The following is a 72,089-nucleotide window of genomic DNA, read 5'->3' on the forward strand; positions in this document are numbered from 1 at the left end:
GATTCTCATGTTCATGTTTTCAAAAACGCTAATGTACAATCATTCAATTCAGTAATATGTTGATATATTGGCTATGAATTCTTTATGAAGAATGTTAATTGAAACTATTGAGACACATAGGAATCGAAGTTGTCTTCTAATCTGATCGATGGTTAATTTTAGAAAACTTCAAGATGAACAGTTGACACCATTATTCATCAGGTTGACAAGTTAAGTTGGTTTACATTAGCACATTTTTTCAAAGTACATAGCCTATAATAGTATTTTCTTGTGTATATAGTCTACATTGGCACAAAATAAACTATATAGCTATTGAGTAGCATAAACCCTAAGAAATTACCATAACTAAGAAGTAGAGAATCAAAGCTTGTTTATTTTTTGAATTGGCCACATGAGTCCATATGATACGGAGTATTATAGTATTATATGGAAGCCTCACCCTAATCTACCTCCATTTCTTATTTACAACTCTATCTTTCTATGTGAAAAGGAGGAAAAGCAACATATACGTAAGCAGGAGATACATATCATATATTATTTGATGTATCGAGTAATGTTTTAAGCCCATTTCTCGAATTATGGGCTTAAAAAATCTGGCACAATGGGGGCAATATTAAAAACTCAAAAAATGTGGGTGTTGAGTCCCCAAAATAATTAAGGATTTAATTATGACAAAACAATATTTATTTGCACTAAAGTGTTATGTGCAGCCAGCACACGTTTGTTTATGTATAGTCAGCTAATATAGCTGTGTCGAGTGTTTAGTATGCTGCCTAGTCTATCAGCACAAGGTAGAAATGTATTCTTCGAATCAGCACAGGATGTGCACCCAGCAAATCAAGAATATCAAGTGACTCAGCATATGAAGGACCAGTAAGTCTGGATATTAGCATACAACACAAGACAGCCATGCTCTATTACAAGCATGGTAGTTTCCCAGAGTGGTCTACATCAACGCACTATTCAACAGAAGTCGAAGACAAAGTTGAACAGAAAAGGACAGGAGTCGGCGGCTGACAAGTGACCTTACAAGACCACGTGGGAATGCAGAAGTGGAACGCATGTGCAGACATGTGTTATACTTTATTCATACCTAGGGAACACAACATTCCATTTGTTTAAATCAAATGGTAGTGCCAAACTGAATTGGTGTGTTCCTGCAAATAGCTACCTAAGAGGAAAGAAGGAGAGCACGCCTTCTGACACAATTGTCCCCACAAGTACAAGGCATCCAATGTACTAGTGGACAATAGATTAATTACACGGTTAATAGAACAACTATATATATTGTTGTATCCACTATTGTAAAAACTAGTGGTGTGGGTTTATCTGTTAGAGTCCAAACCGTGTAATAGCTTTAGTTTATCTCTTAGCTATAATCTAGGTAATCTGTATCAACCAACTATCATTTCCGCCAAGGATAGTTGTAATTCTTTCTGATTTAATCAATAAAGAATAACAGTTGAAAATTACCTGTGACTCTATCTTATTTACTACAGAATACTAAACGTGTTTAACTGACTAGTTAATTAAGAAAAGAATTGTATTCACCCCCCCTCTACAATACTCCTGTTGTTATTAAGGGACCAACAACTGGTATCAGAGCACAGTCTTAATAATTAATATCTTGGATCTGAATTCTCTTATGGCTTCGTATTCAAACTCAGCTTACCTTGAGAATGGCTCGTCTAACAGACCACCTAAGTTTGATGAAGATGAGTATGAAACCTGGAAGGCAAGGTTCATGCTCCATCTTGAGTCTGTGGATTCACTCAAGCCTGGAATTGCCAAAGATGGCCCTTTTGTTCCCACTGAGATAGTTGGTAGTGCACCAGCAACAGCTGACACTCCTGCCATCCCTGGCAGAGAGGTTATTCTCACTCCCTCTAGATGGGATGATGAGGATAAACGTCGAGTTGGTCTTGACCCTAAAATCAGAACCCTGTTAGCCGTAACTTTGCCTAACCCACTGTTCAAACTGATCAAGGGAAAAGAAAATGCTAAGCTTATGCTTGACTACCTAGATGTCACCTATGAGGGTATGGGAGAAGTTAGGCAGAACAGGATGATTGCTCTTAAAAGAGAATATGAAATGTTCTTTGCCTATAAGAATGAAACCCTTAAGCAAACCTTCATTAGGTTTAACTCTTTGATAGCAGACCTGACCACTTTAAATGTAACCTACACTGAATTTGAACAAGTGAACAAATTCATTGATGCACTGCCATGTAAATGGAAACTTGTTACTGACCCATTAAGAACCACACAGACCCTAAAGAACTTTAACCTGTCTTCTCTCTACAGTTCCCTTTGGAATCATGAGAAGGCAGAAGCCAAGTTTGAACTTAACATGAAAGAAAACTTTAGGTCTGCCCCCACCACTTCAAAATCATCTAAAAATGATGATGCTGCTCTTATTGCTGCTGCTAAATGGAAGAAAGCTCAAAAAGCTTTACTGGTTCAAAAGTTACTGGCAGAACAAGAGTCAGCTGATAGTGTTGAGGAAAGTGGTACTGGGTCTGAAGAAAGCAGTACAAATGAAAGTGATGTAGAAGGGTTTGCTGAAGGTATGGCTCTGCTAGCTAGGCAGTTCAAAAGGTTCAATCGTAGTAGAACCAGCAAGTCATACAAAGGGAGCAAAAAGCCAAATGCTAGGTACAACAGCAAGTCAGTCAAGGGTCCTAAATCTGAGTGCTTTAATTGTGGGAAGGTTGGACATTTTGCTGCTGAATGCATGTCCAAGAAACCTTCCACGTCACATGCTAACTCTTTCTCAAAAGCTGATAAGTACAAAAACAAGTACAAAGCTATGAAAGCTCAGATGAAGGAAAGTGCAAAGACTGACAAGAAGGGTAAACAGCCAGAAAAGGTTCTAGTTGCTGAACATCATGACTGGGATGAAGCCAGCACGTCCTCATCTTCTGATAGTGATACTGATGATGATGGTGCTGGTTATGCTACTGGTAAAAAGCTGTGTTTGATGGCCAAAGAGGTCGAGGAGTCTGATGAGGATGATGGTGGTAGTACGTTTTTGGCTGATATGAGGGAAGCTGATCAAAACAGAGATTCTCCTCAATGGAAAACTGAAATGATGTATAAGGTTGATAATTTTCGAACTTATACTGATGATGAAAAAGCTGAAATGTTTGACTACCTAAGAATTGATTTATGCAGAAGCTGCAAACGTGAAGAGAGTTTGAAATCTAATAACAAATCTTTAAATGAAAAACTCAAAGGCAAAAATGATGAAATTAAGATCTTAAAAGATACAATTTCCAAACTTGAAAAACAAAACTTTGCTTTAGAAACTCTTCACGTTGAGGCAGCAGAAGTCAAGACCCAGCTGGACAATCTCAAAAGAGTTGTTGCTTCATGGTGCACATCTGCTCAACGCACAGCTAAATGTGTTAACGAGCAGGTGCCTGCCCAAGTTCAAGCCTTCTTTGCTGGTGACTATGCTGCTGCTGCTGCTATTGCAGAAGTTACTTTCATGGACCCGATTCTTGAAACTGATCCTGAAGCTGTCTTGCCAAATACTTTTGCCAAGATAGTTGAAGGTAAAAAGGTTGTGACAAATAAATTTGTTAGACCTACTGTGTCCCCACCACCTGCCATGAAAGAAATTTTGGAGGATGAAGTTAGAGCAAGAGAAGCCAGTAACTCAATTGATGAGACTACTGACCCCTCAAGCATCCACTACATGACTCCGAAAGAAAGACGTATTAAAAGGGAAATCACTGAAAACAATTTGAGAAAAGTTAAACCAACTGATTCCCCTTCGTGTTCGAGTTCTACCAGTGCTAAGCCAGCTGATGACCAATCTACTGGTTACCCAGTAGCTGCAGACAAGCCAGTGAAACGAAATACTGGCAAATCTAAGGCAGCAGTTAAGATACCTACTGGTTCATCAGCATCAGAAGACAAGCCAGCAACTTCCCACGCTAACTTGTCAAATGATAAAGGAAAGACAGTTCGCCATGGTCATGGTACTGGTTCCAAAAGGAAAGCTGCCCATAAGGGAAAAGCAAAAATTGACTCGACTGATGAGCTGTCTATCACTGAGATAATGACAGCCAAGCTTGACCAGCTAATTGAGGCAGTAACTAAAAGTCGACCCGATCCTACTGCCCTTATTAGATCTGTGCATGACCAGCCACAAAAGCCAAAAGTGAGAAAATGCTACAAATGTGGCAGCAAAGCTCACCTGGCTAACCAGTGTACTCAAACCCAAACCCCATCTGCTGCTTCTTCTAGCAAGCCAGTAGAAAAGAAGAAGTCATCAAAGGTGACTCCTTCAGAACCCATCCTTGGATGGGTTCCCAAAAAGAACTAATCTCTAAGTTATTGTGCATGGCATTCAAAACAAGCAAATCTGGTATCTCGACAGTGGTTGTTCGAGACATATGACCGGAAGTAAGTCCCTGCTGATGGATTATCAGGAAAAGGATGGTCCAGTTGTTTCGTATGGAGATAATTCGTTGGGTTACACAAAGGGTTTTGGTACTTTGACAAATGGGAATGTCACGTTCTCAAATGTTGCATATGTAGTTGGGCTTAAACATAACTTACTCAGCATAAGCCAACTGACAAGCAAGAATAAGATAGTCCAATTCAGAAAGAAAATTGGTACTATTTTTGATAAGACAGGGAAGCCACTGCTGACTGCAAAACGTCATGAAAACATGTATCAAATTGACATGAACACAGCAGTCACAATAACTGATACTTGTTTCTATTCGAAGGCAGCAGACAACCTGAAGTGGTTATAGCACAAGAGACTCTCACATCTCAACTTCAAAGATATTCACAAATTATCCAGTAGAAGTTTGGTGTCTGGGCTACCCACAATGTCTTATGTGAAGGACAGATTGTGTCCTGGTTGTGAAAAGGGGAAACATCACCATGCCTCGTTCAAATCAAAGCAAATCTCATCTGTTGAGAAACCATTTCACTTACTTCATATGGATCTATTTGGTCCAGTGAATGTGGCCAGCTGTAGTGGGAAGAAGTATACACTGGTTATTGTTGATGAATACTCGAGATACACTTGGGTGTTCTTTCTGAGGCAAAAGAGTGAAGCTGCTGATGAAATCATCAATTTTATCAAAAGAATGGAGCTTTTGAATGGGCAACTGGTGAAGCAATTAAGAAGTGATCATGGTACAGAATTCAGAAATGCTACATTAGAAGAATTTTGTGCTGACAAAGGTATTTCCCAAAATTTCTCTGCTGTGAGAACACCTCAGCAAAATGGTGTTGCAGAAAGAAGAAACAGAACTCTCATTGAAGCAGCAAGATCTATGTTGGCTGAGTCTGGGTTGAAGAACTCCTACTGGGCAGAAGCTGTGAATACTGCCTGTTTTACCCAGAATAGATCTCTTATTGTGAAAAGACATCAGAAAACTGCTTATGAAGTTCTCAAAGGAAGAAGACCCTCAATTTCATTTCTTCATGTATTTGGCACTCCCTGTTACATTCTAAATAATAGGGATCAGCTGGGCAAATTCGATGCTAAAGCTGATGAAGGTATATTCCTTGGATATTCCAACATGTCAAAGGCATATAGGGTCTACAACAAAAGAAGAGGTTGTTTTGAAGAATCCATTAATGTTACATTCGATGAAACTGCCTCTGCTTCATCTACTGATCGTGAAGATGAAGTGTTACTGTTTGAAGAGCCTACTCAGCAAGCTCTTGATGATGAAGAGCCAGCAGCACAACCCTCACCAATCCATGCTGCTGGGTTCTCTGATGATGAAATGGAACATTCTGTTCCATCTGTGTCTAAACCAAGTGGACCTACTGGCTCTACTGAAGTGCTGCAACTTGAGCCTAGGTCTGCTGGTTCTGAGAGATCACAAGCTGGTACTGATTCTACTGATATTGATCTGCAACCTTCTGTTGCTGCTCACTCATCTGAACCAGCTGATGATCAAGATGCTGTGTGTTCTACAACCAGCTCACCTGTTCATAACACCAAATGGACAAGGGAGCATCCGATTGAGCAGATTATTGGTAATCTTGCGAGTGGTGTTAAAACACGGAGGCATGCTACCAGTAACTTTTGTATGCATGTTAATTTTGTGTCTGCCATTGAGCCCACGTGTCCTGAGGAAGCACTTCAAGATCCTAGCTGGGTTGGTTCAATGCAAGAAGAAATTACTCAGTTTGATAGGAACAAAGTGTGGACATTGGTACCTGAACCTGAGGATAAGACAAAGAAGATCATTGGTACTAAGTGGGTGTTTAAAAACAAGATGGATGAAGATGGTGTCGTTATCAGAAACAAAGCAAGATTGGTTGCTCAAGGGTTTAGACAGGAAGAAGGATTGGATTATGGGGAAACTTATGCACCAGTGGCTAGGATGGAAGCTATCAGATTGTTCTTAGCATATGCTGCTAGGATGAACTTTAGAGTATTTCAGATGGATGTTAAATCTGCATTTCTGAATGGGAAGCTGCAAGAAGAAGTTTATGTCAAACAGCCTCCTGGTTTTGTAAGCAGTAAATATCCAGACCATGTCTACAAGTTAGACAAAGCTCTTTATGGCCTTAAACAGGCTCCAAGAGCATGGTATGAGACACTTCATGTGTATCTCACTGGTATAGGTTTTAAAGTTGGAACAATTGATACCACTCTATTCTCAAAAGAGATAGATGGTGATCTCTTGTTGGTACAGATATATGTGGATGATATTATTTATGGTTCTAAAAATGAAAAACATTGTCAATATTTTTCAAAACGTATGTCAAAGGCATATGAAATGAGTTTACAAAGAGATCTGCAATACTTTTTAGGATTGCAGATTAAACAACTTGATGATGGAATATTCATAAGTCAAGATAAATATATCAAAGATATGTTAAAGAAATTTGGTCTGACCTGTTTAAAAGACATAGGGACTCCAATGGCAGCATCCATTAAAATAGATGCTGATCCAAATGGTGAACCAGTCAATATCACTGAATATAGAGGTATGATTGGATCCCTACTTTATCTCACAGCCAGCAGACCAGATATTATGTTCGCCACATGTCTCTGTGCCAGATATCAAGCTGATCCTAAAGAGTCACACTTGCTGGCAGTAAAAAGAATATTCAGATACCTAAAAGGTACTGCTAAATGTGGTCTTTGGTATCCCAAAGACCAGGATTTTGAACTAATTGGGTATTCAGATGCTGACTTTGCAGGGTGTAAAATAGACAGGAAAAGTACTACTGGTGGGTGCCAGTTACTGGGTAGTAGGCTAGTCAGCTGGACAAGCAAAAAGCAAAATACTGTGTCCACATCCACTGCTGAAGCAGAATATGTCTCTGCTGGTAGTTGTACTGCTCAAGTACTGTGGATGCAAAGCCAGCTAAAGGACTATGGTGTTCATGTTACAAAAACTCCAATCTACTGTGACAACACCAGTGCAATTGCTATCACCAACAATCCTGTGATGCACTCAAGGACTAAGCACATCGATGTTCGGTATCATTTCATAAGGGATCATGTTCAAAAGGGTGATGTTGAGTTACATTTTATTTCTACAGACCAGCAATTAGCAGACCTATTTACAAAGCCATTAGATGAGAAACGTTTTAACTATCTCATCTCTGAGCTGGGTATGCTTGAGCTTTAAATAAAAGACAACTTTTGTTGGTGTGCTGGCTCTACAACGTGTAGGGCAAACCAGTAAATCACATTTATTTACTTACTGCCTACATGTCAAACAACCAGCACAGCAAGGTCTTTTATATTTTGGTTACTTAAATGTTTTAAATGAAATAATAAATAGCTCTCCAAATTTAATGATTCCTTAAAACTGGAAACTCATTTACTTCCAATGATTTAAATTAAATTCATGACATATTAAATGTAACAAAAGTATTTTGTATTTAATACAAAAAATTATTTTTGAGATTTTAAATCAATTTGTTTGAAATGAAATCTGATGCATTTAATGCTGTATGGGAGTAATGAGTGTTTAAGCCGTATAAATGTCATGTCAACCGTCTGTCTCCCCTTGAAAACGTGCCAGTCTGTCACATCTGCCCACGCGCCTGCAGATGACAGTAATTTTCTCTTTCCTGCACTTTTTCACCCAATCACAACGGATAAAAGTGTGTTTCATCTTACAAAATAACCTTCGGTTATTCATTTTTCAAAACACACACACTTTTACTCTCAAAATCTTTTCAATCTTCAAATCTTCATCCTACACTCATCAATGGCAGAACAACAACAGCAATCACCACGTGCTGCAAGCCAGCAAGAGGAACAACAGCAACAACAACCTCAAACAGTCGAACCACAACAGCAACCACAACCTGCCCCACAACCGGCACCGGCACCGGAGGAACCGGTGGTTCAAGAACACGTCGTTCAAGGACCACTGTTCAATCTCCACCCCAACCTGATTAGGGCTCCCAATGCACCTGATCACTCACTGATTCGCCTATCTAGAGGCAATGCTGCACATGCCCTCTCTATTCCCAAATCGAAGGTTAACAAAGGGTATGAGGCCCTCATCGAATACATCCGTCAATCACCTCTGGCAAGAGCCATCACCGGTGTACCTTCCCGATTCTATGCTGCCTGTTTGGCACGATTTTGGTATACTGCCACTGTTGCCACCACTCCCGGCAACGTTCCATGTATTCGTGGCATGGTGACTGAAACCCTAAATTGCTCTGTCACCGTCGAAGCTATTAGACGTGCTCTTCAATTGCCCGGTGGACCATTTGTTGCTTCACCTACTAGTGACGAATTAAGAAGGGAGGTGTTGGAGACCATTGGGTTTGCTGGACCAGTGGCACATACACCGTTGAGAAAGCATATGCCACCTCTGTGGTACTACTTCTTTGGGTTGATGACTCAGTGCATGAGTCAAAAGTCAGGAAGCTTTGACCAATGCTCAGATTTTGAGCTCAAGCTTGGTCATGGGTTGTTGTTCAACAGGAACATCGATTACGCCCTTGAAATTTATTTGAGGCTAAGGGAAATGGTGACTGCTAGAGTAAGAACCAACTTGATTCCATTTCCACGATTCTTAAGCCTGGTATTTGAAAGTGAACTGGGTGAAGCTTATCAGCAAATTGCTGATCAATCATTTGAGGTCCCAGTAAAATAAGGGGGTATGCCAAAGGATGTACCTGCTGCTCCATATGCTGAGTTGACACCAGCAATGAACGAGTATCTTGCTGCTCGTCGTGGAGCCACCCAATCGACTGCCTCTAGTTCTGCACCAGCTGAGGGGGAGGGTCCTCAGCGAAAGCCAGCAACGCGAAGGAAGCAGCCAGCTACCTCAACTAGTACAGCCACCGTCTCATATACTGGTAAAGCAGTAGTTGTATTAGAATCTAGTGCTCTCTAATCATAAAGAACAGCCCTAGTCTTATATACTGACTACCCAATTCTAGTGTTGGAATCCGTTGCTCATATATTTCTTGGTAACAGGCAAACCTAAGCGTGCTAAAGCTGGCTCCAAGCGAACCACAGGGGAGATTGCACCAGTCTCAGCTGCTGCTCCTGCAAAGGATGTAGCTATGGAACCTGGTGCGTTTCTAGACCAAACAGCAGAACAATCTAACTTAATTGAAAATTTTTTAACTGCTGACTTGAAAAATGTTGAGGGAGTTAACGGTATAACCCTGGCTCCCAAGCTGACTGGTTTTAAAACTGGTGTCAAGAAGAGTAGCAACCCATACTCGTCTAACCAGGCACTTCCACATTTTTCTGAAATGAACTTATTGCAATACTCTCTGCTGACAGTACAACAAGCAGAGAACATAACTGACCCCCAAAGCAGGCTTGAGCTGGGTCTTCATCGTGTTGAACCAGCTCAGGTGACTGCACAGCCAGTATGTTACTCGGATACTGTTAAGAGTCGCACTCCTACATCATTACCAGCCAGATCTCTTACACTATCTGGGTCAACATGTGTTGCCAATGAGTCAGCAGAGTCACCGCTGTACTTACAGACACCTTCTTCTGTCTCATTCGAAGGGCTGACCAAATCAAAAGTCTGTCCCCAGAGACCAAAAACAGATGCAATTGTTGAGTCAAATTTATTTGGTTCTACAGTTGCTAATATAACTTGTTCTATTGTTTCAGTTCTTAGCAGGGTAGATGAACAGGTAGAGGGGGAGCAAAATAAAGATGTTGTTATTCCTACTGGTGATATTACTGCCTCTGCTACTGGTGTTGGCGCCACTGATTCTGTTACTGGTGGCGCTGATGCTAGTACTGTTGATTCTGCTGCTGCTGGTGTGGAAGATGTTATCATGGAAGAACCTCCTGTTCTTGAGAAGGTTATTGACAATATTGTCAAGGATGTTCTTCTTGATGAACCTGTCACCCAGCCAAGAGTGGACTCTGCATTAATGTCTGATGAGCCTGCTAATTCTTCTGATTCTTCTTCTATGGAACGTCAAGTTCTTACAGAATCGGCAGTTCGTCATCCTATTGGTCCGATTTTGGTTGCTACTGAACCAACTGCTGAGATGGAGTTTGAAACCATTCAGCCGAATGCAGCTAATGTTATTGTCATTCCTGGTTCTGATTCTGGTGCACAGGTTGCTGATGTTAAGGATGCTGGTACCTTTGCTGACACAACTACTGATTCGACTAAGGCTTCTGTTACTGAGGAAACAAAGCCATATGTTGTGCAGGTACCAGATCCAGATGAAGTTGTTCCTAACTTCATTTTCAAGGGAGCTTCAATCTCTCCCAAGATTGCTATGCTGGTCGATCAGCTGACCATTGATCCCGAATCTGCGATAGTCTCAGCCAGCAGATTACCTCGTGAAGAGATGGTTGAGCTATTATCTCAGCTTGATAGACCAGCTAGAGAAGAAATTTATGAGAGGATAGCCCTGCTGGAGCAAATCAATGAACAGCCTTACTATCATGTTTTTGGTATGGCTCCAGCTGCTTCGCCATTTCCTGGTACATGGAGGCCTCTCAAGTTTGTCATCGATCCTACTACTGGTAAGTGTGTTATGCAAAATGTCCCTGATTCGCCAGTACCTTCTTCTTCCTCAGCTTCTTCCTCCTCATCTTCTTCTGATGAGGATGCTGATGAAGGTACTGGTAAGGGCGAACCAGTCATTCAAGATAACGTGACTGGTTCCAAAGACAAACCAGTAGATCTTACTGATGACAATGCTGATAGTAATGCTGACAAGGATATCAGTGGTTCTAAGCCTTCGGGCGAAGGTAAAAACGATGGTGATCATGGTGATGAGTCAGCTCCTGACCTTCCATCTCCACCACCCCACGGTGATACTCCTCTGTTAGCTTGTGCTGACCAACCTTCAACCTCTGCATACTTAAAGTTCAATGCAGATGAGGTTGCTGATATTTCCACCTTTGCTGTCTATAAGACACTGCAAGGGATCACACCAAATTTGGAGGAAACTATTCGCAGAGCTATTGTTGATAGTGTCTCTGCTGCTGTCAGATCTGCTGGAGAGGCTGTTACAACTCCTATTGATCTTAAACTCCAGCAGGTGTGTGCTTTTGCTGATGTGGCAGTCGAAGCAATCACAAAGCACCACGAAGATGAAGAGGAGCTTGAAAGGCGAATTATCTCTCATAATGAGTACTGTGAAAATATCACACGACTCCAAGCTGATTTGGATGCTGCTAACCGCAGAAATACTTTCTTAAATGAGGAGAACAGGGTGTTACACGAGAGATTGGAATCGCAGGAAGCTCAAATGGCTAACATGATTCCTGCTGCTGCCTATGTTCAGATGGTTGAAAACATGCAACGAATGGCTGCTTTGCAAGGTGATGTTCGGGCCATCGTTGAACAAATGGCTATGGGTGTAGCCAGGAATGAAGTTAGATCCTCCAATCTTCTGCTAAGACAATTTGGTGTGGATCCTGGTGCCCATCTTACTCCAGAGGTTGCTGAGTGGAACAATTTTGCCTTCTCTGCTCCTCAGTCAGACAGTGATCTTGATGCTACTGTCTCCCCTTCTATTCACCCTACTGCCCGTGCTGATGACAAAAAGGGGGAGAAAAAGTCCAAAAAGAAATCTAAAAAGAGAAAACAGTCTGAGGGGGAGCATGAACATGAAAAGGCTCCTAAACAACCCAGGAGAGATGGAGATGGTGATGGTGATGGTCAAGACACTGGCCCTAAGCCCAGCAACGCTCATACTGAAGCTGGTGGTGCACAGGCAACTGGTGGTACTCAACCCAGTGTGTCTGCCACACCAGTGGATGATATTGGTTCTGGCAGTAAGCCCAGTGATGTTTCTGATATGGCTGTAGCTGAAGCTTTTGTGCTGTCTCAATCTATTGAACGTAAAATGAAGAGGAAGTTAGAGAGACATCAAAAGCGACAGCAGGAACTAGATGATGCCTTCAATGCCAAGTTTGAGGCCTTTGCTGAACTTAAACGTCGTAAGATTATGCACAGAAGATGGCTGAGTCCAAAAGCAATGGAAATCGATGATGACCTGACTGCCTTTGATAAACACAGAAAAGAGGCAAGAAAAAGAAATGCCAAGTTCATGGTCAAATACGACAAACAGAGGGCAAAGCTGTATGCACAGAGAGCAGAAAGAATCAGGAACATGACTCCTGCTGAGATGAAGGATTACCTTGATTCTACTGAGTCAACTGGTGGAGTTAGAGCTGATATTTTCATGAAATGGGTTGATGCTATGTTAGAAGCCAGCTCTACTCCTCAACCAGCATCTGCTGCTCAGCCAGCTACACAACAAACACAGCCAGCAGAAACAATCATCCTTAATGATGATGATGTTATTAGACAGGGGGAGCATCTTGCTATTGTTCCTTACCTGCCTCCTATTCAACCAGTATCGACACAAGAACCATCAGCTGAACCCAGGCCTATTGACAAATACAGGGTGAAATCTGCTCCTAGGGACAATCAGCCCCTGAGGAAAGGACCCCTATTCGAGGCAGCTGATGAAGGTACTGAAGTGGTTGAGCCAGCTGATACTAATCAGTCAGCTGGCATTGAAGACACAGCAAGGAGTGCTGTGATAGAAGACCCAGCCAGAAGTGTGCTGCTGGGTAGTACAAGTGTTGAAGACCCAGCAAAGTCGGTTGAGCTGGGTGCTAAACAAGTAGATGATGAAACGGTTGATCCTGCTCACTTCACAGTCTGGGGAAGAGACGGCCAAACGTTTGTTCTATCTCCTCTTCCTCCCCAGATTCAAGTTTACTTTGACAGAACACAGGATAACCGGGTCAATCAGCATCCAGTTAGTTTATCTGGCAGCTATGAATCATCTATGTATCCTCCATCTTCCCCAAGGGTTCATGACAAACATATCACTTGGGAAGATGACTCAGTAACCCATGGTGAGCCGAACATCAGAAAAATGAACCCAGATGAAAGAGATGCCTACAGACTTCAGATCACTGTTCCAGAGTTGCTTGAACAAAGACAAATTGAACTTAATGAAAGAATTCGTCAAGTCAGGCTGCTGCATCACCCTCTTGATCAGCCACGCTATATTGCTGCACTAACCTTTGGCGTTGACATTAGGGTGTACTTGAATAACAGTGGTCTCAGGCTCTCTACTACTGATGAAAGAATTCATTTTGAAGATGCTCTCCAGCTGGGTATGGATATAAGGGAGTATTGTGCTGCCCTTAGTACTGAAGAGGGTAGAAAGATGGTTGAAGCAGTAAGATCCCTGAACATTTCTTATGATGATTATCTGATGGGTTTAGCTGCTGAAAGGGAAGCCAGAGAAGCTGCTGATGCTGAACTTACTGAACGATCAAGGCTTCAGGATATTGAAGACAGATTGGCTGCTGACAGAAAGCAACAGGCTGAGTCCCTCAAACTAGCCAGAGCCATTGTCAAAGAACAGGATAAGGTTTTTGATAAGATAGAAACTGTTGAGAAAGTACCTACCACTGCTCCTGTAGTACCTGATCACAATATTGAGTTTCCTGATACTTATTATAAGAGCAGGTATGGTAATGTGATGAATAGAAGATCTAATCCCTGCAGAATTATCAAGGTAAACAGGGGGACAAAAAGGGCTTTCAATGTTGTCAGGGATAACAATGTTCAAGAAAGGATTAGTTTTGATGACTTAAGAACTCTTGGATTCAGTGAATGGATAGAAATCTTGGAGTATTTCATTGGTAAAGGTGAGAGTGCTATCAAGAGTGCTCTTAAGACTGAACTCCAACAGCTGTTTAAGAAGGCAACTAAGTTTGGGAATGCACCAGTAGTTGATGTTGATGAATTTCTTGCTCAAAAGCCTAAAGGGAAGCAACCTACTGGTGAAGGACCAACTGGGAGAAGCCGAATTGTTCTACCTCCTTTCATCCCTGTTTTTGACCCTGCTGAATTACCTCTCCTGTTCCCTGAAGCCTGGAAGATTAAACAAGAGGAGCTATCTGATGAAGAAAGAGAAAGAGAAAGGGATAAAGATAGATAGTCTCCTATGTGCTTAACTTGTATCTTTGTAATTTACTTTTTATTATGAATTATCTTGTAATTATTGTATATATCTGATGTAATGTAAGTAAAGTGAGTTTATCTTCAAAATCATATCAAATTATAAGATATAGATAACTCATCAAAAGATCCCAAAACAAACTTAAAGGGACGAATTTACTGTCTACTCTCTCTAGGTCCCTAAGTGCTGGCTTTAGTGTTTTCTCTTCAAGTCATAGGTTTTGTCATCATCAAATAGGGGGAGATTGTTGAGTCCCCAAAATAATTAAGGATTTAATTATGACAAAACAATATTTATTTGCACTAAAGTGTTATGTGCAGCCAGCACACGTTTGTTTATGTATAGTCAGCTAATATAGCTGTGTCGAGTGTTTAGTATGCTGCCTAGTCTATCAGCACAAGGTAGAAATTTATTCTTCGAATCAGCACAGGATGTGCACCCAGCAAATCAAGAATATCAAGTGACTCAGCATATGAAGGACCAGTAAGTCTGGATATTAGCATACAACACAAGACAGCCATGCTCTATTACAAGCATGGTAGTTTCCCAGAGTGGTCTACATCAACGCACTATTCAACAGAAGTCGAAGACAAAGTTGAACAGAAAAGGACAGGAGTCGGCGGCTGACAAGTGACCTTACAAGACCACGTGGGAATGCAGAAGTGGAACGCATGTGCAGACATGTGTTATACTTTATTCATACCTAGGGAACACAACATTCCATTTGTTTAAATCAAATGGTAGTGCCAAACTGAATTGGTGTGTTCCTGCAAATAGCTACCTAAGAGGAAAGAAGGAGAGCACGCCTTCTGACACAATTGTCCCCACAAGTACAAGGCATCCAATGTACTAGTGGACAATAGATTAATTACACGGTTAATAGAACTACTATATATATTGTTGTATCCACTATTGTAAAAACTAGTGGTGTGGGTTTATCTGTTAGAGTCCAAACCGTGTAATAGCTTTAGTTTATCTCTTAGCTATAATCTAGGTAATCTGTATCAACCAACTATCATTTCCGCCAAGGATAGTTGTGATTCTTTCTGATTTAATCAATAAAGAATAACAGTTGAAAATTACCTGTGACTCTATCTTATTTACTACAGAATACTAAACGTGTTTAACTGACTAGTTAATTAAGAAAAGAATTGTATTCACCCCCCCTCTACAATACTCCTGTTGTTATTAAGGGACCAACAGTGGGCTTATGAGTTATAGTCCACTAGGGGCAGAGGCCCCCTGTCTCAATATACTAAATAGGCTTTCACATACTTGGGCTATACATGATTTGAGTAGGAAGCGGGTGATTAGGACTAGTCGGATAGGATTTGAGCAAGATGCGAGCAACGACTTGGGCCGGAAAGGATTTAAGCAGGATGCAAGCAAGGGTTGGACCGACAAGTATTAAGCATGCAAGAATTATGCCACCAAAGATTAAGAAGGCAAAGATTAGGCCGACAAGGATTAAGCTGTAACGACCCGACTTTTTCGACTTGCTTTTGTGACTTGTGATTTTTGCGAAACTGCGTATTTGTGTGTACTGTGCTACTTTATACTCTGAAATCTTTATACACATGGCTTACTTTCATTTATATGATAAAACGTGCCTTTACGTATGTAGGATACTTAACTTGATCACCGGAAGCCTTTATAACCGTTAGTGTCACTTGACGTTACGAACAAACTGCGTACTGCGTACATGTTTAACTTTTGTCATAATCGGAATATTATGACTACGAAATCTTAATTAATATTTTATAATAATAATTACTTGGGTTTTTGGAAGCTTAATTACGCGTAGTAATTTACTTATGCTTACTACTTAGTCTTGTTGGACTTTCTACCTTGTTGGGCCTTAGCCCACCCTACACTAGTTAGTGGACTATTTAATTAGCCCAATTATTAATAGCTAGTGACCCATTAATAAGACAAATGCCTATTTATTAGAGGGAACATGCTAGCATTTATATCAAGTGTTATCCTTAATGTTGCATGGGATCCTAACATAAGCACCAACTTTAGACAACCATTAACCAAAAAGCAAAAGTTGGTCTCCCTTGTCCCCCCTCCAAAATCACGGCCACCTTAACCCTCCCTTCACCTCATTCACCTATAAATACAAGCCTCATTCCATCCATTTTACGCTTGCTTTCATTTGTAATTCACACACACTCACTCTCTAATTCTTTCTCTAGTTCTTTCTCCCTCTAAAAAGTGTAAGTATTGATTTTTTTTCTTCTTCTTCCTCTCTCTCTCACGAATTCATCATCATCATCATGGGTCTAGCTTTTTTGCTTTGATCTTGATTACATCTTGTAGATTCAAACTTGGATTTGAATCCTTCAAGAACATGGAAGATTCAAGCTTTCTAGCTTTGAATCTTCACCTACTTTGTAGATCTATATCTTTTAACTTTAATCTTTCTATTTTGTTATAAAGATTCAAACTTGTGTTTGTAATCTTCATGTAACTTAAAGATCCAAGCTTTATGCTTCAAGATCTTCAAGAACAACCAAGATGCAAGCTTTCTAGCTTGAATCTTCATATCTTTTATTGGATCTAAGTTTCCTAACTTATGATCTCATTATTTTGTTATAAAGATCAAAACTTGTGTTTATGATCTTCATATAACTTAAAGATCTAAGCTTTATGCTTCAAGTTTTTCAAGAACACTAAAGGTTCAAGCTTTCTAGCTTTGTGACCTTATAACTTGTGTGAAAAGGATCCAAACTCTCTATCTTAGGGTTCCATCACTTCATTTGACTTAGATTATGTTCATACTTACTTGATTGAAGTAAAGTTTGTAGCTTAGGTTGTAAATGTAACTTGTAATTGTGTTAAGACTAAGGATATGATGTAACATTGGTTCATCATCTATCTAAGACTCTTAAATGAGTTGTATTCTTACTTGGTCTTAACATATTGTGTGTTGATGGTAGAATCTTGATCAAGGTGATGCTAACCCATCAACGAGTTGTACACTTGAAGCTACAAGCATCAAGGATGAGAACCGTGATGAGCATCAAGCACTAAGAACCCCACTGGAGCACCTTGCTTACCGTTTTTGGGATCTGATCAGACCACCTGGGCTACTGGAAAGCTGATTTTCAGTTATTTCGGTTCGAGTAGATGATTTTCTGTTTAGACCTCGTCTTAATCCGAGTTACGTTTTAGGATTTATGGCCTTCCGAAAGTCACTACACCCTATTAACGTTGTGCTGAAATTTCTGACCTACTCGCACTTAAACCATCACCACGGTCAAACGAAGATGAGTTTGGTTCTGAAAATTGGTCAGCGGTTAGGGGACTCACATACGGAGCCATAGCCACTGATTACGCGTATTTTCGATTTACGTAGTGGTCGTAGCAGCTGACCGAAGTCAGCTTATTATTTCGATCTCTATTCTTGTCAAACTTACTTAGCTTTTACGATGATGAATGATGATGATGATGACACTTAAACTTATTTTATGCACTATTAGAACTTATGAGGATAACATATTGACCTAGTAACCTTTGACTTAGGTTGACGACCTTTCGGACCGACTTACTACTTGCATACTTTCATTATCGACTTTACCGCTCTTATCACTGTGAGTTATAGCATCCCTTTTTACTTTAACTATTTTGGGACTGAGAATACATGCACTTTTTACGTTTTACATACTAGGCACGAGTACTTAAACTTTATATATGTGTGAGTTATACAACGGCATAAACTTTCCCCTTAGCTCGGTAACGTTTAGTCATTGGTCTTTGAACCGGTGAACGCGAATCTTAGATATGGATCCATAGGGTTTGACATCCCTACTCGGGCTAGTCGCGCTAGCATTTAACGGGTGTTTAATACTTCGTAAACATACGCACTCGCCAAGTGTACTTTTAGGGGGTTATAAATGTTAAGTTAGTTACCAAGTGCCCACGGTTAAACATATACTTTTCATACTGTTTTGGAACACTGAAATCTCGTGGCCTACCATACATTACTGTTACAACTTAAACTATAGCTCACCAACATTATTGTTGACGTTTTTAAGCATGTTTTCTCAGGTGCTTAGAGGTTTGTTGCTTCCGCTGTTTAGACTTGCTGTCTTGGTGTTTAAACTTGCTGTTAAGGACCTGCTGTGCTAGAATTCCGCTGCATTAGTTAGAGATGTCTCAATCATGGAACTTTTCTTTTGCATTCGTAGTTTATGTTATTTTCAAATAATGAATTTGTAAAGACCTTTGTGTCACGTTATCTTTTGTAAACGCTATCTTTTTATGAATGCAAAACTGGGTTTCAAAGAGCATGTAGTGTTCGACCGTGTAAAGATCCTGTTGTTGACGAATCGTACACGATGGTTTTGTACAGGGCGTCACATTTGGTATCAGAGCATTGGTTGTAGGGAATTAGGTTGCATTAGTGAGTCTAGACCGGACCGAGTAGGATTCACTAATAGGACTAATCTACAACTTGTTAGTTTACTTGTTTCCGCGAAACTTACTGTATGCTGTTGCTTACTTTTACTGCTATATGACGTATACTGCTACTTGATTTTCACTACTGCATGACATTATCTGCTCTTGATTGCATGATACTTCTGTACGATTTGCTATTATTTCCAAGCTATTTACTGCTATAGATGATCTAGACTATCGTAGTTATTTTGCCTAATACATGCTTGCCTTATGACTTACTGACATGAAAAAAGTTATTTTTCCCTGTTCAGATGTCGGATGTCCCGCCCGTTATCATTTTGGAGAGCGACTCAGACTCACCCTCCACCTCACCTGCCATTGTTGCTGATTCACAGATCCCGTCGTCGACACACTCCAGTGACTCTGGCGCTTCGTCCTCTGAAGCCAGTGGCCATGCACCCGACCCAGTGATCACCTCAGACGGACACGAGGATCCACCGGAGATTCCAGCTCCACTCATCCCAGGACCCTCGAAGCCACAGCACCATTCCGGTGGTGTTGTGATTCCCGGGGAATACGGGGATGTTCTGTTCCGTAATGAGCATAACCATTAGGCTAGCCGCCTTCCTGATAGGCGTGTCGTACCGATCCTACCTTTCAGATATCGGATTATGACTATTGGCCGAGGAGCTATTATCAACATAGCTGGTGTGGATTTCGAGATTGACTTGATACCCATCAAATTGTGAAGCTTTGATGTGATTGTCGGTATGGACTGGTTGACCAAAGTAAGGGCCGACATTATCTGTGGAGATAAAGCTCTTCGTATACCCCAAGGACATGGTGAGCCACTGAATATTTACGGAGAGAGATGTAGTTCGAAGTTGAACCTCATTAGTTGCATGAAAGCACAAAAGATCATGAAGAAAGGACGTCTTGCTATTTTAGCACATGTGAAAACGTTAGAAACCGAGGTGAAGAGTGTGAATGATGTACGGATTGTGAACGAATTTCCCGATGTCTTTCAGGAAGAATTGCCTGGATTACTGCCACCGAGAGCAGTGGAGTTCCAGATCGATCTAGTGCCGGGAGCTACACCCGTAGCTCGCGCACCTTATCAACTAGCACCTTCCGAACTGCAAGAGTTGCAGAGTCAACTGCAGGAATTGCTAGACCATGGATTTATCCAACTGAGTTCATCGCCTTGGGGCGCACCTGTTTTATTCGTGAAGAAGAAGGATGAATCTTTCCGCATGTGTATCGATTATTGTGAGCTGAACAAGTTGAAGATTAAGAATCGGTATCCCCTTCCCTGGATTGACGATCTTTTCGACCAGTTGCAAGGATCCAGCGTATACTCCAAGATCGATTTGCGATCAAGTTATCACCAGTTGAGGGTGAAGGAGAGCGATGTGATGAAGACCGCGTTCAGAACCTGTTATGGTCACTATGAGTTTCTAGTGATGCCATTCTGTTTAACCAACGCACCTACCGTGTTTATGGATCTCATGAATCGAGTATGCAAGCCATATCTGGACAAGTTCGTTATCGTTTTCATAGATGATATCCTCATCTATTCCCGAAGTGAAGAAGAACATGAACAACATCTTCGACTAGTGTTGGAACACTTGAGACAGGAGCAACTTTATGCCAAATTCTCCAAGTGTGAATTTGGGTTGAAGGAAGTCCAATTTCTGGGTCATATTGTGAGTGATCAAGGTATCAAAGTTGATCCCGCAAAGATCGAAGCTATCAACAAGTGGGAAACCAGCACTACTCCGACTCACATCCGCCAATTTCTAGGTCTTGCCGGTTACTACCGAAGATTTATTGAAGGTTTCTCTCTGATTGCGCGTCCTTTGACCGCGCTGACTCACAAAGGGAAGAAGTTCGTTTGGGAAAAAGAACACGAATCAGCATTTCAAAACTTGAAGCAGAAATTTACCACCGCACCTATCTTATCTCTTCCTGAAGGCAGTGATGATTTCGTCGTATATTGTGATGCCTCGAAAAATGGTTTTGGTTGCGTATTGATGCAAAGATCGAAGGTTATTGCCTATGCTTCTCGTCAACTAAAGATTCACTAGCGAAACTACACTACTCACGACCTCGAGCTTGGAGCCGTTGTCTTTGCGCTCAAATTGTGGAGACACTATCTTTATGGAACTAAGAGTACCATCTTCACCGACCACAAAAGCCTCCAGCACATATTTGATCAGAAAAACTGAACATGAGGCAGCGACGATGGATCGAGATGCTGAACGACTATGATTGTGAACTTCGTTTCCACCCTGGCAAGGCAAATGTTGTAGCCGATTCCTTGAGCCGAAAGGAGAGAATGGTACCTCTTCGTGTCCGCGCCTTGAACATCACCATTCATTCGAATCTCAATAGCCAGATCCGAGTAGCTCAAGAAGAGGCTCTCAAAGAGGAGAATATTTCTCAAGAACACTTGAACATTCTCGTTTCACGATTCGAGGTTAAGGAGACTAGACTCCGATGCTTTGTCGGAAGGATTTGGGTACCTAGTTATGGAGATCTACGGAGCCTTATACTAGATGAAGCCCACAAGTTGAGATATTCGATTCATCCATGAGCCGGTAAGATGTACCACGATCTCAAGGAACAGTATTGGTGGCCTAATCTTAAGAAGGATGTTGCAACTTACGTTGGTAAGTGTTTGACTTGCTCGAAAGTTAAGGCCGAACATCAAAGGCCATCTGGATTACTTCAACAACCATAAATCCCGCAATGGAAGTGGGAAAGGATAACGATGGACTTCATCACAAAGCTACCGAAGACGGTAGGCGGTTATGATACCATCTGGGTTATCGTTGACCGACTTACCAAATCTGCACACTTCTTAGCCATGAAGGAAAAGGATACGATGGAGAGACTCGCTCAACTATACATCAAAGAGGTTGTATCCTGTCATGGCGTACCCTTATCAATTATCTCAGATTGCGATCCCCGTTTTGCATCCAGATTTTGGCGTTCTTTGCAAGAAGCCTTGGGAACAAGTCTCGACATGAGTACCGCATATCATCCGCAGACCGACGGTCAGAGCGAATGAACGATTCAGACTTTGGAGGACATGTTGCGTGCCTGTGTTATTGATTTCGGAAAAGCATGGGAAAGACATTTGCCACTAGATGAATTCTCTTACAACAACAGTTATCATTCAAGTATTAATGCCGCACCTTTTGAAGCGTTGTATGTCCGCAAATGCCGTTCTCCTATTTGTTGGGCCGAAGTAGGAGAAAAGCAAATCACCGGACCCGAAGTAGTCCATGAAACAACCGAGAAGATTGTCCAAATTCAAGCGAGACTTAAGGCGGCCCGTGATCGCCAAAAGAGTTATGCCGACCTTAAACGTAAAGACTTCGAATTCAACGTAGGTGACCGTGTAATGTTGTAGGTTGCACCTTGGAAAGGTGTGATCCGTTTTGGAAAGCGCGGAAAGTTAAACCCGCGATATATTGGTCCTTTTGAAATCTTGGAGCGTATTGGACCCGTTGCTTACCGTTTGGATCTTCCGACTAGGTTGAGCGCAGTTCACCCTACTTTTCACGTGTCGAACCTGAAGAAATATCTTGCCGAACCAGAACTTGTCATCCCTCTCAATGAGCTTATGATTGATGACAAACTCCACTTTGTGGAAGAACCTGTTGAAATCATGGACCGTGAGGTTATGACTTTGAAGCACAAGAAGATTCCAATTGTTCGAGTTCGATGGAATGTCAAACGTGGACCTGAGTTTACCTGGGAATGAGAGGATCAAATGATGCAGAAGTATCCTCACCTTTTCCCGACTCCTACACCTGCCTCAGCTTAAAATTTTGGGACGAAAATTCCATTAACAGGTGGGTAATGTAACGACCCGACTTTTTCGACTTGCTTTTGTGACTTGTGATTTTTGCAAAACTGCATATTTGTGCGTACTGTGCTACTTTATAATCTGGAATCTTTATACACATGGCTTACTTTCATTTATATGATAAAACGTGCCTTTAAGTACGTAGGATACTTAACTTGATCATCGGAAGCCTTTATGACCGTTAGTGTCACTTGACGTTACGAACAAACTGCGTACTGCGTACACGTTTAACTTTTGTCGTAATCGGAATATTATGACTACGAAATCTTAATTATTATTTTATAATAATAATTACTTGGGGTTTTTGGATGCTTAATTACGCGTAGTAATTTACTTATGCTTACTAGTTAGTCTTGTTGGACTTTCTACCTTGTTGGGCCTTAGCCCACCCAACACTAGTTAGTGGACTATTTAATTAGCCCAATTATTAATAGCTAGTGACCCATTAATAAGTAAGACAAATGCCCATTTATTAGAGGGAACATGCTAGCATTTATGTCAAGTATTATCCTTAATGTTGCATGGGATTCTAACATAAGCACCAACTTTAGACAACCATTAACCAAAAAGCAAAAGTTGGTCTCCCTTGTCCCCCCTCCAAAATCACGGCCACCTTAACCCTCCCCTCACCTCATTCACCTATAAATACAAGCCTCATTCCATCAATTTTACACTTGCTTTCATTTGTAATTCACACACACTCACTCTCTAATTCTTTCTCTAGTTCTTTCTCTCTCTAAAAAGTGTAAATATTGATTTTTCTTCTTCTTCTTCTTCCTCTCTCTCTCACGAATTCATCATCATCATCATTGATGTGTTCTAGAGGGTGTGTATGAAACGGCTATCAGTTTTATATTTATTTACTACAGGAAATCACCAAAATTAAACTAAAACACAAAAGGCAAGTATACCTATCGTGTAATAATATAGCTAAGGTAAAGTCCGGGAGGTCGATCTGTGGACACTATTATTTGGTGTCTTACTAGGTCAAATTAGTTAATTAAGTAGTTAAACTAGATATAGTAATTATAGGTAACTTTGGGGGGATTTACCGTTTAATGACCGGTTTGTCGATTTTATATTTTAAGCGTACAGATAAATGACGATAATTAAAGTGCGTAAAATAAATAACAATATTAAAATGACAATAAATAAAATTGCGAGTAAATGAAAGTACGATGAGAAATACAATAAAAGAATTATTCTTATTTAAACTTCCGTAATCATGATGTTTGACGTTTTGATTTTAATTTATTATGCTGGGTTAATTGTCCTTTGTCCTGGATTTATTTGATACCTATCTGGTTTTTGTCCATAATAGTTCATCGGTCATAATTATAAAATGATCGTCAAATTAACCTTATACCCGAAGTCAAATATTCCAACTAATTGGGGATTCGAACTGTAACAAGGTCTTAATACTTTGTTAATAATTACACCAGGTTATCGACTGTGTGTAATCCAAGGTCTTAATACTTTGTTAACAATTACACCAATTACCCTTGTATGTAATCCACTCCTGTTTTAATTAGTCCATGATTATTAATTTACCCACTTGGCCATAATGAATAATAAATTACCCAACCCAATTGATTAATTTAATGATTGTAAAAGATGTCGTATAAACGTCACTAAATAGGACATGCATAATCATTTAATAATTATTAGATTAACTAATTTGAAGATAGGTTCGACAGACTCCAAAGAGTTGTCATTCGATTAGACAATACCCCCCATCTATTAATGGTCCATGGTCCAATGTCCACAAGTGTCGGTCTTTTGTCCATACCCTAATTATGGTACAAAATCCAATAACCCAATCTTTAATATTTAGTCCAACATCATGATTACTTCGGCTCAAATAAGCATAATAATAACTTAGTTACGAGACATTAATTTAAAAAGGAAGAACATAGCTTACAGTGGTAAATAATCGCGTAGCGTTACACGGATAGAGTTCCGACTTTAAAACCCGTAAAACATTTCTTACAATAACTCAATTATTATTAAACTTAAATTAAAATTAAAATTATAAATATATATAAATATATAAATTACATATATAGAGAAAGAAGATTAGAAAAAGGTGTGTCTTTCTTCATTCTCCGTAGTCTCGTTTTATAGGCAAATGTTGATTTAAAATTTTCACTTATGACCCCTTAACTATGCTCAATTAACAACTTTTTATTATTTATTATTATTCTTATTATGAATTATTTAAATATTATATTATATTCTTGTGCATAGTTACTTGTACTTTCAGCTCCGTTGCGTCGAGCGTTGAAAGTTGGTTCATGTCTCGGTTCCGGATTTTCGAACGCCTTTTCGTATAATTTAATATCTTGTACTTTGCGTTTTGCGGCTTGTACGTTTGTAATTTTTAGACGTTTCTCATCAATATATTGAACCACTTGGATTGTACTTTGTACTTTTTAGCTTTTTGGTCGTTTGCGTCTTCAAATCATCGAATCTGCCTTTTGTCTTCACCTTTTATTATTTAAACGAATATCACTTGTAAATAGAACAATTGCAACTAAAATCTTGTCTTTCTTGAGGGATAATGCTATGAAATATGTGTTCGTTTTTAACATTATCAATATTCCCACACTTGAGCGTTGCTTGTCCTCAAGCAATATAGTCTTGAAATAAAAACATACTTGAATCACTTCTTTATTCTTCACACTTTGTACATCAGTAATTTCAATACGGCGGTTATGAACAATGATAGTAACAATGTGGTTTACAGTCTCACATGACTATAAAAATTTAGATGCGTTAGGAAATTGGATCTTTATGAAAATATTTGATCTTTTGAAAATTCAATCTAGTTTTTATCCTAGATAAGTTTTCCGGAATAACCCTTAACCGGTGTTGCAAAATGTTATTGTGGGTTTTGTGGATTTTGTGGGTTTCAGATTTTAAAATTTTAGCTCAAAACTTTACGGTTTTGTGTCACCCACTTGCTAACCTTGTATTAGGAAAGCAACACATCCAGTTTACTTGTCCCGTATATTACCTTTCGGTAAACTACCGTCCGGTTGTAAAGGAAAGCGATGAACAAGAAACTGTTAAGGCAATGTCTAATGACATGCATTTGTTCATGGTCTAAAACGTGTCGGATGCTATTACTATCCTTTGTAGGAGCAATAGTAAAGATCATCCTATAATTTTTCTGGTCTGGCATAAGGTCCTGTCTTCGACCATGCTATGCAACCACCGTTCTTACGGTTGACACCCGATTTGGTTCAGGTGACCTAATGAATTCTGATGAATTCTCAGGATTTTACGTTCAATGGTTAATGAACGCATTGAAAATAGGTTTTCAGAAAACAAATCGGTTTGTAATTTGATCAAAATATTTTCTCGTTCAAGTTCGAGTTTAGATATCATCGAATTCCATGAGTTTGAATTCTCAATCTTTAAGGTCAATCTCAAGGATTGAGTAATATCAGGCTTAAAAGCTGATTTTTAATCTTTAAAGAGATTATCCTTTCTGGGTGTCTGATTCATTAGTCTTATCAAGCTAATTTGCACGGCACCCTCCCCATTTTACGAGACAGATCCTCTCATGGTTAGGATAAGTCTGACCACATGGCGACCCTGTTTGATGCTGAGGTCCGTGGATTTCCTGCTGATTTTAGTGACGACTTTTCTAGATTTTTTGTCAACCTACAGCTGGTCTGGACGACAACTTCTTGACCTAAATTAAGAAGCGCGTGTCTTTTTCGGAAGACTTTACTTCCTTTTAATGATGGAATTGATTCATCGTGTAGATCCATCTTTCTTTCGAATATATTACAGTAAATCGGGTAAAACTGATTAGTTTAGTCCAAAACAAAAGTACCTGCAATAAGCTTGTACAGATATGTGATATATGTTTTAAAGAACTTGGTGAATTCTTCCCACACTCAGCTTTTATTTATTTCTTTCTTTGCCTTTTTATTCCCCTCTATTCCATTTTAAATGAATTCAAGCATTTTGGGTTGTTTCTCAATTTATGTCCTTTCCAAGGTAACAATAATTTCGGTAGTATCACCTAGTTTTATCGTTCATAAATATTTATAAACATGATTTTGAATTCATTTAGTTGAAAATTTTTCAAATTTTCACAAAATTTGGCAATTAAACCAAGTGTAAACCCGAGAGAATTTATAACCCTTCCCCACACTTGAGATCTTGCAATGCCCTCATTTGCAAGAAATCATTAAAAATTTAAATTCATGAGGGTGATTAGTGTAGAAAAATTATTAAAATTACCGAGTTTGCAAACATATTGTTGTTATTTCACATTTGATATTTTGTGTCTTGTCGTCAAAATTAGTAGCTTTTGCTGAACTTAATGACAGTCTTTGAAAGTGCGTTGTTTTACCCTGTTTTGTACATAAGATAAACTACAAACATATATACATATTTTTGAAGTTTGGTATATTACCCCACTTTCAAAAATTTATAAAATCTAATATTTTTTTTGGCATACTTTAAATCAATAAAATTAAAAATAATGATAACAAAATTTGTCGTCCCGTCCTCGGGTAAAGCAATTTCGGTTCAATGACCTAGTGTTTAACTCACGACGAATTTTAGAAATAATTTTTTTAAACTTAATTAAATAAAGTAAATTTTTGTTTTTAAAATCACACAAAACTTAAATTTAAAAAGCATATTAATTTCATATAAAACCTAAAAAAAAAAAAAAAATCAGAATGGGGGGAGAAAACTAATTCTTTAGTGTCTGCTAGTGGAAAAGACCAATCGAATTCCATTCTCGGAACTACACAAGAATAGAACAACTAACTCTAGACAGCATTTTCTTTTTAGAACATTTTGAATCTCCCCACACTTAGGTAGCTGTGGTGTCAAAATTGTGATTAACTTCATCGTCAATTTTTCTTGAACCATAATCAACTTGCATATCTGTGACTTTTGCTTTAAGCCATTGGTCGGATTCTTGTGTAATATCCACAAATTCAACTAATTTCGCCTTTTCTTTAGGCGACAGATTGGATACTAACCGATTACATAACTTAAAGTTCCCCTTGGTTCTAGCATCGCGAATTCGTTTAATAAGTTTCTTCATTGAACTATTAATAACTGGATCATTTAATTTCGTATCAACAACGGGATTCTTTGTTATCAGGTCATCATTAGGTGTTACTTCATTTTCCCCACACTTAGGCGTTTTATTATTTTTGAGCACTACCATTGGAGTTGGTAAAACAACATGGTTCTTACCAATCGTTTTTGCTTGTTCAACGATTTTGGATGGTGGAGATTTAGACTGTCGAATCATAAAGGTGATCGATTTCTCATCATTACTAAGTGTCATTCTACCCTTTCTTACATCAAATAACGCCCCGGTGGACGCTAAGAATGGTTGACCTAAAATTAGAGGAATGTTTGGGTCCTCTTCTATGTCAATGATAATGAATTCGACTAGAAAGGTTAAATTACCTACTTGAACAGGTAGGTTGTCAGCAATTCCAACTGGGTGCTTAATGGTTTGATCAAGGAGTCGAACACTCATATCCGTTGGACTTAACTCACCTACTCCTAATCTCTTATATAATGAAAGAGGCATAACACTCACACTTGCACCTAAATTTGCTAGTGCATCATACATGACACAGTCACTTAGTAGACAAGGAACAATAAATTCACCCAGATTACCTACCCTAGGTGGAGGTTTTGGTGGAACTGTCTTCACCGGGTTTACTTCTACGGTTTTTGTTTCTTGCACTTTCTTATTCTTCTTCTTCTTCTTCTTCTTTTTTCCAAAGGTATCACAAACTTTATTACCTATCACTTGCTCATACTCAACTCCTTTTCTTGGAAACGGGATGGGTGTTTTGTATGGTGCCACCACTGGCTTTACATACTCGGGTGGTGGTGGTGTTGTAACTTCTTCATTGTTACTCACATCTAAAACTTTCCCATCTTCTGGTGTTGGTTTTTCAGAATTTGTTGATACCATGTTAACATTTTCATTCCAAGGATTTACTTCATTATTACTCGGTAGCTTTCCTTGTTCCCTTTCACTCATCAATCTAACAAGAGTACCTACTTGTTTTTCTAGATTCAAAATGGAAGCTTGTTGAGTTCTAAATGACTGATCAAACCTCTCATTCGTTTGGGTTTGAGTTTCAATAAATTGTGATTGAGATTCAACTAGCTTAAATACCACTTCTTCCAGATTTGACTTTTTCTCTTCGATTTGTTGTAGTGGTTTATACAAGCCAGGTCTTTGTTGATTGAAAGTGTTGTTTTGAGTTGGTTGGTTATTCGGACCTTGTTGGTTGTATGAGTTATTATTGGGTCCATTTGGATTGTAAAGAATGTTTTGATTTCGATTAAAGTTTGGCCTTGGCGGTTGATAATTATTTTGATAATTATTTCCCGGCCTTTGGTTTATGTAGGAAACATTCTCTCGTTGTTCCATCGTTTGCTCAACATTACAATCTTTCGTTAAGTGTGGTCCACCGCATTGCTCACAACTGATTCGTATTGCGTGAATATCTTTAGTCATCTTTTCCATTCGTCTCTCGAAAGCATCTATTTTTGCAGAAACAGAATCAAAGTTATGGCTAGAATCGGCTCTTGCCGCTTTAGATGAATGAAAAATATCTTTTTCCTGATGCCACTCATGAGAGTGGGATGCTGTGTTATCAATGATCTTGTGAGCTTCAGTTGCAGTTTTCTTCATAATGGAACCACCAGCTGCCGTGTCGATGTCTTTTCGTGTGGCGATGTCGACGCCTTTATAGAAAATTTGCACTATTTGAAAAGTATCTAAACCGTGTTGAGGACATCCTCTCAACATCCTTCCGAATCTTGTCCATGCCTCATATAACGTTTCATTTGGCTTTTGCACGAACGTGGCAATTTCTCCTTGAAGTCTCACGGCTTTAGATGCCGGAAAGAATCTTTGAAGAAATTTCTCAACTAAAATATCCCATGAGTCAATCGTTCCTTCAGGTAATGATTCTAACCAATCTTTGGCTTCTCTTTTTAAAGTCCATGGGAACAACATAAGATAAATAGTTTCATCCTGAACTTCATGGATATTAAATAGATTACAAATCCTATTAAAAGTTCGAAGATGTTCGTTTGGATCTTCTTTTGTTGTACCACCAAATTGGCACTGATTGGTGATCATGTGTAGGATTTGTCCTTTGATTTCAAAATCTGATGCTCTAACATCTGGCTGATTAATGGCGTGACCTTGGCCCATGCGTGTGGCTCTCATTCGGTCTTCCATACTTTGAGGTTCCGTTATTTCCATAATTGAATTTGTTGAATCCGAATCACTAGAAGATTCTGATTTAACTATTTGTGGTTCAGGAGGAATGATTAGTGGTTCAGGATCTTGGAATTGTCCTTGAATATCCTCCGGATTCTCAGTTGTGAAGTCGGGTTCAAAAGATGGATTGTCGGAAATTTGAATTGGAGTATTTGTTCGACTGGATGATGATTTTAAAGAAAAATCAACCGCGGAAATATTGACTAGATGTCTTGATCGAGTTACAGGTGGTGAACGTATGAAAGGTGGTGAACGTTTTGCTCGGTGCATTCACTGAATATCCTATTAGTTATAAAAATAAAAATTATATAAGTTATCAAATTAATAGACTTTTCTGATTTTGCTCACGTTTCGAATAGCCAATAGATGCAGCAGGTAACCAGGACCCTTTAAATCGGAAGCCCACAACTCGCCACTAACAAATCCAACTATTACTACGAACCAGAAAATTTGGATGTCTATCAATTTAACCGCTTAAAATAATTTTTCGTTTGAAATTTTAGAGAAGAAATAGAAAATTCTATGTCCTAAAAACTAGAGCGTAGAAATGAGAAAGAAAAAGAAGCGCGTCGAAAAACGTCGAAAAAAAATAAAAAAATAAAAGGTCGAAAAATAATAATAAGAAAGTAGCGCGTCGAAACTTAAAAGGGATTCTAAACGAAAAACGGCAATTACTTAAAATGATACTAAAATTTTAACACGGCGTCGCAAAATTTTAAACCACCTAAATCTTAGTCTAAAGAAAAAGCACTTAAGGGATTTTACGGCAAAGCCTAAAAATCTAAAAGTATAAAAATAACTATGGCAAAACTAAACTTAATACTAAAAGTTGTAACTAGAGTCTAAAAATCTAAAGGTAATAAAACTTAAAATATATATATATATATATATATATATATATATATATATATATATATATATATATATATATATATATATATATATATATATATATATATATTTTTAATTTTATAAACAAAATCTTAAAAATATATATATATATATATATATTTTTAAAAATTTATTTTTATATATTCTTTTTAATTTTTTTAAAATTTTTTTTAACGATTTTAATATTTCTTTTTTTAAGGATTTAAATTTTTTTATTTTTTTAAATTTTTTTTTACTTTTTTTTCACGAAATTAATTTTTTTCTAAAAGTATAAATATTTTTTTCTTTTTTTTTAAATTTTTTTCATCATTGATGTGTTCTAGAGGGTGTGTATGAAACAGCTATCAGTTTTATATTTATTTACTACAGGAAATCACCTAAATTAAACTAAAACACAAAAGACAAGTATACCTATCGTGTAATAATATAGCTAAGGTAAAGTCCGGGAGGTCAATCCGTGGACACTATTATTGGGTGTCTTACTAGGTCAAATTAGTTAATTAAGTAGTTAAACTAGATATAGTAATTATAGGTAACTTTGGGGGGATTTACCGTTTAATGACCGGTTTGTCAATTTTATATTTTAAGCGTACAGATAAATGACGATAATTAAAGTGCGTAAAATAAATAACAATATTAAAATGACAATAAATAAAATTGCGAGTAAATGAAAGTACGATGAGAAATACAATAAAAGAATTATGCTTATTTAAACTTCCGTAATCATGTTGTTTGATGTTTTGATTTTAATTTATTATGCTGGGTTAATTGTCCTTTGTCCTGGATTTATTTGATACCTATCTGGTTTTTGCCCATAATAGTTCATCGGTCATAATTATAAAATGATCGTCAAATTAACCTTATACCCGAAGTCAAATATTCCAACTAATTGGGGATTCGAACTGTAACAAGGTCTTAATACCTTGTTAATAATTACACCAGGTTATCGACTGTGTGTAATCCAAGGTCTTAATACTTTGTTAACAATTACACCAATTACCCTTGTATGTAATCCACTCCTGTTTTAATTATTCCATGATTATTAATTTACCCACTTGGCCATAATGAATAATAAATTACCCAACCCAATTGATTAATTTAATGATTGTAAAAGATGTCGTATAAACGTCACTAAATAGGACATGCATAATCATTTAATAATTATTAGATTAACTAATTTGAAGATAGGTTCGACAGACTCCAAAGAGTTGTCATTCGATTAGACAATACCCCCCATCTATTAATGGTCCATGGTCCAATGTCCACAAGTGTCGGTCTTTTGTCCATACCCTAATTATGGTACAAAATCCAATAACCCAATCTTTAATATTTAGTCCAACATCATGATTACTTAGGCTCAAATAAGTATAATAATAACTTAGTTACGAGACATTAATTTAAAAAGGAAGAACATAGCTTACAGTGGTGAATAATCGCGTAGCGTTACACGGACAGAGTTCTGACTTTAAAACCCGTAAAACATTTCTTACAATAACTCAATTATTATTAAACTTAAATTAAAATTAAAATTATAAATATATGTAAATATATAAATTACATATATAGAGAAAGAAGATTGGAAAAAGGTGTGTCTTTCTTCATTCTCCGTAGTCTCGTTTTATAGGCAAATGTTGATTTAAAATTTTCACTTATGACCCCTTAACTATGCTCAATTAACAACTTTTTATTATTTATTATTATTCTTATTATGAATTATTTAAATATTATATTATATTCTTGTGCATAGTTACTTGTACTTTTAGCTCCGTTGCGTCGAGCGTTGAAAGTTAGTTCATGTCTCAGTTCCGGATTTTTGAACGCCTTTTCGTATAATTTAATATCTTGTACTTTGCGTTTTGCGGCTTGTACGTTTGTAATTTTTAGACGTTTTCATCAATATATTGAACCACTTGGATTGTACTTTGTACTTTTTAGCTTTTTGGTCGTTTGCGTCTTCAAATCGTCGAATCTGCCTTTTGTCTTCACCTTTTATTATTTAAACGAATATCACTTGTAAATAGAAAAATTGCAACTAAAATCTTATCTTTTTTGAGGGATAATGCTATGAAATATGTGTTCGTTTTTAGCATTATCAATCATCATCATGGGCCTAGCTTTTTAGCTTTGATCTTGATTACATCTTGTAGATTCAAACTTGAATTTGAATCCTTCAAGAACATGGAAGATTCAAGCTTTCTAGCATTGAATCTTCACCTACTTTGTAGATCTATATCTTTTAACTTTAATCTTGCTATTTTATTATAAAGATTCAAACTTGTGTTTGTAATCTTCATGTAACTTAAAGATCCAAGCTTTATGCTTCAAGATCTTCAAGAACAACCAAGATGCAAGCTTTCTAGCTTGAATCTTCGTATCTTTTGTTAGATCTAAGTTTACTAAGTTATGATCTCATTATTTTGTTATAAAGATCAAAACTTGTGTTTATGGTCTTCATATAACTTAAAGATCTAAGCTTTATGCTTCAAGTTCTTCAAGAACACTAAAGGTTCAAACTTTCTAGCTTTGTGACCTTCTAACTTGTGTGAAAAGGATCCAAGCTCTCTAGCTTAAGGTTCTATCACTTCATTTGACTTAGATTATGTTCATACTTGCTTGATTGAATTAAAGTTTGTAGCTTAGGTTGTAAATGTAACTTGTAATTGTGTTAAGACTAAGGATATGATGTAACCTTGGTTCATCATCCATCTAAGACTCTTAAATGAGTTGTATTCTTACTTGGTCTTAACATATTGTGTGTTGATGGTAGAATCTTGGTCAAGGTGATGCTAACCCATCAACGAGTTGTACACTTGAAGCTACAAGCATCAAGGATGAGAACCGTGATGAGCATCAAGCACTAAGAACCCCACCGGAGCACCTTTCTTACTATTTTCAGGATCTGATCAGACCACCTGGACTACTGGAAATTTGTTTTTCAGTTAGTTCGGTTCAAGTATATGATTTTCCGTTTTGACCTCGTCTTAATCTGAGTTACGGTTTAGGATTTATGGCCTTTCGAAAGTCACTACACCCTATTAACGTTGTGCTGAAATTTCTGACCTACTCGCACTTAAACCGTCACCGCAGTCAAATGAAGACGAGTTTGGTTCTGAAAATTGGTCAGCAGTTAGGGGACTCCCATATGGAGCCATAGCCACTGATTACGTGTCTTTTCGATTTACGTAGAGTTCGTAGCAGCTGACCGAATTCAGCCTATTGTTTCGATCTCTATTCTTGTCAAACTTACTTAGCTTTTATGATGATGAATGATGATGATGATGACACTTAAAATTATTTTATGTACTATTAGAACTTATGAAAATAACATACAGACCTAGTAACCTTTGACTTAGGTTGACGACCTTTCGGACCGACTTACTACTTGCATACTTTCATTATCGACTTTACCGCTCTTATCACTGTGAGTTATAGCATCCCTTTTTACTTTAACTATTTTGGAACTGAGAATACATGTGCTTTTTACTTTTTACATACTAGGCACGAGTACTTAAACTTTATATATGTGTGGGTTATACAACGGCATAAAATTTCCCCTTAGCTCGGTAACATTTAGTCATTGGTCTTTGAACCGGTGAACGCGAATCTTAGATATGGATCCATAGGGTTTGACATCCCCACTCGGGCTAGTCACGCTAGCATTTAACGGTTGTTTAATACTTCGTAAACATACGCACTCGCCAAGTGTACTTTTAGGGGGTTATAAACGTTAAGTTAGTTACCAAGTGCCCACGGTTAAACATATACTTTTCATACTGTTTTGGAACACTGAAATCTCGTGGCCTACCTTACATTACTGTTACAACTTAAACTATAGCTCACCAACATTATTGTTGACATTTTTAAGCATGTTTTCTCAGGTGCTTAGAGGTTTGTTGCTTCCGCTGTTTAGACTTGCTGTCTTGGTGTTTAAACTTGCTGTTAAGGACCTGCTGTGCTAGAATTCCGCTGCATTACTTAGAGATGTCTCAATCATGGAACTTTTCTTTTGCATTCGTAGTTTATGTTATTTTCAAATAATGACTTTGTAACGACCTTTGTGTCACGTTATCTTTTGTAAACGCTATCTTTTTATGAATGCAAAACTGGTTTTCAAACAGCATGTAGTGTTCGACCGTGTAAAGATCCTGTTGTTGACGAATCGTACACGATGGTTTTGTACAGGGCGTCACATAAGCGGACATGGATTAAGTAGGCAAGGACTTAGGCCGGATAGGACCCGTGCCTGACAAATACACTTGATATCAAGGTCGTGTTATACGTAAGGGTAATGATATTTCCACTCATGATTTTGATTAATCTACTCAAAATGCCTAAAATACCTTTAAATGATATCTTACACAAATTTTATATTGAAATTTATTTGAGGGTAATTCTGGAAGATGACATCAAATGATAGTAGATCTATCAAAAGAGGGTTTGGATATATCACCTCCTTATACGTAAGCCCTTTAACATAGGCATTAACCACGTCAGCCTCATGAAGATAAACTTTCTCTCTCAATCTTCTTAGATACTATTTCTCAATCTAATTGAGTAAACTAGTCCATCCATTGTTTAACGTCCTCGAAATTTCAAATCCCAATTGGGTTTGCAGGAATTCCGAAGTTTAAACAATGGATCAACCCTTTTTCGCCTCAAATCTGCACTCAAGGTCATGTTATACGTAAGCCCTTTAACATAGGTATTTGCCACATTAGCCTCATTTGTACTACATTTGTATTGCACCCAAGGTTGGAGAACTCGGATCTCGGGAAGATCTCGTTTTGACATTTTCTATTGGATCTCGGCATCTCCAAAAAATCTCGGGGAGATCTCGGACGTTGACCTGTGTTGAATTTTTAGTTTTTTTAATATATATATATATATATATATATATATATATATATATATATATATATATATATATATATATATATATATATAAGTATATTTATATACATTTTTACGAGAAAATCAGAGAAAATCTGAGAAATTCTGAGAAATTACGAGAAAATTCGAGAAATTACGAGAATATCCGAGAAATGAGCGAGAAAATCCGAGAAAATCGTGGCATTGACCGAGATTTTACCCGTTGACTGAGAAATCTCAATGTGATGGGAAAATATTCTCGGCTGACTTTTCAAACCGAGATCTCGCCGAAAAATTCTGAGATTTACAACACTGACCTTCTACTGCTCCATTTACCTATAAATAAGGCCATCAACTATTCGTAAAAAGGCTCTCAATTCCTTCACTCACAATCACTACATGAGGCAATGAGAAATCTACTTTCCCTCTCCTCATCATTTTCATCAATGCGCGATTACATTCTCTCTAAACCTTCTTATATACTGATTACTCAATCTAATTGAGTAGATTAGTCCATCCAAATGATTATCCTTGATATTACGTTTGAGCAAAGGTCTATGGGATTATATAAATAATATGGGTTTACTTATTTTTTATTTATGTTGGGAGTTCTTTGTTTTAAAAATATAATCTTAGTTAGTATATTACTTAACAATTATTAACTTTCGTTATATTTTTTTAAATGGTTTTTTACTCCTTTAATATATAATTTTGTTTTGTCTATTATTTGTTCATTTTATTTTTTAAGTCTCCATCCATTGATTATTAATAAATACAAATATTAAATTAATAATAATAAAACTCATAATAAACAGATCTTTACACACACACACACACACATATATATATATATATGTATATATACATATATATATATATATGTATATATACATATATGTATATATATGTATATGTATATATATATATATATATATGTATATATTAATCATTGAAAAAAATAAAATATGTAAATAAAAGGATTATAATACACCAGTTAACATAATTGAAAATTTATATATGATTTTTATTCTAATTACATGTGAAAATATATGATATTAGATATTATAACATTTTGTTCCTTAAAATGATAATTTCATTATATGAAAATAAATTAATCGTCTAACTAAACTTTTTGAGAACAATTAATGATATTAGTTATTATAACCATTTCTTTTAAAGAGTATGTGTAAAAAAAAAAAATTTTATTGTAACTTTCTTGAAGGCGTATGTAAAGACCTGTCCTAATCCATCCGGACGAATACATTACATTTGGTTACATCGCGAGGTACTTGACCTCTATATGATACATTTTACAAACATTGCATTCGTTTTTAAAAGACAAACTTTCATTACATCGAAAGTTGACGGCATGCATACCATTTCATAATATATCCAACTATAATTGACTTAATAATAATCTTGATGAACTCAACGACTCGAATGCAACGTCTTTTGAAATATGTCATGAATGACTCCAAGTAATATCTCTAAAATGAGCAAATGCACAGCTGACGATTCCTTTAATACCTGAGAATAAACATGCTTTCAAGTGTCAACCAAAAGGTTGGTGAGTTCATTAGTTTATCATAAATATTCATTTCCATCATTTTTAATAGACCATAAGATTTTCATTTTCATTTCTCATAAATATACGTCTCATGCATAGAGACAAAAATCATTCATATGGTGAACACCTGGTAACCGACATTAACAAGATGCATATAAGAATATCCCCTATCATTCCGGAAAATCCTTCGGACATGATAAAAACGAATTCGAAGTACTAAAGCATCCGGTACTTTGGATGTGGTTCGTTAGGCCCAATAGATCTATCTTTAGGATTCGCATCAATTAGTAGATCGGTTTACTAATTCTTAGGCTACCAAGCAAAAGGGGCATATTCGGCTTCGATCATTCACCCATATAATGTAGTTTCAATTACTTGTGTGTATTTCGTAAAACAGTTATAAAAGCGCATGTATTCTCAGTCCAAAAAATATATATTGCAAAAGCATTTAAAAAGAGAGCAAATGAAAATCACTATATTGTATTTTGTAGTAAAAATACAAATGACGTCATTGAACAAGTGTAAAGTTGGCCTCGGATTCACGAACCTAAATCAATTATTATATAACAAATAATATTAACACATATTATTGAAGTCGAATAATTTATGTATTATTATTAATATAAATGTTATTTTAGTAATTCATGTGTAAATATATTTATTTTATATACTTTAGATAATTAATTTATAAAATATAATTTTTATTATGTATATTTTATGTAACTAACTTTTATTGTAATAATAATAATAATATTGGTATTAATATTGATAACAATAATAATATAGTTGTATTGGTAAAAGTAATAATAATAATGATAGTAATAATATTAAAAATGATAAAAATATTAATAACAATGTTAATACTAATAATGATAAAAATGATAATTTTAATAAAAGTAATAATTTTAATAATAATGATAATAATAATAATAATAATAATAATAATAATAATAATAATAATAATAAAAATCATGTTAATGAATATAATAATAATAATGATTAGAGTAATTATAAGTATGATAATAATAATAATTATAATAATAATAACAATAATAATAATAATAATAATGATAATAATAGTAATAATAACATTAATAACAATAACAATAAGAGTAATAATAATAATAACTACCTCCCAAGAACAAGCTCCAAAAAAAATAAATGCCCTTACCCGGGCTCGAACTCGAGACCTCTCGCTAACCCATAACATCCCTTAACCATCACACTGTCTCAGCTTTTCTAAAATAATCCCTAACTTAATTTTATTTAACCCTTATTCAATCTGTTTCTTCTTCCTCTCCAATAACTTAATCGACCAAAACAGAAATAATCATAACCTAATCATCTTTTTAATATCATTATCTACATAAACTATTATCGAATCATCATCATCAAATCGTTCTCAGTAATCAAAACATACACCATCATTTCATCATAACATCCGTATAACTCGATCATCATTTACAACATCAACAACGGTTTTCATTATCTTCACCAAATCCTCAACATCACGACATCACGTTTTCTTTATCATCATCATCATCATTGAGTACATCATCACTCCATCTTTATCATCATAGTCCTCATCATCATCGTGCTCATCAAACAATCACTGTCATCATCATCTTCACATCATCATTCACATTTTCCTCTAGCATCACGTTCATCATCTCAAACCCATTATCAATACACGTATCATTCGACCCAATAACATAAATAAAGACGGCCCAATCTAACCTTATTAGCCCACTACTCTAAATCATAGGATCCGTAAAAATTAATAATCAAAGTGTGCATGTATCTTTGTCTGACTTCTAAAAGAGAGAAACAAAGAAAGAAAAAATTTTGGAACGTCCCTTTTTGGAGGACCCAATATGTCGACCATAAATTTCTTTTTGTCCCACTTGAGTGATTTAATAATCACCATGAATTAATAATTCTATAATCAAGTTGGCAAGTGGGTGTGTGTTATTCTTGCAACTTGAAACAGAAACCGAAATATTTAATGGGTAAAGGAGCTTAAAGAGGATGGTGATTATGGATGTGTGTTGCTCTGGTTGTTTTAAACAGAAACAGAAAAGTTAGAAGTAGGTAGTAGTTAAATGGCAGTTGGAGGGTGCGATGATGATTGGTGTTTGGAGACTGGAAGTTGCAGCAAAGCTGCTGTAGTGACGGGTTAGTATGGTTCTTCTATCATCAAACGTGATGATGATAGTTTGGGTCTTTGTTGACACAAAAATAAACAAACTGGTTTTGATCGTGGTTGGGTGATAGGGTGATGTTGGAGGTTGTTCACGATGGTGGAAGTGGTGGTGGGTTTGGGTGCTCGACAACAACAACAAAAAATAAAAATAAAGAAAGGGTGGTGAGTTTCATGGTGGTTGTATTTAATGGTATTGCAACATGACACTAAAACTCAAAGATGATGAGGTTTAATGGTGGTTCAAGATGGCGGATGATTAAAGTTTGGTGATGATTTGTAGACTGACCCGCACACCTCATTGGTGAATATGGTTGTTTATGGTTTACTAAATGGTATGGCAAAACATAAATAAATAAATGTGATGGTTGTTCATGACCGAAGATAGTGGTGATGGTTCAACGAAGAAAAAGAAAAAGAAAGAGATAAAAGATGGTGATTCGTTGCTCATGGTGAGAGTGGTATTGGCGATTGTTTCAAGGTGATGATGTTCGGTTGTGTTTGTACATGTATAGATATAAGATTGATATATGTAAATGAAGGTGGTGATATGTGATTTTGGTTGAAGAAGATGATGGAATTTTAAAGGGGTTTTAGTGTAGGTTGTGGTTATGGCGTAGGCAAGTATTATATGTATACATATATATAATATGCAAGTGGTGTTTTAGTAGTTATAATTTTGATCATACGGAAAGAAACAAAAGCAACTAGTGAGGTTGTTTAACTACTACTTGCACATAAGAATATATATTTACTTATATGATATTATATTGAAATCACAAACGTAATCTAAATAACTGAATATGATAAAGTAATACATGTTTCAATTAGGCATAGTGAATCCCAATCATCCACAGTCCATATTTTAATTTCTTTCTGCCGATGGTTCTATTAGGATAATAATTTATACTCCGTTGTTAAATTAGTGGCGGATAAAAGTATTCGGAAAAATCCCCAATTTTTATAGTGACTATCTTTATTTATTTCGGTCATTATGGTATAAGATTTAATCATTAATTTATTAAATAAAAATTACATCAACTGTCCCTCCCAATTCTGGGTAAAATATAAAAAGTGCTAAAATTTAATAACTAGATCTTAAATACATTTTTAGTAAGCTTAAAATCTATAGAACTCATTTTCGTATCACCGTTTATTTTAAAATTACATAAGTTTGAAATTAACTTGCTTAATATCAATCGAAACATCAAACGAATATTACAATCATTTAATATTTATTTTTAATATACTTTATTTATATATAGAGATATATTTTATATAATAATTATTATAATATCCTATTTATATTTTAATAACAACAACATATAATACTTCAAATTATATTTCGAACTATTGTTTATATATACATACACACATATCTATTTACAATTAATTGTTCATGAATCGTCGAGAATGGTCGAAAGTCAATTGCATATATGAAACAGTTCAAAATTTTTGAGACTCAACCTAACAGACTTTGCTTATCAGGTCAAAATCATATAAAGATTAAGTTTAAATTCGATCGGAATTTTCTGGGTCGTCACAGTACCTACCCATTAAAGAAATTTCGTCCCGAAATTTAATCGAGGTTGTCATGGCTAACAATAAAAATGTTTTCATGACGAATATGAGTTGATAAATAAAGTTTTATCATTATTGACTAATATACGTAAAACGATTCGGTTACTTGAAGTGTATGAGTGAAGCTATCGCAAAAGATTGAAATAGGAAAAGTAAAGATTCGTTTTATCTTTTGACAGAGTCAGGGTTGAATTCCGGAATTTAAGGGATTAAAGAAAATCTTCGAAATCTAAAAGATTTGATCCTTCGGTGAATAAGGAAATTAAGATCTCTATAATTAAATATGGTGATCTGCCTTGATTACTTTGTCTGATATTTTACTATAAATCCACCCTCTTCATTTCCTTTATATTTTGGAGTTTCATACCTTTGTTATATCTTCCCAACTTTAAGTCAAGCGAATAATGGTCCTGAATTTGTAAGTATGAAGTTTCGAATGCACATGACTAATGTTCTAAGAGAGATTGTAACAGCACGATCTTGATCGGGTAAATTACCAGAATTCAAGAGGAAAAATAGAACTATCAATAAGATATGTTCTCGATATGTTTGGAGATTAGGTAGAATGTAAGAGTCGTGTACATGGCACCTGATGACGTTATGGTCTGTGAAACATCAAGTTTCATTAGAAACTCAGCATGACTTACTGTAATATAATCATATTGATCAAGTGTCATTATATTATACTAACTCATTGTGACGACCCGGAAATTTTCGACTAATTTTAAACCAAACTCTCGATACGATTTAATATTTTGACACGATAAGAAAAGTCTGTTAAGTTAAGTCTCAAAATTTTTGAACTGTTTTCATATATGAAATTACCCTTCGACCATTTCCGACGATTCAAGAACAACTGTTTGTAATTATATATGTATATATATATATATATATATATATATATATATATATATATATATATATATATATATATATATATATATATATATATATATATATATATATATATATATATATATATATATATATATATATATATAAACATATATTATAACTTGAATTAAATTAATAAACTGTTATATGATTTAGTTGTTATGTAAAATAACTTACAATATAATTAAACTTATCATAAAGTATATATATATATATATATATATATATATATATATATATATATATATATATATATATATATAATCATAATCAATATTTATTAAAAAGAATGTACGAATGAATTAAATAAAACAATTACATGATATAAACTTAAATTCTCAATTTAAGTTAAAGCATATAATTTAAAAATTAATAAACCTTAGAAATTTAGATAGTCGTAAAGAGATACTGTAAAAAATAAATATATTGGTACCTCAAGTGACATTATTTCCAATTCCTCTTCACTTTTACTACCGCCTTAAAGAATTAGATACAAGACATAACTTTCTTTAATGGGATCCTTATTAAAATTGATTGGGTCAATATGCCTAGAAACTCAAGACTTGGACTGTATTAATATTAAGAGGTATAGACTTTCCAAAAATTTCAATGGTGTCAATTGACACTCCTGTACAACAAGTGGCTCTGCCACTAGTACACATCCACTTAATATTATTAGGCATAATTATTTGTCAGCTTAACCAATGGTTATATCATCTTGTATTTTATTGAAAAAAATAATATCAATCTAGGTGTCAGTAGAGTAAGACATATTACCTGATATTACTGTACCTAATTGAAACATATGTTACTGTGTATGATTGAAATTATTAACATATTATTACTCTGTTTATCCGTTTCTCTTCCACTAACATATTTAATATTTGTATATCATAAACATAGCATACAGATATATATCCACATCATATATTACACCAATTATTCTTCACATTCAAATCACAAGTGCATATTAAATCGATTCATATCATTATCCCAAAACACGAATACACAAATCACTCAAATACATCTCTGATTCATATTATTATTTCATCTTAAAAATCGGAAAAATAAAAATGCTAATCCACTTCTGCTACATGTTTCTGTTTCTTATTCGAAACCATCAAAAACCATAACCAATGCTATCGATCTCTTTACTTGATTACTATGTCCATAACTCTAACTCATTATCAATCATTACTACTACTCATTGTTACTTGCTTTTCCGATTAACCCAAACCAGAACAAGATGTTGTTCGAGAGGTATATGATACTGATACTATACGGTTGTCGTCATCGGTTCACAGGGTTGGCGAGAAACACTATCACCATTCCAACTTTCATCACATATCATTGACTACTACTACTGCTAATTTCTGCTATGATCGTCAACCATCACCATTCAATACTTGTTGCACATAAACCAGCAAAATCTTTCTTGTTGTGTTGATGTTCAAACCAGGCTTCTGTTTTTGATTGTCAAGTCACAAATCAAACACTTACATTGTTCTACCATCGTGACTCCACACCACAACTATAAACACACACACACTCTTATATACTTGTTAATGCTACAACCGTCCCAACCACACACCACCTATGATCACCATCTACCATTACAAACCTAAAAAAAAAACCTTTTTCCTACTACGACCCGTCTGTTCTTTATTTTTTTCTGCTACCCGTCGAACCACAGACCACATGTCACCACGAAACCCACCTGCAACAACTATCGTGGCTGTCACTGGTGATTTCGCTGCTACACTCTTCTGTTTCTATTCTTCAAAACTACTACGGTATTGTTCGATGTAAGCTGCTGCTATTACTCGCTGTGATTAATACATGTTTCTATCGATTATATAGCCATATAACCCAATGAATAATTGTTGATGATAAGGAATTTAAACTAATTATTGCATGCTCCTTTCTCTCTTTGGCCGACAAGTGCTAAAGTAATAACTCCACTTGCTTGATAAGTTAATATTATTTTTGTTTCGGTGGAGCCAGACAGGATAACACACGTTCATACACCTTTTATCTTTACTGGATATTGCTTTTGTTTTGTGCTGTAATCCCTACTTGATTGGACCGTGATCTTCTTATTCTTATTTGTGTCGTGTATTATTGGGGTTATTGGGCCAAGACCCATCTGAAATCGTAATAAAGATGATTATAGTCCGGATGATTATATCATGTTTACGCAAAAGAAATATGATGAAGTTATGATTATGATTATTAACATAAGAATGATACACGAGATGATATTAACGATGATACAAGCGATGATGATAATAATTATGGAGTATGATTTATGAGTTATGATTATGATTTATGAATATGGGCATGATTCATGATTATGATTTATGATTAGGATTATGATTATATTGATGCGATAGGATGATATGATCATGATGAACCTGTAAGTAACAATGATGATGATTATGATATACGCGATATAAATAATGACATGAGGGTTTTATGTTAATGATGTGGGTATGATGTTAATGATTGATGATGATTAAGTTAATATAGGATGATGATGATTGTGTATGATGATGAATACATAATCGTATGATGTTATGATGTTATGATAAAGATGATACATAGATAATTATGGTAACGGGTTAGGAAATGGAGATAATAATGATTCAGGATCGATGATGATAATATTGGTCATGATGATGATATTATGAACATAAAATGATGATGACGATTTCATTTGAACTATGAAGAAGAAGGAAGCAGATTCATTTGAGTTTAAATGATTTAGGGTAGTGGTTAAATCAGAAATGAAATAGCGATGGAATGTTTAGGATGTTATCGGGTTAGCGGGACGTCGCGGGTTCAAACCCGGACTTGGGCATTTTTTTAAGGGCTACTTCTGGGAGGTAGTATTACTATTACCATTATTATTATTATTATTGTTATTATTATTGTTGTTATTATTATTATCGTATCATTATTAGTATTAATATAAGTATTATTATTATTAATACTGTCATTTTATGTATTAATAAAATAAGTATCATTTTATGATTTTTAGTATTATTATTATTATTATTATTAACATAAGTACTATTATTATTATCATTTTTATCAAAATTATCATTTTATTTTATCATTATTGGTAAGATTATCATAATTTTTGAAATTACGATTATTAGTATTACTATCATTATTATTATTATTAGTATTGTTTTATGTATACTATTATTATTATTACTAAAATTATTATTATTAATATGATTATTATTATTATTACAAAATAAAACATCATGTTATTCATTATCTTTATTATTATCATTCTATCAAATAAATACTTATATGAAACATATATAAAAAGTATATATATAACAATTGAAATAATATATATTGTTAATATCAATACATAAACTTGTTCGATTACCATTACATGTGTTAACATACAAAATTGAATATAGGATCGTGAATCCGAGGCCAACCCTACACTTGTTCAATGTCGTCATATGTATTTTTACTACAAAATACAGTATGGTGAGTTTCATTTGCTCCCTTTTTAAATGCTTTTGCAATATATATTTTTAGGACTATGAATACATGGGCTGCTTTTATAAATGTTTTACGAAATAGACACAAGTAATCGAAACTACATTCTATGGTTGTGTAACACCCCAGCTTAACATGACCACAATATTGTCCGCTTTGCCCGCAGGCGCACGGCTTTTTCTTGGCGACCACACACGAGAAGCACTTTCCTAGGAGGTCACCCATCCTGGTAGTGCTCTCGCCCGAGCACGCTTAACCACAACGTACTCGCACTTCTACTCAGCCTGTGATCCCAAAACGCGTTGTGTCATTTAAGCGTGAGTATTACCTTATAATCCCATGATCACTCATGTCCGTGGGCGATGTGGGATTTGCCTAGGGTGTTACATTCACCCCCCTTAGGAACTCATCGTCCTCGATGAGGTTTGTCCCACCACCCCTAACGGCACATGAGTGGCTCTGATACCATTCTGTAACAACAGTGGGGACGCATCCCACTCAGTGCCTTCCCAGCTAACCGCCTGGTGACCACTGAGCGTACCTCAGACACTGATTTTACGGCCCGCCTCTCGGCAACGTACAGCCAACCCTAACAGGGACCGCGAGGAGTAAGAGCCAATGCTTCGTCACAGGTAACACTGTGAGAACCCCCTCTACGATTAACCCGTTAATAAACGGCATTAAACCAGCTCTGATACCATTCTGTAACACCCCAGCTTAACATGACCACAATATTGTCCGCTTTGCCCGCAGGCGCACGGATTTTTCTTGGCGACCACACACGAGAAGCACTTTCCCAGGAGGTCACCCATCCTGGTAGTGCTCTCGCCCGAGCACGCTTAACCACAACGTACTCGCACTTCTACTCAGCCTGTGATCCCAAAACGCGTTGTGTCATTTAAGCGTGAGTATTACCTTATAATCCCATGATCACTCATGTCCGTGGGCGATGTGAGATTTGCCTAGGGTGTTACAGGTTGAATTGTTATACCGGATATCGCCCTTGTTGAACTTGGTAGCCTAAGAATTGGTGTTTATTATAATTGCCACCAATTGACGCGAATCATAAAGATAGATCTATGGGCTTTGACACGCTCCAGTCAGAGAATTTGAACTGCTTTAGTACTTCGATGTTTATATGTTTGGGGTTATTCTAGATGCATTTTTTTAATGTCGGTTACCAGGTGTTCAATCCATATGAATGAATTTTAAACACTTGCGAGTGTATGATTATTGAACAAATGAAATCTTGTGGTCTATTAAAATTATGGAAATGATTGATTATGATAAACTAATGAACTCACCAACCTTTTGGTTGACACTTTAAAGTATGTTTATTCTCAGGTATGAAAGGAATCTTCCGCTGTGCATTTGCTCATATAAGAGATATTACTTGGAGTCATTCATGACATATATCAAAAGACGTTGCATTCGAGTCGTTGAGTTCATCAAGATTATTATTAAGTCAATTATAGTTGGATATGTTATGAAATGGTATGCATGCAGTCAGCTTTCGATGTAATGAAAGTTTGTCTTTTAAAAACGAATGCAATGTTTGTAAAATGTATCGTATAGAGGTCAAGTACCTCGCGATGTAACCAAATGTAATGTATTTGTCCAGATGGATTAGGACGGGTCTTTACAGTTGATATCAGAGCGATGGTCTTAGCGAACCAGGTCTTGCATTAGTGTGTCTAACTGATAGATGTTAGGATGCATTAATGAGTCTGGACTTCGACCTAGTAGTTGTTAGGATATATTAATGAGTCTGGACTTGAACCTGGTCTGCATGTTAAAAAGTTTTATTTATCATTCCTAGTGAAAAATTACCTACTTATCATTCCTAAGTCTTGACACGTGTTTTTGCATTTATTGCATACACGGTGTATAGACGAATCATATCCTATCATATCTATTACCGTGAATCTTATTTGGCACTTTCCAAAATTTCCTACATAAATTACGGAATCTTTCTACTATATATATGCATTCGAGAAGACGGTGATATCATCCAGTATTCAGCCCTCAATTCATATCAAGAATCATTTCATAACTTTCTGTGATCGCGTAAGATGGCCTCTTCGAATAGACCAAGTTCCTCCAGCTCCTAAGACAGCTTGACGGGAGCGCACCAACCGATCAACTACCGTGATTATTGGAGAAAATGGGGGTGGGTTCGCGACATACTCACCATATGGAGAAGGGAAGAAGGTACTCCATATCATGAGCCGAATCTACCGCCTAATGTCGGAGTACTCGACCCGCTCACCGGCGAACCTGTTCGTAACACTGTTTATACCCTCTTTGCGAGAATTTTTCGTCTTGAGGCTACCATTAATGGAACTAGAGAAGATATCCAACCTCCACCCCACACTGATAACCAGCCAGGGTTAGTAGAAGAAGTCAACGAACTTCGTGTTAGAGTAGTAGCTTTGGAGAATATGGTGTAAAACTTACCGGCTTCAGCAGCATCACCGGCACCAACAGTACCACCAGTATCAACAGCTGTACCATCAACAACATAAGCCTCAACATCTCATTCTGTACCTCGAGCATAATTTTTGTTTTGCGTATCGTTCTACACCGACTATCTTTGTTCTACATATCATTCTATATCATTTATCTTTGTTCTACATGACGATTATGTAATCTCTAATGTTTTAGAGATTATGTATTCTAGTTCTAACGGTAAATCAAATGAGTTTAATATCATATTAACTCATTAAATCTATGATTACATCTGAAGAAAATATATATGTATATATATTTTCATAAAGATTGTAATTAAAAGATTCTCTTGTACAAACTGTTAATGGTGAAAATATTTTAAGTTTATAACGGGTAGGTAATACCCGAGTTATATTTAGATTTCACATTATTAAGTTACAATGTACATTCCTCGAATCTGATTCAACAGTCATTTACTATCCTACTTACATCCACAGATATACGAATCTGTTCACCACAGAATAACCATTTTCATTCAATTTCATATTTGGATTTTGACCTATCAGAATCCAACAAGTAGCATAATGAAGAAAACATTTGACAAAATAAAATTTGTTAGAAACGGACAAATTAACTATGAGGAATTTTATTAAGAATCCACGCTAACAAAATCCCAGCTAACTGATCCTAGCTAACTGTTAATTCTTTATTACATTTATCTAACGCAATTTATTTATCTCAATTTTATTTATCACAATTTATTTATCGCAATTTTAATTCTCGCAATTTTATTTATCGTCATTTAATTTCTGTTATTTATTTTACGCACTTTAAATATCGGGACACGTATACAAGGTTTTGACATATCATATCGACGTCATCTATATATATTATTTGGAATAACCATAGACACTCTATATGTTGTAATGCTCGAGTTCGCTATACAGGGTTGAGGTTGATTCTCAAATAATATATATACTTTGAGTTGTGATCGAGCCTGAGACATGTATAAAAGGGTCATGACACGTATTAATTAATTCAAATATTATATATTAAACTGTATATGAATTGTTGAACTACCAATTGTGGACTACTAACTGTGGACTAATAACATTGGACAATTAAAATAAATTAAAATATTGATTATAACATATGAAACTAAACATTTCTTCAAGTTTGCCACTTGATTTCATCTTAAACCTCATTTGTATCTTGACGATTACAATCTGCGTTCAAACCTTTCATGATTCTTGAAAACACCTCAATCGAGAGGATGAACCAACCACACTTCATCTACAGAAGGAAAGAGTTATGCATATAGTTATGCATCTGAAAAACTCTCGAAAACTGAGTAAACGTTTAACACGTAGCTGTGCTAATTCCTTTAGTGCTGTTGTTACCGAAAATAACTTTGCAAATACTGTTCGAGATAGCTAGTTTTGTCACAGCTCCAGCAAGTCAACTTCGACTTTTCATTCGAAAACAACCTTCTTATAACCTTGATATATATATGCGTGCTCTTTTATTGTTATCGGGGAATCTTTTATATTCCACCATATTACCATCAGCGTTTAATCATCTAAAAACACAATTCTCTTGATACCACCTCGGATTAATAACCGATGATTCAGATACGGTAGCATTAAATGTAGAGGAAACAGTAAAATTGTAGATGGTCTAAATGGTTGAAAATTTGATAATAAAGAGTGGAATATTGGGAACGCTCGATAGAAAATTTGGTACTGAAAGATGGATTGAGATTTCCATGAAGGAGACCAAGGACAAATACAAGAACCATACTTTATATTCCAAGAATCCAGATAATCTTGTATCCGATGAAATCTTTAGAGAATATCTTGCTCCGTACCCATGTTAAATCTTGTGGAAAAATCTTTCTTCATCAACCTTCGATCATAGAAATTCTAAAAATATCATCATAAATATCTTCGATATTTTTGAGGATATATTTCATAAATATTCTTGTCCAAAATTAATTATCTCTTCGTGCTATCTATGATACATCATAAAAGAAACTTATTTAGTTTCTATCATTCTGTAAAATTTGAGTTTAAATTGTGAATGAATTTCTAGAGAAGTGTTGGGAATTGAAGCATGAGTTAGTATAATATAATGACGCCCGGCCAACGTGATTATATTACAGTAAGTCATACTGAATTTCTAATGAAACATGATGATTCACAGTAGATCATACCATCATCATGTGTCATGTTACATAACTCTTTTATTCTGCTTAAATTCTAAACATATTAAGAAAATATATTCTTGATAGTTTTATTCTCAGTAATTCTGGTAATTCGACAAATCAAATCATGCTATTACGTTATTTCCTGCTTAGAACATTATGATCAATCGAAATTTCATACCTACGAATTTTGGACCATTATTCGCTTGACTTGAAGTCGGGAAGAGAAAACAAAAGCATGGAACTTTTAAATATAAGGGAAAATATAAAGCCCATCAACAACACATGAATTACAAACCGTGTATATCAATGCGTATAGCAATATAAAAACACGGGAAAAATAAAAAACATTATAACCCTAAGGTAATAGTAGAAGCTAATAGATTCTTCCGGTGGGAGTTGGAAAAGAAGAACGATCATGGTGATAGTCAGAATAAGAACAAGGATCAGAACTGGATTTAGCATTTTCAAAATTCTTGAAAGTATGAAATGAGGAAGAAAGTATTGAAATGGTAAAATAAATAGAACGCAATAGGTCAATTTATAATGAAATTACCTGACAGAGCAATCGAGGCAGATCATCTCATTTAATTAAAGAGATCCTAATTTCCTTGTTTGTCGAAGAATCAAATCTTTTAAGATTGCCGTGACTATGTCAAAAGTTAAATCTCTATCTTTTGTGACAGCTACACTCGTACGCATCAAATAATCGGATTGTTTTATCTGTATTACTCAATAGTGATAAAATTCTATTTTATCAACTCATATTCGTCATGAAAACATTCTTATTGTTAGCCATGAGTACCTCACTCAAATTTCGGGACGAAATTTCTTTAACGGGTAGATACTGTGACGACCCGAAATTTTTTGACTAATTTTAAAACAAACTCTCGATACGATTTAATATTTTGACACGATAAGAAAAGTCTGTTAAGTTAAGTCTCAAAATTTTTGAACTGTTTTCATATATGCAATTACCCTTCGACCATTTCCGACGATTCACGAACAACTGTTTGTAATTATATATATATATATATATATATATATATATATATATATATATATATATATATATATATATATATATATATATATATATATATATATATATATATATATAGTGGTAGGATCAAGAGGGAAGTAACCAATTGGGGGGAAGCGGGGGGAAGCAAAAACTTTTTTTTTCGTTTTTTGAAAAAACTTTGTTCACGAACATTATAGATGAGATAAAAATATGAACATTTAGTAGAGACACTTTGTGATAAATATTTTTATTTTGGCGGAAAAACGCTCGAAGAAGTAATATATAACAATTATCGTATTTTTCGAGCGTATGTTGAGGTTTTAGCTATTGGGGTTTAGATATTATGGTTTAGAAATTTAGGGTTTAAGGTTTAGATTTAGGATTTAGATTGAGTTTTTAACACGAACGGTTTAGAGTTTAGGGTTTAGGGTTTGGTGTTTTGGGTTTATGGAATAAACCCAAAACACCAAACCCTAAACCCTAAACCCTAAACTTTAAATCGAGCTAAATTTTACTTCACAAAACATGGAAAAAAAAACGTTCATATTCTTCACGAACAATATTATTTTCAATGTTATTTTTTTCGATCGTTTTTCCGCCTAAATAATAACATTCATCACGAAGTGTCTCGTCTAAATATTCATATTTTCGTGTGATCTTGATGCCGGAAAAAAAATTCCAAAAAAAATGAAAAGATATTTTTTTTGCTTCCCCCCGCTTCCCCCCGCTTCCCCCCGATTGGTTACTTCCCCATTGATCCTGCCCCTATATGTGTGTGTGTGTGTGTGTATATATATATATATATATATATATAAACATATATTATAACTTGAATTAAATTAATAAACTGTTATATGATTTAGTTGTTATGTAAAATAACTTACAATATAATTAAACTTATCATAAAGCATATATATATATATATATATATATATATATATATATATATATATATATATATATATATATATATATATATATATATATATATATATATAAAATCATAATTGACGTTTAAGCAGAGGGGTACGAAATAGTTATTATTTTTGTTACGAAATACTACGTAATACGATACAATTTTACACAAGTTTTATTTATTTATATAGATGGGATATACCTAAACCTTGCTACAACACTTATAGGCAGTGTACCTAATCGTAGAGTAGTGTAGTTTTTAGTAAGTCCGGTTCGTTCCACAGGGAGCTGGCTAAGTTTAACGCTATATATATTTTAAACTATATATATATATATATATATGTATATATATATATATATATATATATATATAATTATATATAGTAATAATAATATATAAAAGGGGGGTTTTTACCGTTTAATGACCGGTTTGTCGATTTTATATTTTAAGCGTAAAGATAAATGACGATAATATAAATGACAGAATTTAAATTGCGATAAAGTAAATTGCAGTAATTAAAATGACAGTAAATAAAGGTACGATGAAATATGAAATAAAAATATTATGCTTATTTAAACTTCCGTAATCATGATGTTTGATGTGTTGATTTTAATTTATTACCCGGGTTAATTGTCCTTTATCCTGGATTATTTGATACCTATTTGGTTTTTGTCCATAATAGTCCATCGGTCATAATTATAAAATGCTCGTCAAATTAACCTTATTCCCGAAGTCAAATATTCCAACTAATTAGGGATTCGAACTGTAACAAGGTTTTAATACTTTGTTTAATGATCACACTAGGTTATCGACTGCGTGTAATCCAAGGTTTTAATACTTTGTTAACAATTACACCAATTATCCTTGTATGTAATCTACCCCTGTTTTAATGAGATATGAATATTAATTTACCCACTTGATCAGAATGAATAATCAATTACCCAACCCAAATAATTAATTAAATGATCGTAAAAGATGTCGTATAAATGTCACTAAATAGGACATACATAATCATTTTAATAATTATTAGATTAACTAATTTGAAGATAGGTTCGACAGGTTCCAATGAATTGTCATTCGATTAGACAATATCCCCTATCTATTAATAGTCAATAGTCCAATGTCCACACGTGTCGGTCTTTTGTCCAAACCTTAATTATGGTACAAAATCTAATAATCCAATCTTAATTTTTAGTCTAACATCATGATTACTTTGGCTCAAATAAGCATAATAATAACTTAGTTACGAGACATTAATTTAAAAAGGAAGAACATAGTTTACAGTGGTGATTAATCACGTAGCGTTGCACGGACAGAATTTCGACTTAAAACCCGTAAAACATTCTTAAAATAACCTTATTATTATTAACTTAAAATTAAACTTAAAATTATATATATATATATATATATATATATATATATATATATATATATATATATATATATATATATATATATATATATATATATATATATATATATATGTTACATATGAAGGAAAAGAAAAAGGTGTGTTACTCGTCGAAAAATGCTGAATTTATAGGACCTGGCCAGGAATCTGGCTTCATGTGATCGCATGAAAAATGGTCTTCCTGGCCATGCGATCGCTTGGCCAGCTGGATCAGGCCACCTACTTTTGTTTTCTAGTTTTGCCGACGTTTTATTATATAATATAATATATATATATAATTTTAAGAATTATTTATATATTATATTATATTTATGTGCATAGTTGTCTCATAATTTTAGCTCCGTTGCGTCACGCGTTGAAAGTTGGTTCATGTTCCGGTTCCGTATTTTCGAACGTCCATGCGTACTATTTAATATCTTGTACTTTGCGTTTTGCGGCTTGTACTCTTATCATTTTTGGACGTTTCTCATCAATATTTCGAACCACTTGGATTGTACTTTGTACTTTTTGGCTTTTTGGTCATTTACGTCTTCAAATCGTCGTTTTCTTCTTTTGTCTTCGCACTTATTTATTTAAACGAATATTACATAAAAATAGAACAATTACAACTAAAAGCTTTACATATTGGAAAGATATTGTGCCTAAATATATGTTCATTTGGAGCACTATCAAATATCCCCACACTTGAGCGTTGCTTGTCCTCAAGCAATACAGAACTTAAAATAAAATCACACTTCACTCGAATCACTTTTTTTTTATTCTCACACTTTATACATCAGTGATTTTGATACAGCGGTATAAACAATGATAGTAACAATGTGGTTTACAGTCCCACATGACTATAAAAATTTAGATCCTTAAGGAAATTGGATCTTTATGAAAACATTTGATCTTTTGAAAATTCATTCTAGCGTTTACCCTAGATAAGTTTTCCGGAATAACCCTTCACCGGTGTTTGCAAAATGTTTTTGTGGGTTTGGTGGGTTTCAGATTTGAAAATTTTAGCTCAAAACTTATGGTTTTGTGTTACCCACTTGCTAACCTTGTATTAGGAAAGCAACACGTCCAGTATACTTGTTCCGTATATTACATTTCGGTAAACTACCGTCCGGTTGTAAAGGAAAGCGTTGAACAAGCAACTGTTAAGGCAATGTCCCATGACATGCTTTTTATTATGGTCTATATCGTGTCGGATGCAATTACTATCCTTTGTATGAGCAATAGTAAAGATCACCCTATAGTTTTTCGGTCTGGCACAAGGTCCTGTCTTCGACCATGCTATGCAACCACCGTTCTTACGGTTAACACCGGATTTGGTTCAGGTGACCTAATGAATTCCAGGTGAATTCCTAGGATTTTACGTTCAATGGTAATGAACGCATTGAAAATAGGTTATCAGAAAACAAATCGGTTTGTAATTTGATCAAAATATTTTCTCGTTCAAGCTCGAGTTCAGATATCATCGAATTTCATGAGTTTGTAATTCTCAATCTTTAAAGTCAATCTCAAGGATATGTAAGGAAGATCTCCTATCTGTTGGAATGAAGTAGGAGATCGACAATTAACTGGTCCCGAGATCATACACGAAACGACTGAGAAGATAATACAAATTAAGGAGAGATTGAAAACAGCCCGTAGTCGCCAAAAGAGCTACGCCGATGTCCGAAGGAAACCATTAGAGTTTCAGATCGGTGACATGGTTATGTTAAAGGTGTCACCATGGAAAGGTGTAATACGCTTCGGAAAAAGGGGTAAACTGAACCCAAGATATGTAGGCCCGTTCAAGATCATCGAACGCATTGGACCGGTAGCTTATCGACTCGAGTTACCGCAACAACTCGCCGGAGTACATAATACATTTCACGTCTTGAACCTTAAGAAGTGTCTTGCAAAGGAAGATCTCACCATTCCTCTTGAAGAAATCCATATCGATGAGAAACTACAATTCATCGAAGAACCAATCGAAATCATGGACCGTGAAGTTAAACAGCTCAAGCAGAGCAACATACCGATCGTTAAGGTTCATTGGAATGCTCGAAGAGGTCCTGAGTTTACTTGGGAACGAGAGGATCAGATGAAACAAAAGTATCCACACTTGTTTCCCGACGACGCAAAATAGGTACAATTTTAAAATTTCGGGACGAAATTTATTTAACGGGTAGGTACTGTAATGACCCGCATTTTTCTGATCATTCTATACTTATAAGATTAATATTTACATAAATTAAACTTACCAACATGATAAGCAATCCAAATTGTTGAGAATTATGTTTTGAAAAGAGTTTTACACAACGTTTGACCGTCTAGTTGACCGATGATATCACGAACTATATAACATATGATAATTATACGTTTGTGTATATATATGTATATATACATATTTAACATGATCTAAGAATATTGTAATATCTCATTTTGTATTAATAACAATAAGTTATAAGTATATTTTGAAACTACTAACTTAAGTTTTCAAAACGATAACCATACGTAACGTTATTTGACATAAATACTTATAACCTATAATGTTTATACATATATCGTATATGTAATGTATTTAATCACTTTTTAAGGACTTAAATACATAAAACAATATAAGTATATTCACAAAAGATAGCTATATTTTAATCCTCGTTCCGTTTTCACAAGAATTCTATACGTATATCTAGAGTATATGTACTCGTATCATACCTAGCTTCTATATGTATTTACTATTGGTATATACACATCAAATCACCACCAACCAGCCCTTGTTCATGCCTTATGTATAAGGTAACTCTCTTGTTCATGCCTTAAGTATAAGGTAATTACTTTTGTATGATAGTATGACTAAATACATAAAATTACAACATAAATTTTGTCCATGTCTACCTTAGATCACGTTTTTAAGGAGTCTCCATGTATCATCATTTTGATTCAACTTCTAACATCATTTCTTAACTAAACACACACATCTTCATAACCCTTAAACACCATAAGCAATTCAGCAAGTTACCATGAAGATCTAGCCATAAAAACATCACTTAAACACCATAAGAAAACTTTTCCAAGAACACAAGTTTACTTCCAATCTTTCATCCAATTCCATCACTCTTTTGGTTCTAGGTTTTTACTTCTATTTTACAGCAATCTTGTCCAAGTAACTTGAGGTAGTAACTTTGTTCATAACCTTATTCGATTCATATATATATAGCTATCTTATTTTATGGTATACAATTTTAACAACAAGAACATAGTTTGAATGTTTTCAAACTTGTTTGCAAACTAAATAGATCCTTCTAACTTAACTTTTAAAATACTTCAAGACCTGTAATATATCATAAATATATTCTAATTTAACAAGGTATAACTTGGTTTTTCAAAGAACACCTTAAAAACTGTTTTTACGACGTCGGAGTGCAACCGGGGGCTGTTTTGGGTTGGATAATTAAAAACTATCTTGAACCTTGAATTGGAGGTTTATTTTCTGGAAAAATGATATTTACTATGAATATGATAACACATAAAAATTTCATGATTTAACTCAAAGTATAAGTATTTTTAGAAAAATAATCATTTAAGGTTGTTTACATGATGGAAAATGATTAACTTCATAAGTTTCACCAAAGTTTGACCTATGACCTGTGATTTCGAATACAAACTAAGGTATTTACAGTTCATATTATTAAAGAAGGACTCGATCCAAGGAAGTGGCAAGTTGAACCAACGAAAACGGAGTTGTAACGAAGAAACTATGACCAAAACAAAATCGGATATCCAAGACTAGTTTAGCCACGAAAATAATTGGAGAAAAATTAAATAAATCACATCTTTTTAAAATAACATGATATTTTATATATATGTACTCATAATTTAATTTTATATATTTCAGGATCACCCGTAAACAATACGAGAAGATTAATCATAAGATTCCATGATTGTACGCAACACGTCATTTGACAACACCGGTACTTTATGTACGCAACACGTCATTTGACAACACCGGTACCGTGGGTCAAGATTAATCCCGACCAATACAAATACGATGGGGTTTTATTTATTTCGATGGGGGTTTTATTTATTTATTAAACACCTAAATATGAACCATTAAAATTGAATTACTAACATCGGACTGCTAACTACGGACTAAGAAGACATTAAAAGTATTATAAGTATATATATATATGTGACGATTGTTTTAAATGAAAATATATTGATAAATTATATATGGATAGGTTCGTGATATCAACCGGAGACCAAGTCAAAATATATATATCTTCAAGGCAAAAGTGAGTATATAGTCCCACTTTTAAACTTTAAATATTTCGGGATGAGAATACATGTATTTTATGTTTTACGATATGGACACAAGTAACTGAAAAATATATTCTACGTTGAGTTGTACCACTGGCATACTTCCCTGTAGCTTGGTAACTATTATTTACAGCGGTATTGTAAACGCGAATCCTGTTGATAGATCTATCGGGCCTGACAACCCCAACCGGACTGGACGACCAGTATTCAACGGTTGCACAGTACTTCGTTTCGTGACTACACTTGGTACGGTGTAGTAAGATTTCATAATAAAGGGAATTTGCGACGTGATTAAATGTTAAGTATGGTTATCAAGTGCTCAACCACTTAGAATATTTTTATTAAAATATTTACATATGAAATCTTGTGGTCTATATTTATACCGCTGCCGGCATTAAACCTATATCTCACCAACTTTATGTTAACGTTTTAAACATGTCTATTCTCAGGTGATAACTAAAAGCTTCCGCTGCAACGTGTTGAATTTAAGCAAGATCTTGAGTATGCATATTTGTGTCAAAAATAAAACTGCATATCCGAGGAATTGTAATGTAAAATATGCTAGAAATCGTATTGTTATCATCACATGTAAAGTTTGTAAGTCTAAGATTATCGCTAAATGATAATCATCTTTATACTGTCTAAAGCTTGTATTAACATAAGAGTTATGGTTTGTAATGTAAAATAAATGCAGTTGTTCTTTTAAAAATGTCGCATATAGAGGTCAATACCTCGCAATGAAATCATACGTTATCTAACTCGTTCTTATGGTTAAGGACGGGTTATGACATGTGGTATCAGAGCGGTGGTCTTAGCGAATCAGGTTTGCATTAGTGTGTCTAACTGATAAGTCGTTAGGATACATTAGTAAGTCTGGACTTTGACCGGGTCTGATTTAAAAACCATTGCTTATCATTGTTGGTTAAAATTTATATGTAAATATTATGTAGTACTAATGGGTTAGTTGTTGTGTGATAGATGTCGGGCTCAAAACTTATTATCACATTCAGCGACTCCGAATCAGAATCTTCAGATGGTGTTTCAGTCATTAACCTATCCGATGACGAAAATGATATCTTTGGGGAAGACTCACAAATTCCGGATGAACCAACTATAGGGAACCCGGAAAGTGAACCCGAGGAGGAAAGTGAACCCGAGGAAGAAATACAAGAAATTACGAAAGACAAGTTCGAACTAGGAAAGAAACGAAAGGCTAATGAATTAGAAAATTCAAATCCTGAGTTTAGTAAGGATGATGTGGCACCAACTCCACTAGACACTACCACCCCTATTCCCGCTATTCCTATTCGTTCTATCCCGGCATCTAGTTCTTCAGCCCCACAGCCAAAATATAGGCAGACAGCTAGGATAAGCGTTAGGCCATTCCTTGAACCTAAACGTCCTAGAAAATAGACCAAACGATGCGCTGCCGTATTAAACCATGGGATCATATAATGTTTTGTATAATATTATTAGTGTGGTTTGCTTAATGTTCGATGTAAGATAAGCATATGTAAAATAGTGAAGTATGAAATGCAATAATTTTCCATGGTTAAGTATTATTTAGATTGTAGTAATTGGTTCTGTACTAAGCTATTAAGTATGAACATTAACGGGTAGGTACTACCCTAGATATAATTATAAAATGCTAATAAGAAGAAAAGGCTTTTATAATAATACCTGGTTCATATTATTAATAAGCTATAATGTACTGTAAATATACACTACATCTATAATATTCCATGTGAATAATTATTTTCTTTTCATTCTTATAGAAGAATATGGCGCGATTGAATCGAATGACGGAACAAGAAGTCGAGGAATTCATCAACCAGCGAGTGAACGACAGAATGTTATGGGTCGAGGCTGCAAGAGCTGCTGCAGTTAACCCAAATCCTCGTGTAGGATGCACCTACAAGACTTTTCAAGCTTGCAAGCCCTCATCATTCAGTGGAACAGAAGGACCGATCGGTTTAACCCGGTGGATAGAAAAGATGGAGTCTGTGTTTAAAATCAGTGGTTGTGTTGAAAAGGACATGACCAAGTATGCATCGTGCACTTTACAAGATAGTGCACTCACGTGGTGGAAAAATTATGTGAAGGCTGTAGGAGGAGATGTAGCTTATGATACTCCATGGGAAGAATTCAAAATAATGTTAATCAACGAGTATTGTCCAAGGAACGAGGTTAGGAAGTTGGAAGATGAATTACGAAGCCTGAAGGTTGTTGGTACTGAAATCACCAACTACAATCAGCGATTCATGGAATTAGTTTTGCTATGTCCTGAATTGGTTCCAACCGAGGAACGGAAGATTGAAATGTTCAAAGATGGTTTGCCCAAAAAGGTCAAGGCAAACGTTACAGCATCGAAACCTAAGACAATTCATGAAGCTATAACCATGGCAAACGAGCTAATGGATCAGGTCATCATGGATAAGAAAGCATCCAATACTGATGTGAAGGTATCAGGTAACAAAAGAAAGTGGAATGGAAATTATGATCGAGGTAACCAACAACAATCTTTTAAGAAACAAGAAACCACGCAAGGTGCAGGTAGTGGTTCAAGCTTTGGTTACAAAGGACAAAATCCTTTATGCAACCGATGCCACAAACATCACTCTGGCTACTGTAATGTGGTATGCAACAAATGTAATCGAAAGGGTCATCTTGCTGAAGATTGTAGGGCTCTCGTTACAAATACAAATGGTACCAAGACTCCTGCCACCAATGCAAATTGCACTGCTTTGGCTACCGTTACTTGTTTTGGGTGTGGAAAACAAGGTCACTATAAGAGCCAGTGCCCGAATCCAGAGAAGAATATCGGACCTGCACATGGGAGAGCATTTGTTATTAATGCTAGAGAGGCATGTGAAGACCCGGAGCTTGTTACGGGTACGTTTACCATTAATAACTTATCAGCATCTATTATATTTGATACTGGTGCCGATAGAAGTTACGTGTGTAGAAATTTTTACACTAAATTGAATTGTTCATCATTACCTCTAGATGCTAAGTACATGATTGAGTTAGCTAATGGTAAACTAATTAAAGCCGATAAAATTTGCCGTGATTGTAAAATAAATTTAGCCGGAGAAACATTTAAAATTGACTTAATACCCGTAGAATTAGGAAGTTTTGATGTAATAGTCGGCATGGACTGGATGTCCAAAGTAGGAGCTGAAGTTGTGTGTGCCAAGAAGGCAATTCGCATTCCTTGTAAGGATAAAATGCCGGTGATGATTTATGGAGAGAAGGGTAACTCAAAGCTAAAACTCATTAGCTGTTTGAAAGCCAAGAAGTGTTTAGAAAAGGATGTTATGCTATTCTAGCACATGTTAATAAAGTCGAAAAGAAAGAAAAAGAGAAGTGCATCAACGACGTGCCTGTGGCAAGAGATTTTCCTGAAGTTTTTCCGGAAGAGTTGCCGGGATTACCTCCATTTAGATCTGTAGAATTTCAAATAGATTTAGTACCAGGAGCTGCACCAGTTGCCCGCGCTCCATATAGACTTGCACCGTCCGAGTTAAAAGAACTTCAGAGTCAGTTAAAAGAATTACTGGATCGTGGATTCATACGACCAAGTACTTCACCGTGGGGAGCTCCGATTCTATTTGTTAAAAAGAAAGATGGATCTTTTAGGATGTGTATAGATTATCGTGAATTAAATAAGTTAACTATCAAGAATCGGTATCCACTACCGAGAATTGACGACTTATTTGATCAACTCCAAGGATCATGTGTGTACTCGAAAATTGACCTAAGATCGGGCTATCATCAATTACGCGTCAAAGAAGAAGATATACCGAAAACTACTTTTCGGACACGTTATGGTCATTACGAATTTTTGGTTATGCCGTTTGGGTTGACAAATGCGCCAGCTGTATTCATGGACCTTATGAATCGAGTTTGTAGTCCGTATTTAGATAAGTTTGTTATCGTTTTCATTGATGACATTCTTATCTATTCCAAGAGTGAGCAAGAGCATGAGCAGCATTTAAGGTTAATATTAGAGTTGTTGAGAAAAGAACAGCTATACGCTAAATTTTCTAAATGTGCTTTCTGGTTGAAAGAAGTGCAATTTCTTGGCCACGTTGTTAGTAGCAAAGGAATTCAGGTTGATCCAGCAAAAATTGAAGCCATTGAAAAATGGGAGACTCCTAAGACACCAACGCAGATACGCTAATTTTTGGGTTTAGCCGGTTATTATAGAAGGTTTATTCAAGATTTTTCCCGAATAGCTAAGCCGTTGACAGCGTTAACGCAAAAAGGGAAGAAATATGAATGGACATCTGAGCAGGAGAGTGCATTTCAATTACTAAAGAAGAAGTTAACTACGGCGCCTATTTTATCGTTACCAGAAGGGAACGATGATTTTGAAATATATTGTGACGCTTCGCGACAAGGTTTTGGTTGCGTTCTTATGCAACGGAAGAAAGTTATTGCATACGCATCCCGACAATTGAAGATTCACGAGCGGAATTATACGACGCATGATCTAGAACTGGGAGCAGTCGTGTTTGCATTGAAGATATGGAGACACTACTTGTATGGGGTTAAATGCACTGTGTTTACTGATCATAAAAGCCTTCAACATATTTTTGATCAGAAACAGCTGAACATGAGGCAACGTAGGTGGGTCGAGTTAATAAACGACTATGATTGTGAAATTCGTTATCATCCCGGGAAAGCGAATGTGGTGGCTGACGCACTAAGCAGAAAGGAACGAGAACCAATTCGAGTACGAGCGATGAACATAAAAATTCGTATGAATCTCAACTCACAAATCAAAGAAGTTCAACGAGAAGCACTTACTAAAGAAAATATAGGAAATGAAATAATGAAGAAGTATGAGAAGCAACTCGTTATACGGGAAGATGGAATTCGATATTTTGCAAATCGTATTTGGGTACCGAAGTTGGGTGGATTAAGAAAGTTGATATTGAACGAGGCACATAAGATAAGATACTCGATACATCCTGGAGTTGGAAAGATGTACCAAGATCTTAAGACACATTATTGGTGGCCTAATTTAAAGACAGACGTTGCAACATATGTTGGGGAGTGTTTAACTTGTTCCAAAGTCAAAGCAGAACACCAAAAGCCGTCAGGGTTACTTCTACAACCAGAAATCACAGAATGGAAATGGGATGGTATTACCATGGATTTCATTACGAAGTTACCAAAGACTGCCTGGGGATACGACACCATTTGGGTGATTGTTGATCGTCTTACCAAATCTGCACATTTCTTGCCTATAAAGGAAACGGATAAAATGGAGAAATTATTACGATTGTATATAAAGGAAATTGTTTCAAGGCATGGAATACCTATTTCCATTATATCCGATCGTGATAGTAGATTTACCTCAAAGTTCTGGCAATCACTACAGGAGGCACTAGGAACTCGTTTGGATATGAGTACCGCATATCATCCGCAAACTGACGGGCAGAGTGAAAGAACAATTCAGACTCTTGAAGACATGCTCAGGGCATGTGTGATCGATTTTGAAAACGGATGGGATAAGTATTTACCGTTAGCAGAATTCTCATATAATAATAGTTATCATGCGAGCATTAAAGCTGCACCATTCGAAGCACTGTATGGAAGGAAGTGTAGATCTCCTATCTGTTGGAATGAAGTAGGAGATCGACAATTAACTGGTCCCGAGATCATACACGAAACGACTGAGAAGATAATACAAATTAAGGAGAGATTGAAAACAGCCCGTAGTCGCCAAAAGAGCTACGCCGATGTCCGAAGGAAACCATTAGAGTTTTAGATCGGTGACATGGTTATGTTAAAGGTGTCACCATGGAAAGGTGTAATACGCTTTGGAAAAAGGGGTAAACTGAACCCAAGATATGTAGGCCCGTTCAAGATCATCGAACGCATTGGACCGGTAGCTTATCGACTCGAGTTACCGCAACAACTCGCCGGAGTACATAATACATTTCACGTCTCGAACCTTAAGAAGTGTCTTGCAAAGGAAGATCTCACCATTCCTCTTGAAGAAATCCATGTCGATGAGAAACTACAATTCATCGAAGAACCAATCGAAATCATGGACCGTGAAGTTAAACAGCTCAAGCAGAGCAACATACCGATCGTTAAGGTTCATTGGAATGCTCGAAGAGGTCCTGAGTTTACTTGGGAACGAGAGGATCAGATGAAACAAAAGTATCCACACTTGTTTCCCGACGACGCAAAATAGGTACAATTTTAAAATTTCGGGACGAAATTTATTTAACGGGTAGGTACTGTAATGACCCGCATTTTTCTGATCATTCTATACTTATAAGATTAATATTTACATAAATTAAACTTACCAACATGATAAGCAATCCAAATTGTTGAGAATTATGTTTTGAAAAGAGTTTTACACAACGTTTGACCGTCTAGTTGACCGATGATATCACGAACTATATAACATATGATAATTATACGTTTGTGTATATATATGTATATATACATATTTAACATGATCTAAGAATGTTGTAATATCTCATTTTGTATTAATAACAATAAGTTATAAGTATATTTTGAAACTACTAACTTAAGTTTTCAAAACGATAACCATACGTAACGTTATTTGACATAAATACTTATAACCTATAATGTTTATACATATATCGTATATGTAATGTATTTAATCACTTTTTAAGGACTTAAATACATAAAACAATATAAGTATATTCACAAAAGATAGCTATATTTGAATCCTCGTTCCGTTTTCACAAGAATTCTATACGTATATCTAGAGTATATGTACTCGTATCATACCTAGCTTCTATACGTATTTACTATTGGTATATACACATCAAATCACCACCAACCAGCCCTTGTTCATGCCTTATGTATAAGGTAACTCTCTTGTTCATGCCTTAAGTATAAGGTAATTACTTTTGTATGATAGTATGACTAAATACATAAAATTACAACATAAATTTTGTCCATGTCTACCTTAGATCACGTTTTTAAGGAGTCTCCATGTATCATCATTTTGATTCAACTTCTAACATCATTTCTTAACTAAACACACACATCTTCATAACCCTTAAACACCATAAGCAATTCAGCAAGTTACCATGAAGATCTAGCCATAAAAACATCACTTAAACACCATAAGAAAACTTTTCCAAGAACACAAGTTTACTTCCAATCTTTCATCCAATTCCATCACTCTTTTGGTTCTAGGTTTTTACTTCTATTTTACAGCAATCTTGTCCAAGTAACTTGAGGTAGTAACTTTGTTCATAACCTTATTCGATTCATATATATATAGCTATCTTATTTTATGGTATACAATTTTAACAACAAGAACATAGTTTGAATGTTTTCAAACTTGTTTGCAAACTAAATAGATCCTTCTAACTTAACTTTTAAAATACTTCAAGACCTGTAATATATCATAAATATATTCTAATTTAACAAGGTATAACTTGGTTTTTCAAAGAACACCTTAAAAACTGTTTTTACGACGTCGGAGTGCAACCGGGGGCTGTTTTGGGTTGGATAATTAAAAACTATCTTGAACCTTGAATTGGAGGTTTATTTTCTGGAAAAATGATATTTACTATGAATATGATAACACATAAAAATTTCATGATTTAACTCAAAGTATAAGTATTTTTAGAAAAATAATCATTTAAGGTTGTTTACATGATGGAAAATGATTAACTTCATAAGTTTCACCAAAGTTTGACCTATGACCTGTGATTTTGAATACAAACTAAGGTATTTACAGTTCATATTATTAAAGAAGGACTCGATCCAAGGAAGTGGCAAGTTGAACCAATGAAAACGGAGTTGTAACGAAGAAACTATGACCAAAACAAAATCGGATATCCAAGACTAGTTTAGCCACGAAAATAATTGGAGAAAAATTAAATAAATCACATCTTTTTAAAATAACATGATATTTTATATATATGTACTCATAATTTAATTTTATATATTTCAGGATCACCCGTAAACAATACGATAAGATTAATCATAAGATTCCATGATTGTACGCAACACGTCATTTGACAACACCGGTACTTTATGTACGCAACACGTCATTTGACAACACCGGTACCGTGGGTCAAGATTAATCCCGACCAATACAAATACGATGGGGTTTTATTTATTTCGATGGGGGTTTTATTTATTTATTAAACACCTAAATATGAACCATTAAAATTGAATTACTAACATCGGACTGCTAACTACGGACTAAAAAGACATTAAAAGTATTAAAAGTATATATATATGTGACGATTGTTTTAAATGAAAATATATTGATAAATTATATATGGATAGGTTCGTGATATCAACCGGAGACCAAGTCAAAATATATATATCTTCAAGGCAAAAGTGAGTATATAGTCCCACTTTTAAACTTTAAATATTTCGGGATGAGAATACATGTATTTTATGTTTTACGATATGGACACAAGTAACTGAAAAATATATTCTACGTTGAGTTGTACCACTGGCATACTTCCCTGTAGCTTGGTAACTATTATTTACAGCGGTATTGTAAACGTGAATCCTGTTGATAGATCTATCGGGCCTGACAACCCCAACCGGACTGGACGACCAGTATTCAACGGTTGCACAGTACTTCGTTTCATGACTACACTTGATACGGTGTAGTAAGATTTCATAATAAAGGGAATATGCGACGTGATTAAATGTTAAGTATGGTTATCAAGTGCTCAACCACTTAGAATATTTTTATTAAAATGTTTACATATGAAATCTTGTGGTCTATATTTATACCGCTGCCGGCATTAAACCTATATCTCACCAACTTTATGTTGACGTTTTAAACATGTCTATTCTCAGGTGATAACTAAAAACTTCCGCTGCAACATGTTGAATTTAAGCAAGATCTTGAGTATACATATTTGTGTCAAAAATAAAACTGCATATCCGAGGAATTGTAATGTAAAATATGCTAGAAATCGTATTGTTATCATCACATGTAAAGTTTGTAAGTCTAAGATTATCGCTAAACGATAATCATCTTTATATTGTCTAAAGCTTGTATTAACATAAGAGTTATGGTTTGTAATGTAAAATAAATGCAGTTGTTCTTTTAAAAATGTCGCATATAGAGGTCAATACCTCGCAATGAAATCATACGTTATCTAACTCGTTCTTATGGTTAAGGACGGGTTATGACATGACCACTTGGCGACCCTGTTTGATGCTGAGGTCCGTGGATTTCTTGGTGATTTTAGAGATGACTTTTCTAGATTTTTTGTCAACCTACAGCTGGTCTGGACGACAACTTCATGACCTAAATCAAGAAGCGCGTGTCTTTTTCGGAAGACTTTATTTCCTTTTAATGATGAAATTGATTCATCGTGTAGATCCATCTATTCTTTCAAAGGTATTACAATAAATCGGGTAAAACTGATTATTATCGTCCAAATCAAAAGTACCTGCAATAATCTTGTACAAAATATGTGATATATGTTTTAAAGAACTTGGTAAATTCTTCTCACACTTAGCTTTTATTTATTCTTTTCTTTGCCTTTTTATTCTCATCTATTCTATTTTAAATGAATTCTAACGTTTTAGGTTGTTTCTCCATTTATGTTCTCTCCGAGGTAACAATAATTTCGGCATTAACACCTAGTTTTATCGTTCATAAATATGTATAAACATGATTTTGAATTCATTTAGTTGAAATTTTTTCAAATTTTCACAAAATTTGGCAATTAAACTAAGTGTAAACCCGAGAGAATTTATAACCCTTCTCCACACTTGAGATCATGCAATGTCCTCATTTGCATGAAATCAGGCTCTAATTATAAATTCATGAGAGTGATTAGTGTAGAAAAGTGATTAAAAATACCGAGTTTGCAAACATATTGTTTTATATCACATTTGATATTTTACGTCTTATCGTTAAAATTAGTAGCTTTTGCTGAACTTAATGTCAGTCTTTGAAAGTTTGCTGTTTTACCCTGTTTTGTACATAAGATAAACTACAAACATACATAATATTTTATTATATATATATATATATATATATATATATATTTATAAAACCTTTATTTATTAAAACAATTTAATGAATCATTTTTTAAAATTTTGTTTCCTTTTACTTTAGGTAGTTTTGGTATGCTTACCTAGTCCGTCCCTCGACAAAATTTAAAATTTGTCGTTAAAGCGATTGTTTTAAAAGCAAAGATTTTTAGATTTTTAAAATTTTTTTTTGGTACACTTTAGATCAATAAAATTAAAAATAATGATAACAAAATTATTTGCCCCGCCCTCGGGTAAAGCAATTTCGGTTTCATGACCTAGTCTTCAACTTACTATGAATTTTAGAAATCATTTTTTTTTAAACTTAATGAAATAAAGTAAATTTTGTTTTTAAATTCACACAAAACTTAAATTTAAAAATGCATATTAATTTCATACAAAACCTACAAAACAAAAATTCAGAATGGGGGGAGAAAACTAGTTCTTTAGTGTCTGCTAGCGGAAAAGACCAATCGGATTCCATTTTCGGAACTACACGAGAACAGAACAACTAACACTATTAAGCATTTTTTTCTTAGAACATTTGAATCTCCCCACACTTAGGTAGAGGTGGTGTCGAAATTTTGATTAACTTCATCGTCAATTTCTCTTGGATCATAATCAACTTGCATATCTGTGACTTTTGTTTTAAGCCATTGGTCGGATTCCTGTGTAATATCCACAAATTCAACTAGTTTCGCCTATTCTTTAGGCGATAGATTAGATACTAACCGGTTACATAACTTAAAGTTCCCCCTGGTTCTAGCATCGCGAATCCGTTTAATAAGTTTCTTCATTGAACTATAATAACGGGGTCATTTAATTTCGTATCAACGACGGGGTTCTTTGTTATCAGGTCATCATTAGGTGTTACTTCATTTTCCCCACACTTAGACGTTTTATTATTGTTAAGCACTACCGTTGGAGTTGGTAAAACAATGTGGTTCTTACCAATCGTTTTTGTTAGTTCAACGGTTTTGGTTGGTGGAGATTTAGACTTTCGACTCACAAAGGTGATCGATTTTTCATCATTACTAAGTGTCATTCTACCCTCTCTTACATTAAATAACGCTCCGGTGGACGCTAAGAATGGTCAACCTAAAATTAGAGGAACGTTTGGGTCCTCTTCTATGTCAATGACAATAAATTCGACTAGAAAGGTTAAATTACCTACTTGAACGGGTAGGTTGTCAGCAATTCCAACTGGGTGCCTAATGGTTTGATCAAAGAGTCGAACACTCATCTCCATTGGACTTAACTCACATACTCCTAATCTCTTATATAATGAAAGAGGCATAATACTCACACTCGCACCTAAATCTGCTAGTGCATCATACATGACACAATCACTAAGTAGATAAGGAACAACAAATTCACCCGGATCACCCAACCTTGGTGGAGGTTTTAGTGGAACTGTCTTCACCGGGTTTATCTTTACGGTTTTTGTTTCTTGTACTTTCTTATTCTTCTTCTTCTTTCCAGAGGTATCACAAACTTTATTACCTATTACTTGCTCATACTCAACTCCTTTTCTTGGAAACGGAATGGGTGGTCTGTATGGTGCCACCACTTGCTTTACATACTCGGGTGGTGGTGGTGTTGTAACTTCTTCATTGTTACTCACATCTAAAACCATTCCATCTTCTGATGATGGTTTTTCAGAATTTGTTGACACCATATTAACATTCTCATTTTGAGGATTTACTTCAGTATTACTCGGTAGCTTTTCTTCTTCCCCCTCACTCATCATGCTAGCAAGAGTACCTACGTGTTTTTCTAGATTCAAAATGGAAGCTTGTTGAGTTCTTAATGAATGATTAAACCTCTCATTTGTTTGGGTTTGAGATGTAATAAATTGTGTTTGAGATTCCATTAGCTTTGCCATCATTTCTTCCAGATTTGGCTTTTTCTCTTCGGTTTGTTGTGGTGATTTATACAAGCTAGGTATTTGTTGATTGAAAGTGTTGTTTTGAGTTGATTGGTTATTCAGACCTTGTTGGTTGTACGAGTTATTGTTGGGTCCATTTGGATTGTAAAGAATGTTTTGATTTCGATTGAAGTTTGGCCTTGGCGGTTGATAACTATATTGATAATTATTTCCCGGCCTTTGGTTCATGTAGGAAACATTCTCACGTTGTTCCATGATTTATTCAATGTGACAATCTTTCGTTAAGTGTGGTCCACCGCATTGCTCACAACTAATTCGTATTGCGTGAATATTTTTATTCATCTTTTCCATTCGTCTTTCGAAAGCATCTATTTTTGCGGAAACGGAATCAAAGTCATGGCTAGAATCGGCTCTAGCCGCTTTAGATGAACGAAAGATATCTTTTTCTTGGTGCCACTCATGTGAGTGGGAGGCTGTGTTATCAATAATTTTGTGAGCTTCGGTTGCGGTTTTCTTCATAATGGAACCACCAGCTGTTATATCGATGTCTTTTCGTGTAGTACTATCGCATCCTTGGTAGAATATTTGTACTATTTGATAAGTATCTAAACCGTGTTGAGGACATCCTCTCAATAACTTTCCAAATCTTGTCCACGCCTCATATAGAGTTTCATTTAGCTTTTGTGTGAACGTAATAATTTCTCCTTGAAGTCTCACGGCTTTAGATGCCGGAAAGAATTGTTTAAGAAAATTTTCAACTAAACCGTCCCATGTATCAATCGCCCCTTCAGGTAACGATTCTAACCAATCTTTGGCTTCTCCCTTTAAAGTCCAGGGAAATAACATGAGATAGATTTGTTCATCCTCCACTTCTCTGATTTTAAATAGAGTACAAATCCTATTAAAGGTTCGAAGATGTTCGTTTGGATCTTCCTTCGGCGTACCACTATATTGGCATTGATTAGTTACCATGTGTAGTATTTGTCCTTTGATTTCATAATCTGTCGCATTAATCTCTGGTTTAATAATGGCATGACCTTGGCCAGTGCGTGTGGCTCTCATTCGATCTTCCATACTTAGAGGTTTCGTTACTTCCATAATTGAAATTGTTGAATACGAATCACTAGAGGATTCTGATTTAATGGTTTGTGGTTCAGGAGGAATGATTAGTCATTCAGGATCTTAGAATTGTCCTTGAATATCCTCCGGGTTCTCGGTAGTGAAGTCGGGTTCAAAAAATGGATTATCGGAAATTTGAATTGGAGTAGTTGGTCAACTAGATAATGATTCTAAAGAAAAATCAACGACAATATTGGCTAGATGTCTTGATCGAGTTACAGGTGGTGAACGTATGAAAGGTGGTGAACGTTTTGCTAGTTGCATTCACAGATTATCCTATTAGTTATAAAAATTAAAAATTATATAAGTTATCAAATTAATAGACTTTTCAGATTTTGCCCACGTTTCGAATAGCCAATAGATGCAGCAGGTAGCCAGGACCCTTTAAATCGGAAGCCCACAACTCGCCACTAACAAATCCAACTATTACTACGAACTATAAAATTTTGGATGTCTATCAATTTAACCGCTTAAAATAATTTTTCATTTTGAAATTTTAGAGAAGAAATAGAAAATTCTATGTCCTAAAAACTAGAGTGTCGAGAAATAAGAAAGAAAAAGAGTGCGTCGAAAAACGTCGAAAAATAAAAGGTCGAAAAATAAAAATAAGAAAGAAAAACGTCGAAACTTAAAAGTCTAAAAACTAAATATTAAAAGTTGCGTCTAAAGGTATTAAAGCTTAAAAGTAATTCTATATCCAAAACGGCAATAACTTAATTAGGCACTAAAATCTATTAAATACTAAAGCGATAAGCGACGTCGTAAAATTCTAAAGCACCTAAATCTTAATCTAAAGAAAAAGCACTTAAGGGATTTTACGGCAATGCCTAAAAATCTAAAAATATAAAATACTACGGCAAAAACTAAGTTTAAACTAAATACGAACGATAAATTACAAATTACGAATAAACGATTAAAAAGATACGAAATATAAAAAGATATAAAAAGTGATAAAATTACTAATTTTTATAAAAATATTATTTTTATATTATTATTTTATAAAAGTATTAATCTATATAAATAATAATAATGACACTTAATGTTACAAATTATAAATAAAACCAAATACAAATTAATAATATTTAAATTAAAACCCTAATTATTATTAAATTAATTATAATTATAATAATTAAACCCTAAACTGTGTCGGCAGAGGTTCAGACCTGTCACCTCACTCCATGCGATCGCATGGAGTGTAGGTTGTAATGCTATACGGTCGT

The 72,089-nt window shown here is 35.4% G+C and overlaps 1 non-coding gene across 1 annotated transcript; it reads left to right on the plus strand.

Moving 5' to 3' along the window:
- Nucleotides 1-29,517: 29,517 nt before the first annotated feature.
- Nucleotides 29,518-29,624, plus strand: LOC139903131 (small nucleolar RNA R71). The gene has a single exon (XR_011777975.1). It is a non-coding gene; the product is annotated as a small nucleolar RNA R71 (small nucleolar RNA).
- Nucleotides 29,625-72,089: the final 42,465 nt, after the last annotated feature.

The sequence above is a fragment of the Rutidosis leptorrhynchoides genome, chromosome 3 (assembly GCF_046630445.1).
Source record: "Rutidosis leptorrhynchoides isolate AG116_Rl617_1_P2 chromosome 3, CSIRO_AGI_Rlap_v1, whole genome shotgun sequence".
Lineage (NCBI taxonomy): Eukaryota > Viridiplantae > Streptophyta > Magnoliopsida > Asterales > Asteraceae > Rutidosis > Rutidosis leptorrhynchoides.